This window comes from Spermophilus citellus (assembly GCF_964194105.1).
Source record: "Spermophilus citellus genome assembly, chromosome: 2".
Lineage (NCBI taxonomy): Eukaryota > Metazoa > Chordata > Mammalia > Rodentia > Sciuridae > Spermophilus > Spermophilus citellus.
In genome coordinates, this window is record NC_138183.1 from 244,719,007 (window position 1) to 244,780,869 (window position 61,863).

At 41.2% G+C, this 61,863-nt stretch overlaps 3 protein-coding genes across 3 annotated transcripts; all 3 read left to right on the forward strand.

Moving 5' to 3' along the window:
- Positions 1-321: 321 nt before the first annotated feature.
- LOC308640866 (olfactory receptor 4D11) lies at positions 322-1,257 on the forward strand (the record flags this gene model as incomplete). The annotated part of the gene is made up of 1 exon (XM_081278821.1): positions 322-1,257. One exon carries the CDS (start codon positions 322-324, stop codon positions 1,255-1,257), a length of 936 nt encoding a protein of 311 aa, XP_081134947.1.
- A 14,119-nt stretch (positions 1,258-15,376) lies between these two features.
- LOC308641896 (olfactory receptor 4D9) lies at positions 15,377-16,312 on the forward strand (the record flags this gene model as incomplete). Its single annotated transcript, XM_081280474.1, has 1 exon — positions 15,377-16,312. The coding sequence occupies one exon, from the start codon at positions 15,377-15,379 to the stop codon at positions 16,310-16,312; it is 936 nt and encodes a 311-aa protein (XP_081136600.1).
- Positions 16,313-27,745: 11,433 nt separating this feature from the next.
- On the forward strand, positions 27,746-28,684 carry LOC308640869 (olfactory receptor 4D9-like; the record flags this gene model as incomplete). Its single annotated transcript, XM_081278824.1, has 1 exon — positions 27,746-28,684. Exon 1 carries the CDS (start codon positions 27,749-27,751, stop codon positions 28,682-28,684), a length of 936 nt encoding a protein of 311 aa, XP_081134950.1. The 5' UTR covers positions 27,746-27,748.
- Positions 28,685-61,863: the final 33,179 nt, after the last annotated feature.

The following is a 61,863-nucleotide window of genomic DNA, read 5'->3' on the forward strand; positions in this document are numbered from 1 at the left end:
ACAAATAGTCCATTTATCAATATCTAGCATCCACGTTTGATTATCTTGGCTACTTAGAACTTATATACTTAGAACATGATCTCTTAAACATTTTCTACAATAAATGCCATTTACAGGAGAAAAAGTAATCAAATTCATGCTTGTGAAATAAGATGTCATGTCATTTGGAAACACCAGCAATTACCCTAAGACAGCAATTCATGCGGCAACAATAATTCCTGACCCTATAAACCTGCATTTAGACTAAGGGAGAATAAACACCCTCTGAAATAACACTCTCAATTTTTTCCAAGATGTACAAAGAAGAGGAAACACAATTCAATGGAGTTAGGAAATGACACCACAATAAAAGAATTTATATTTCTAGGACTTACTCAGTCCCAAGACCTGAGTGTGGTCTTATTTATCATTCTGTGTTTTGTGTACATGACGACTCTGCTGGGAAACCTCCTTATCCTGGTCACTGTGACCTGTGAGTCCCGCCTTCACACCCCCATGTACTTGCTGCTCCGCAACCTAGCCATCCTTGACATCTGCTTCTCCTCCATCACGGCTCCTAAGGTCTTGGTGGACCTTCTATCAAAGAAGAAGACCATTTCCTACGTAGGCTGTATGACACAGATGTTCTTCTTCCACCTCCTTGGTGGGGCAGACATTTTCTCCCTCTCTGTCATGGCGTTTGACCGCTACATGGCCATCTCCAAGCCCCTGCACTACGTGACCATCATGAGTTGGGGGAAATGCACTGCCCTCATCGTGGCCTCCTGGGTGGGGGGCTTCATCCACTCCATCGCGCAGATCTCCCTTTTGCTCCCACTGCCCTTCTGTGGACCCAATGTTCTTGACACCTTCTACTGTGACGTCCCCCAGGTCCTGAAACTCGCCTGCACCAACACATTAACTCTAGAGCTCCTGATGATTTCCAACAATGGCCTGGTCACTACCCTGTGGTTTGTCCTTCTCCTTGTGTCCTACACAGTCATCCTGATGATGCTGAGGTCCCGGGCAGGGGAGGGCAGGAGGAAAGCCATCTCCACCTGCACCTCCCACATCACTGTGGTGACCCTGCACTTTGTGCCCTGCATCTATGTCTATGCCCGGCCTTTCACCGCTCTCCCCACAGACACGGCCATCTCCGTCACCTTCACTGTCATCTCCCCTCTGCTGAACCCCTTGATCTACACTCTGAGGAACCAGGAAATGAAGTCAGCCATGAGGAGACTGAAGAAAAGACTCCTGCCTTCTGAAAGGGAGTAGAAAAAGAATCCCAACGCTTTATCACCAAGGAGTCCTTTCCTGTGTTGCCCATGGATTTGTGTACCCAAACGCAACCAACCGCCATCCTAAGTAGCCATTTATCTGCCTGTTTAGATTAATAGGTAACAACCCAAGCTTCTGTTTCACATGAAGTAACTACCATGATAGGATTGAGCTGATGTCTATATTTCCAATCAAAATCAAAGTAAAAATATGTCAATCAAAATGACTGCATGATCTAGTTCAACTCCTTTTTCAGAAGATAAAGTAGGGATTCCACCTCTTGGGTCCCCTTCTTCCTCCGGGAGAAGTCTTTTCTGCTGTCCTTTAATAAACTTCTAATCTCTATTCTGACCTTGCCTCGGCGTGTGCTTCTCTGGTGTTATTCTTCAACATTGGGGAAGCAAGGACTCGTCACCGGTCAACAGCGGTAACATATTGGAGGTCCCAGACCGAGATTCTACACCGAGGTTAGTGCACGCACCCCATGTCTGTTTGGGGTGCATCTTTCTCTTTCTTTCTGGAGGATAAGGTGGGCACCCGACAGCTACTTAAACGCAATTAGTGCAGCCGCCACTCTTCAAGACTCGGGTGAGAGGTTTCTCGGCCTAGGCAGCTCTCAATCACCTGTTCGATACAGAGCAGGCATGTTGGGTTCTGCCAAAGCCGCTTCCAACTTTTCTGTCTGGGCCCAGAGAGCAATTGGCGTGAGTACACAGTGTCCTGAATCCCGGTCTGCCTCGGATGCGTGGAGGTGGAGGAAGGAGTTTGGAACAACTGCGGAATTCTGGTCTGGGCTACTCTCAGAGGATTCTTAAGGTTCCTTTCTCTTGAGCCCCCTCCCGACAGCCCTCAGGGGTATCTAGGGTGATCGGTAGATGAATGGCACTGAGGGAAAGCCCCAATCACATTTGCCTCCGTATGGGCTACGCGCAACACTCCCAACCTCGCATCCATTCCTCCTGGATGCTCCCCTTCCTTCGCAGGTCAGAAATGTTTAGCAATTCAGGTTGTAGGACTGAGAAAGGCATGAGATAATTAGCAAAATCTGCCTAGGTTCCCTAAGATGCATAGGTAACTTTTACTAGTCTGTTTTACCGCCCCAATGTTTAAAATGAGCTGTGTTCCTTAAGCTACTAGAGAGGCATTTTTAGAATCAACTCCTCCGGTAATCTGCTACCCTACAACCAGTAGATATCCCTTAACACTTAGGTGGCTCCTTTAGTCTACAGAGCAAAGACAACAAAAGAGCACAGGATTCTCTTTTGCAATGGGTTTTTAGTGGCCGGGAGGAAAGCAGTAAGGCCCTTAAGTATGAATCCTCCCAGGGTCTCTGGCACAGGGCAAACTGAGACCCTAGCACTTTGCTAAAGGGGACCAGAAACCCCTTGGCAAAGCAAGGTGAGAGACGGGTTTTCTGGACCGTTTAGGAAGCTCAAGCCTAGGGAGATGTCCCTAATGAGAACAGTTTTCAGCATGGGCACCTGAATCCTGTTTTCTTCTCACTCAGACGGGAGCTTCTCTCTCTCCAATACACCAGGTGCACCGCTAGCCTGCGTATTGAAAAATTGGGATAAATTTGAACCTCAGACGCTCAAGAAAAAGCACCTCATTTTCTTGGCCTGGCCTCAATACAAACTCTCTGATGGAGAAACCTGGCCACCAGAGGAAAATATCAATTTTAATACAATTTTACAGTTTGATAAAATTTACAAAAAGGAAATGGTGTGAGGTGCTGTATGTTCAGATTTTCTTTGCTCTAAGGGAAAATCCTAAATTATGCCAACAGTGTAAAGTAGACTTAGCTATGATATCTGCCATGAAGAGAGAAAATCTTGGACTCACTGAGGAAAAAGAATCAAGAGAAAAATTTGAGCCGATCAAAGTACATACCCCCTTCCCCCTTCAAGACCTAAGGCAGATAAAAACTGACTCTACTGGAAAGTTAGGAGATATGCCAGATTGCCTGGAATTGGATCTAACCAAAGGAGCTAATCCTACAAGTAAAAGGGGAAACAGGAATTCCCAGCAGCTGCCAAAGCCATTTTCACTTTGGGGAATTTCCTCATTCTTTCCCTGCACTGTAAGGATTACTCCACCTGAATGCAGTAAAGTCAGTCACACTGAGACTCTTGATTTTACACCTATAGTTGCCCCTATGTGAGAACATCTGGTCCACTCATGGGAAATCTAAGGTGCCACTGATAAGAGTCATAATTAAATGGAAGTTCAAAACCTGGAGAGATATTTTCTTATCTGGTCTGTTTTAAAGGTTATTATAGATTGTTTCTTGGGGGATAATCTAGGCTAAATGTGTGTCTAAAAGATGTTTCATTGTAACATCTGGTATCTAAATGAGTTTGAAGCATTGCACAATCTTGCAGTTAAAAGTTAGGGTTAGGTAATTGTTTAGTTTGTGATTTCAGATAATTCATGCCAGAGAACTTAAATACTTAGGATAGAAAATTAACTCCCAAGTAACTCCCAATCATTTAGTTTTATTTTTTTTTTCATCAATTTTTGAACTGGGTAGCCTAAGGAGATTTCACTAGGTATACCAGTGCATTGATTTGGGCAAGGATAGTAAATTATGATTTGGTAAATAGCAACAGTCTTGGAAATTTTTAAAAGCTTAATTTTGGATATACATGGTAGAGTGGGGTTCTCTTTTAAAATTTTTCAGGCGATTTAATGTAACTTAATACTACTTTAGGAACTTCAGAACAAAGAAAGTGGCTTAATGATCCTGAAAAAAAAAATTTCTTCTATGGTAGCTTTTATATTATTAAGATCCTATTTTCAGTTTTGTGTGAGCAAGTTTTTCTAGTGTAGGAAGATATAAAGATGAAATTTTGTGAATTGTATCTTAAACTTGTATCATAATTTTCAACATCCAAACCTGAAAATTGTGACTTATGGTTAAAATGCCTTAGGCATGAAGTTTCTGCTCAAAATTCCAGTTTTCCCAGTTCCTTCCAGACCTCATCCAGGACTTAAGTTGATATGCAAATAGAAGAAGCCTGGAGCACTCAGTAGGAGACAGATCTGAGGCCCAAGAAAAAAAAAGGGTAAAAGTGTCTTTTTATGGGAACTCAAAGTAGATTAAACCAAAGAGTAAATTGTATGGCATTTATTAATTACTGGCTGGTCAATTTTTTCTAGGACTTTTGCCTTTTCTTAGATTCTATATTTTTTTTTTTGAGCTCATGATTTTGTTCCTACAGACAAGTTAATGTTTTTCTGATAAGTTCTATTTTTGATCAACTGGAGTTTTTTTAAAACATTGCAATGAGATTTCACCTGAGAAAGCTGCAAGGCCTTTACTATTGTGTTATGTGTTACACTTGTGTTATGTGTTACACTTGTGTTATGTGTTGTATGTCGGTATGTCTGTGTGTATGTCCATATATCATGCAGTGATATGACAATTGATAGATATATGAGGAGCGCTCATGAAAAATTAAAAATGGATCCAAGTATCTTTGATTCACGTGATTCAAATGGCTCAATTTAAATTTGGTAAATAGATAAAAAAAGAGATCTTAAATTAAGCTTATAAGTTTTTCTAGGTGTTCAAAAAAGGCCCTAATAAAATGTTAAATCTGCTTAAATTCAAAAATTTACAAGTATTGTTTCAAAATGTGAACAGAAGGAGGTTAACAGATAAAAAAGAGAAACTAGAAGTTTCTAGGTATGGATTTAATAGAGGGAAAATGTGTTTCTGGATAAGAGTCTATATGATTAAGTAATTAAGAGAGTTTGGTTATATAAAGAAGGTCTGTGTAAGCTGGTTATAAGTGTAAGTTTTTGAGCAAGTAATCTTAAAGAAATTAAACAGCTGGTTAAACAAGTGCTGTTGTTTTAGAGAATTGAGTTATGTTATTTCTTTAAAAGCTAAACTTGGTTAATATAAAAATATCAATGTAATTGATGCTATTAATGTGTTCATATCTTCCAGGTATACAAGTCTGTAAGGTAGAAGCTTTAGAAAGAGCATTATATCAAGCTGTGTTCTAAAGTTGTATGGTAATTTTAGGCTTAAAAGAAAAACATGTTGGAAATTTATTTATATCATTTGTGTTCTATAACTGTACTTATTATCAATAAGTTATGTAAAGTTCCATGTTGCTTTTTACACTGAGATACAATTTAAATGTATTTTTAAGTTAATGAGAGCCTAATCTATGTAAAGGTTTTATTGCAAAACACAAAAGTACTTTGCTACTTCTCTACAAAAGGTTAAAAGCTTTCAGCCTTTCTTTAATTCATGTTTTAGATGTGATATTATGTTGTGTTAGCTAATATTCATGTGAACTTGAGCAACAATTTATGTAGGCTTTGTAAAATGATGTTTAAAAAGGCAAAGATCAGTTTCAGAACTACAGTATTTAAGATTTATGAGGAGCCCCGCCTTACTTAAGATAAGGCTCTATGTCCCATCTCATGTGAAAGTGACTATGAAAGAAGTAGGCTAGATTTCAGTACATTTAAAATTGTGTCCAAAAGTTGGTTTTTGTCACGATTGCCAGGATCTCAAACAGGAGATATACTCCACCAAAATTCAAGGTAGCTATTATATGAACTAAATGTTTTTACTCTTGATAATTTTATTTTGTAGTTTTCTTATAAATGATTTAAGATTGCCTATTAATGTTTTGCAGAGGTACTGATTTAAGAACTCACAACCTGGGTTAATTTAAGACAAGAAGTTATCACCTACAGGATAGAGAGATAGACATTAAAGCCCAGTGTTCTTAATATAAGGCTGTTAACTTATTTGCTAGATGTTTAAGATTAAGTTTTAAAATTAAAAATTTGGCTCTTGCCCTCTGAGTCAGTCTGAATCAGGGAATAGGGGACTCCTCCAAAGAGCTCTGCAACTCTAGGCCACATAACCTCCTGATCAGGGAGATTAATGAGACCAGTGGAGGACAGGAAGCCAATCAGTGCATTTGCTGTGAAGAGGAGGGTCATCAGAAAAGGGAGACATCCCTGATGCTTCCAAGGGAAGCCACATGGTCAAGCAAGGCCTGGGCCCATCCTAGCGCAAATGGCACTAGCAGAACTGAGAAGCTGCTGTGAAGTTCCCGAGGACTCCCAGGAAAACTCAGCTGACTGTTAACAATAGGTAGAAACAAAAGTCAGTTTGACTTGCTTCATCTTAAACATTTAGCAAAGACAGGCAAAGCCAAAACACGGCTATTCCTGGGCATTTTAAATGATAATAATAGTTAAATGTAACCTCCAACAATAAGTAAACTGGAGGCTGCAAAAGAGATTCTTAGGTAGGAATACCTGATAACTATCAAAAGGAACTGCCAGAGTAGTTTTTAGTTTAAGGCCCACAGATATTCCTAACCTACACAGGTAGGCTTGGTGTTTGCTAGTATGAGTATCCAGCCCTAAGTAACAGAATTAAAGATTTCTCTCTTAGACACAGAGGTCATACTAGTAAAAGGATTTTGCAAGATCAGATGACATTAAATTATTAAACTACATCTTAAGGGAAAGGACATCTGTAACCCTAAAAGTTAAATGTTGTGTTTACATCCCTGACATTTCTGGCAATGTGACAAATATCCTTAAAGATTTACATGCTCAGATAGAAGCCATGTCCTCAGCAACTTTGTCATGGAAACAATATCTTAGCTCCTGGTTCTTGGTACTTCCTGGTGGAAAACATTGTTAGTCTTTGTCTTTGCCATCATACTCATTGGCATATTCCTGTGCTATGGGATTTATTGCTGCATCAATCTGGTTCCAGTACTAATGAATTCTTGTTTCTCTTATAGACCACCCATCATTCAAATGGCCCTCCAGTCTATTACTTCTCAATCAGACTTCTATCATGGACCACTCGATAGACCCGATTTTTAAAGGGGGACTCCAAACTGCTTGCCCCACACCATCCCTTTTCAGCCTGAAGAAGCCAGAAAGATATTCTTCGCCCCCCTTCCTTACAGCAGTAAGGAGTTCCCAAATTAGAGGGGGGAATGAAGCCAGATTTAAAGTTAGGTAGTCAGTGTAGTTAGATGGGGTCTAACATCAAGTGAAATCTAAAATGGAGGCCATGCTGAGAATGACTCAGGGAAAACACAGGAGACACATGGAATGTTAATGAAGTCCCAAAGAGGCCCTAGGCCAAAGTCCACCTCAAAGAAATGTTAATGAACAGCCCCCAACAGATTTGGAGATAGCCCATCCCAGAGAAGTGATAAGCCCATCCCAAAAGACCTTCCTGCCCGTTTGGCCCACCTGTGTCCTAACCCTTCCCACCTACATTCCATCACCAAAACTATAAAAAGGGGAAACAATCGCACTTCCACGGATTCCACCTCTTGGGTCCCCTTCTTCCTCCGGGAGAAGTCTTTTCTGCTGTCCTTTAATAAACTTCTAATTTCTACTCTGAAAAAAAAAAGAAGATAAAGTAATAAAATCCCAGAAAGAAAAGGTGGTTTGTTCAAAATTTTCAATCAAGATAATTCTAGAAACGTCATTGTCTCATACCACACGAATGTCATTTCTTACACTATTGGATCTGTCTATACTAAGCTGTAACCATGTTCTAGCAGGACTTTTGATCAGCACCTCTGTGGGTATGGTTGGCCTATCACAGATTGAGAAATTTTCCTCTGCTGAGTTAAACTCCTCAGAACATAATGGTTGCCTTCCTGGATCTCCATCAAAAATGAAGCAGCTTGGGAAGATTTATTATAATGGCATAAAGAGATTTGTCTCAACAAAGAAGAGATGTGCCAGATGCACATTCTTGTGATGAGATTAAACAAAGGCAGAAACCCCAAAGGTCCCACCCATGATGCAGTCCATCTCTTCTATTCAAGGACTGATTTGCAGCCTTATTATGGTCCATCTCAGTTCAGCTTCACCATTCATATTTCCTCCCACTGGAGAAAAAGTAGAAATGTTAAAGAAGATAATACTCTGACCAGTCTATTTTTCAAACTGTTGGTATCTGAAAATGTCCCTTTATGGGCTAGTGTTATTTGCTACTGAAAGTGGCAAAGCCTGGCAGCTGAAAGCTCCACCTTCAGACCTGGATGCAAATCTCTGTCTGCCTCCCATCAGCTGTGTGATCTTGAGCAAATAAACTATCCATCTCATGGAGTGGTTAAGTTAAAATGACGTAGTGTGTATAAAACATGAGCTATCTGGAAGATAGTAAATGCTAAGTGAAAGGCAAATGTCACTGTTAATATCGCCCTACTGCTTTGCCTAACAAGGTTTCTGTCCCCTCTTGTCCTGTTAATCTTCTTCTATCTGGCCCGCCCTCATCACTTTTTAAAAAGTGGGGGAGTAGAAAACACGGGCATGTACAATGAATTCAAAACATCTATCATCTTGAAATTTCTTGCTTCCTGGGCTGGGGTTGTGGCTCAGTGGTAGAGCGCTTGCCTAGCGTGTGTGAGGCACTGGGTTCGATCCTCACACCACATAAAAATAAATAAATAAATAAAATACAATTATTGTGTCCATCTAAAACTAAAAAAATTTTTTAAAAATTCTTGTTTCCTAGCATTAAAGCATGACAATAGGTTTCCTTGTTATTTTATTAAGGCTCAGAGCCACCCTGAAGCTGATACAAGCTGAGAGATACAGCACAGGATAGTTTCAGATGAAAATGAGACAATGGATCGAATATAAATCCAGAAGACAGGACCAGTAGGATGGACAAAAGTTAGCAAATCATAGCATGTGGAGGGCAATTCATTTGTGTCCCTTGTTGGCCCTGGCCCCAGAAGCATTCACGATGCCTCCAAACAACTATCTCAAACGTTTGCCACTTCCTGTCCCCTGGTCCACTCTAATTTTTACCATATCAACTTACCTCCCCACACATAGAAAGTCTAAGAACAATTCACACTTGCCACCTCATTAGCTACTGCCCTGATCCCAATAGCTCTGGTCTCAAGACTCTAGGTTTTTCTTTATGAAACTGCCTATAAGAAATGCACACCGAGAATCACTTAATAGCCCATTTCATGCAAATGTGTTCTTTCTTCCAATCTCTTGTGATTCACTCAAATCATGTTTTTGATATCTATGATAGAATCTGATGACACCAAAGATGTATAAAGTCTGAGTCACTGTATCTCCAAAGTGTAATTCTAAGGGGGACAAGTACTGTGTAACCCTTGTCGTGTCATTGTGCCTGATGACCTCCTCAAACCATGTCCAAACACACACATGAAGGGGAAAGCAATTGCATCTGGTCACACAAGCATTTTTCTGGATAACATAAAATCACTAGTTGGGCTGCATCTTTCCCCATTTAAATCGGGGGGTTTTTAAATATTTACTTTTTAGTTATAGTTGGACACAATATCTTTATTTTATTTATTTTATTTTTATGTGGTGCTGAGGATCGAACTCAGGGCCTCACGCGTGCTAGGTGAGCACTCTACCGCTGAGCCACAACCCCTGTCCAGGGTTGTTTGTTTCTTTTTTTTTTTTTTTTTAACCAGCTCTATTAAGGTGTAATTGACAAATAAAAATCATATATATTTACAGTGTACAACATGGTGTTTGGATACATGCATGCATAATGAAATGAGGTATGTTTTGGTTATTCTTTAAGCTCTGCTGCTAAGCACCATAGAGTACTCAAGTGAATCTATGCACACCCGACTTCTAACAATCCTTTGTACATATATATGTCCCTGAGTCAATTGTTTTAATGATAAATATCTCTGAATACTCATGAAAAAATAACAAGTTATTTATGAAGTCAGGAACTGATGAATATCAAGAGTTATCACCATGCTCCCTCTCTAGATTCTGAATAAATTGTAGTTACTAGAGATGTAAATGAAAATAATTGCATAAGGGCAGTGTACATGTGGCTTTAAAACGAAACTTAGTCCAGCCTCTGAGAGTTGCCCTAACAGTAACCACAGAGCTTTCATTTTTCCACAGCTACCCTTTTATTCAGGTTTTATTTCCCAACTGGTTTCAGGCCTTTAAAGTGACTTTGGTAAAGGGGAAGACAGCACGGTCCTTGGTGTCATCTAATACAACACTTTCTTCCTGAGTCAAAGAAGAAATGCACTTTGTGCTTCCTCTAGGGGAAAGGATGTGCCCTGAATGTGCATGTATTCATGTCCCTCTTGCCTGGATAGGAGAGAAGGGACCGAGAGGAGGCGAGTGAGGGGGAGCAGGGGAGGGAGAGGAAGAGAGAGAGAAAGATGAGAGGGACAGAGAGTCCTTGGTGACATTTTAATGACTCCCCCAGGAACTCCACCATGTTGGCCACTCAGCCTCCACATTCATCCCCAACTGTAAGTCCCTTTGCTAATTCCTATACCGGGCTGTGGCTAAGGGACTAATACAGTGTCCAAGGCACTGTAAAGCAGAAGAGAAGAGTGAGAACAGTGATTCCCTGAGGTTGCTTTTTCCCATCTGAAGGAAGAAGATAACAAAACCACTGGCCTTGGGGTAGGCTTTACATTAAACCCAGAATTCCCCTGGTACGCACTTCTAAGATGCAGTGCAAGCATTATAAGCCGATCGATTTCCCACTTGGAGATTAAGCCAACAGCTAGTGTTGGTGTGTTTGAAGTTCTGAAACTGAGAAATTGTTAGTGTTGATTTTTTTCAGCAATGCTGCGTGTGTAGAATATTCCTGTCAAAACCAAGGCTTTTAAGGAAGCAAAGAAAAGCAGTTGTTTTTCAGTAGTGAGAAGAAGAAAAGTGTAGCTTGCAAAACAGCGAGAAGGTCAGTGGTCTTACTGGGCAGGATATTAAGGTTTGAAGTGTTTTGAGGGTAACTGAGAAAGTGCTCGGCTCTGTCGGGAGGGTGATTCTTTGGTAAAACAGAATTTAGGATGGTGGTTCCTGAGCTCAGTCTATGCAGTATGACCACCTGGGCTTTTTGCCTGGGAAAGGAAGTTTGGGGCTTTGAGAAGATGTTTTAATGACAAGTTTATCTGTGCCTTCACATGCCCACTGAATATGAATAATTATTTTAAAACTTTTAGGGATTCCATCAAGAGTAGGGGACTTTCAAATTTGAAAAAGTGAAAGCCTTAATTGTCTAGGGGCACCCCAGACAATGAGGCAGGCTTGCTCTGTGGAATCCTGGGGCCAAGGGGGAACACTTAGTCTTCAGATTCTGTCCAAAATAAGCTTGTTTTCAAAGTATGGTCTCCTATGCGGTGATTTTTAAGAAATTCTCATAATCTTTATTTTGACCTTGCAAGACACTTAAAATTGTATTTCTTAATCCATTGCCTTGACCCTCTTTCTATTGTGCTTGTGTTTTAATGCAATGTGCATAATCCTATACTTTCAAAGAATCCTCTGCAAAAAGACACCATTCAAAGGAACCCACCAAATCCATTATTTGCAAGGGAATCCACATGTGAGGTGATATTACTCAGACTTCATCTCTGTGCCTTTCCTTTGGAATATTATGTATTTGCTGCAGGTTATTTATAAAGGTCTCTGCAAACTACAAAGTCTGATTATTCAGAGTCTGCTTTTATTCAAGCACTTCAGCATATAAAGTCACTCTGACATCCTCTCAGGCTAATTCACTGTCAGCCATTCCTCTCACACACCACCTGCCACCTTCTAACACCACCATCTTACACAAAATAATACTTTAATTTGATTTGCAAAAGATTTTCCTGAGCCTCTTTTTTTTACAGCATTTTCTGGGAATGATTCATCACCACTGAAAAGAAGGATACTTGCAGAAGAACATTAGTCTTTGAAATAAGACAAATGTTGGTTGGCTTGAAATAAAATTCTACCAACTGTGAGACCTTGATTAAGTTACTTTTTCTCTTTCTGTGCCTCAGTTTCCTCATCTATAATACTGGGATAATAAAATCTATTTCATATAGATATTATAGATTTAGAATGACAAAAAATGATTCAATGGGCTCAGCACACAACAATCACTCTATAAGTGTTTGCTAAAAGCAAGCAAAAATTTTGCAAAGTTGAATTCCTTTTTTCTGCCTACAGGTCTATGATATTTGAAAATTGCATGAACCTTCTAGAACTTAATCTCCAAATGACAGCATTTCTTATTGAGGATAATGGTATATTTTCTTTCTGTAAAAGTTTATAATATAAATATCTACACTTATAATTGCAAAATAATTTTTAATTTTTATTTTCTAGTTGTTGATAGACACTTATTTTATTTTATTTTATGTGGTGCTGAGCATCAAACCCAGTGCCTCACACATGCTAGGCAAGTATGCTACTGCTGAGCCACAGCCCCCAAAAATAAATTTTTTAAGTCACATTTATAAGTAGACGTGTGAGTACAAAAATTCTGATTTTCTTTTGATACATGTCTTAGTCCAAGTCCCTGAGCAAAACAGAAAATTATTTCAAGAAAGGAGATGGAATTTTCTCCTTACCCCGAAGTGTTGGGAATCACAGGGTCAATAGCAAGATGAGCCCCTGTAGATGGACCTGGCCTATGTAAGGAAAGACTCACTCATCTGGGGCATGGATGACTCACCTCCTCCTTAGAAGCACACTGTGTATGAGGAAGGTCTTTTATTATTATGTTACAGATAAATTATAATTCTGAATGTTGAAGAGGACTCTAAGCTATGTCTTGTGAACTCATGAGTTTGGTACAAGCTCATGGAGTAAATTCTCCATGGTCACACCAGATAGGAGGTGGTAGTACCTAAAGGCATAAACGTTCCAAATGACCTACATGTATGTGTCCAAAATGTATGTGAGGGCCATGATATTGCTCAGCAGAGTTTCTGGATAACATGGGGTTTACAAATTGCATAGACTCAAATAAGAGAACTGTCTTTGTCTATATCACCATCATTTGTACAGCCCCACCTTGTTTTCTGCCAGTTCTACAAGCTGCAACATTCTTACTGCCTTAAGTTCTTAAGGAAGGACCTCTATTTGAGTCCCCTTTCCTTGGGGAAAAAAAACAGTTTAGTGTCATGGAAATGATGAATAGAGAAAGGGGGAAGAAGAAAAGATAATAGGTAAAAGAAGAGCTGGAGGGAGAGGGAGAAGGCATGCAATACAGGAAGCTCTTGGACTTGCTGCTGTGCCTTCTGAGCAGATTTGAAAACGGAAAGAAAGATTCTAGAGTGAGCTGCTGTCCTTAATGAAAAGAGGTCTGGACACTCCAGATAAACCAAGTTTCCTCTTGGGTGTTTCCTCCACTTCCCAGCTGTGGTAAGTACAGTGTGGGCAATTCTTTCTTTAAAGACCCTGTAAAACTGAAATCTCCTAGGATGGTCATTTAGAACCATCATTCTTGCCACTGTTGTTGTTAACATTGACACTCATGATGGGGAGACTGAGACAAATCTGAACTAATGCCAATGCAATGAGAAAAGGGGGCTCTGATTTGTGTCAGTGAAAAGGAAGGTGTATTTTCAGGACCTTTTTCCCCCTTATCAGTGCACGCCTATAATCCTAGCAGAGTGGAGTTAGGAAGATTGCAAGTTCAAAGCTAGCCTCAGCGACTTAGTGAGACCCGGTCTCAAAATAAAATAAAAAGGGCTGTGGATGTGGCTCGTTGGTAAACCACCCTAGACAATTAGGAGAGCAAGGGGATGTCACTCAGTGGTAGAGCATTTGCTTAGCACATGTGAAGCCCTGGTTTCCATCTCCAATACCACAAAGAAGAAAAATAGAGGAGCAAAATGTAAAGGAATAGAGGAATTAAAATCAGAATCATAAAAAGAACTACATGTGGACAGCAGGTCAACTACTGAGAGTTTGGGAGGACCTAAAGGAAGTGAGTAGAAAATACAAGGGTGACTGTCAGACTGTAGCTGGTGAAGACTGTAACTGTGTGACTATGAAAGCAGCTGTTATGAAATTGGGTGGCCCATTCCATTTTGCTGTACATGAAACTGACTCTTTAGACGTGATACTAAAATGTTGTGAAGGAATGACCACATATATTTTACTACTTGTAACTTCATCCTGAAATATACTGACATACAGAAAAAAATGCCTGTGAGCGTAGAGAACAATGAATTTTTACACAAGCTGAATACACCTTTGGAACAAGCCCCAGAATTTCATCAGCACCACAGACGCCTCCTCAGGCTCCCTTCAATTCTGCCCATGTGAGCAAAGTGAGAGTGTGTTCCCTCTGGAGTGTGGGTTATCCAGCACAACATGGTGTTTGTGAGACTCACTTATATTCTTACATATAGCATGAGTCACTCTAACTGCTGCATAGTCTGTTGTGACTGTGACACTATATTTTCTACTGTTAGTGAGTTTTTTAGGTCCTTTCCCAGTTTGAGGGAGTTAGGAACAGTGGTGCTATGAAAACTCTAGGATCTGTCTCTTGGTAGACATGTGTACATATTCCTTAGGAGAAGAAATATCCTTAGGAGAGATTCAGAGGCAGAAATAGACCTTTAGGAAATGTGCATCTATATCTCATTACATATACAGTTTTATCAGAAAACACAAGCAGCAAAGTGGTTGTGCCAGTTTTACACACCCACCATCCATGTGCAAGACTTGCAACTGCTCCATCCCTCACCATCCCTTCGGGTTTTTTCATCTTTCCCAATTTAGCCTTTCTAATGTGTATATAGCACTTGATTCCTGTCATCTTAATTTGCATTTCCATGCTAACAAGAAAAGTGGAATTGGAATTTAGATATCCTGTTTTGCAAAATGTTGATTCCTACCTTTTGCTATTTGGGGTTGGGTCATCTGGGGTTTTTCTGAACTGATTTGCAACTCTTTACATATTCTGAACATGACTGTTTTATTGTTTAATGTAAATGTCTTCTCCTTTTTCTCAGGAAACCTTTTAACTGTCTTAATGATGGCTTCTGAACAGAAATTGTTAAAGTTGTCAAATTTATGCTTGCTTTTTATTATTTTAGGTGTCAGATTTTGTAGTAAAATCTTTGGTGACTTCAGTGATAGATCTGTCCGCTTAGAAAACTGAGTCAAAATCCTGGGTAATTGTTCAACAACTAATGGCAACATTCTGAATAGTAGGCACAGTGCATAAGTAGAAAAAATATTCCCCCCAAATCTAAAAGATGACACTAGACTTCAGACCATATTTTAATAACTCTACTGTGATTTCTTCCAGAGATGAACTTGAAAAAGTATCTGTGATGCAATGGATTCAGGAAATTACACAAGAGTGAAAGAACTTATCTTTCTGGGAATTACTCAGTCCAGAGAGCTGAGCTGGGTCTTATTCTTCTTCTTGCTTCTGGTGTACATGACTACTCTGATGGGCAATCTCCTCATCATGGTTACCGTCACCTGTGAATCTCATCTTCACACCCCCATGTACTTCCTGCTCCGCAACCTCTCTGTTCTTGACATCTGCTTTTCCTCCATCACAGCTCCTAAGGCTCTGATAGATCTTCTGTCAGAGAGAAAGACCATCTCCTTCAGTGGCTGTGTCACCCAGATGTTCTTCTTCCACCTTCTAGGGGGAGCCGATGTGTTCTCCCTCTCTGTCATGGCGTTTGATCGCTACATAGCCATCTCCAAGCCCCTGCACTACATGACCATCATGAGTCGGGGAAGATGCACCGCCCTCATCGTGGCCTCCTGGGTGGGGGGCTTCGTCCACTCCATCGTGCAGATCTCCCTCTTGCTCCCACTCCCCTTCTGTGGACCCAACGTCCTTAACACTTTCTATTGCGACGTCCCCCAGGTCCTCAAACTTGCCTGTACTGACACCTCCACTCTGGAGCTCCTGATGATTTCTAACAATGGATTAGTCAGCTGGTTCGTATTCTTCTTTCTTCTCATATCTTACACAGTCATCCTGATGATGCTCAGGTCTCATGTTGGAGAGGGCAGGAAGAAAGCCATCTCCACCTGCACCTCCCACATCACTGTGGTGACCCTGCACTTTGTGCCCTGCGTCTATGTCTATGCCCGGCCTTTCACCGCCCTCCCCACAGACACGGCCATCTCCGTCACCTTCACTGTCATCTCCCCTCTGCTGAACCCCTTGATCTACACTCTGAGGAACCAGGAAATGAAGTCAGCCATGAGGAGACTGAAGAAACAACTAAGGTCTTCAGAAAGGACTTAAGTCCAGTGGGGATGAATGAGAGAGGAGCAAATTCAAAGACAGACATTAAATTTCACCTCCTCAGAAGGGGAGAAATCATTATCATGCCAAAAATCAAAGGACCAATTCTATTATTCATGCAAAAAAGAAAGAAAGAAAGAAAATGAGTGTCTTCTTTGTTGGTTGAACTTTGCTATATCAATTTTATTTCCATCTCTCAAAAACGTTCTAAACAATTTTCCATTGCTAGACATACTGCCCCGAGCATTAAAATCTAATAAATACATACATTTGTGTTCAGTGGGATCCGTCTGCAGACCCCAAATCACTGTGCACAGCATGGATCCACTCCTGCTGGTTCCCCATACCCTCTGTACTTTCTGCAATGATTCCCTTTTTCTACCTCCCTGTAGATTTTAGCTCAAGCAAGATCTCTAGGAGTGAGCAGAATTTTAGGTGGCCAAAGACCTGCACAATCAGAGTGTGTGTTCCCAAGGCTAGGACCCCCAATAATGGTGGCAACCCAGCAAAAGTTGCCCGTGCTGCTCTTCATAAAGACACATGCAAAACAACTACATCAGACACAGTGAAGGAAGGCAGCTGAATTCAGGAGAGCACCATCAGATTCACTTTTCTTTCAACATAACATCAGATAATTATTTACATTCATCTATAGTTTTCTTCAGGTAGAAGCATTTTTCTTAGAGAACCATTAAAATAATATTAAACTGACTCTAGCTTAATTATATATATATGTGTGTGTGTGTGTGTGTGTGTGTGTGTGTGTGTGTGTGATTAATATGAGTTTAATATGCATATGTATATGATTTCAAATTTCCACAGTATTTTTATAAGCAAATAAATTGATCTTTGTATGCAAACTGGCTGGGTTTATGGGTGGTGTTACCATTCTAAACTTCTGAAGAATTTGGAGATTCAAGTTGCTTCAGCTCAGTTTCTTTAGCATGGTCAGCAGCCCAGTAACCATATTTAAGCATCCATGATATTACAGTCACAAAACACTACCCTGGAGGGATCTACCGAGTATCATTGTAGCTGCATTACTTATCTTTCAAGTCTGAAAGAAAATGCTGTCAACACAGCTTCTATCCAGTAAAATAGACTATTATCTCAGTACTGGATTAATAATCTATTGCTGCATAGTGTATTACCCCCAAACTAAGTGGTTTTTAAAAATGCACATTTTTCAAAGTTTCTGTCCATCATGCCTGGCTTAGCTTGGTTGTCCACTTCAGGATCTCTCACAAGACTGTCATTCAGGTGTCAGCTGAAAGTTGCAACCTTATCTTAAGCTTGGAAAAATTATTTTCCCTATTCATGCATGTGATTATTGGCCATGTGATGACATAAGCTTTTGGACTGAGGATTTCGGTTCCTTAATGGCTGTTGGCTGGAGACCAACAGTGTCTTGCCATGTGAGTCTCTCCAGCATAGCTGCTTACTTCACCAGAGCAGGCAAGCAAGAGGAAAAAGAGAACGTGTCAGCAAGGTCAAAGTGACAACCATCACTGTTGCTGTATTCTGTTCACTAGACATGATTCCCTAGGTCCAACGCACACACAAGGGGAGGGAATTGCACAGGGGTGTGAACACAGGGCAAGGACTGAAAAGTTCTAGAAGGAAAAGATGAAAAGATCATTCCAAAAATAATCATTGCAAATGTGAACGAAGTTTAAAAGTAATTTATTCAGGAAGAGCTACAGAAAACCAAAAAAAAAAAAAAAATAGGAGAGGGGGAAGAGGCATGTTAGTCAATTCAGAGACATTGAGTCTTGACAAGAATAATAGTGGCAGCTACAGAGAAGCTGTGTTTGGTGCTTGGTAATAATGACCAGGGGACTCTCCATAGATCCCTGGTGAGAGATGAGGTTTCAAAAATGACATTGACAGTGAGCGGAGTCTTAGAGATTTTTGAGAGGCAAAAATGAACTTCTTCACTCCTAGGATCTGTGGAAACATAGGGTCTGGAATGGCAGTGCTCAATAAATACTTCATGACTAAATATTTGTTGGACTGAACGAAGCCAATACGTTCTCATTTTTTGTCTGCACGTTTCTCCTCTGCATGTGAGAAATGTGGTGGAAAGCAGAGAGAAAATGTGTTTCCCAGTCTTTATGATGCTTCTGATTATGTACTTGAATAGGTCAACAAGCAAACCATTTTCCTAGGAAAAAAACTGTGTAGGGAGTTCTATTCATTTTCCCTGAGCTCCTGCAGCTTAAAGAGACAGACTTGTCTGTCCCCTATGAGCCTAGCAAGCAAAGATAATCTGGGCTCTAATCACAGGATCTATAAGGATCTATCTCCTCCCTTCAAAGTGTATTTTGCACACATCTTCCAGGGCACGTTTGACTTCTTAATAATTCCCAGCAGAGCTTCATCCCAATAGGAAACTCTGGCCATGAAACTTCAACAAACACATCCAAAAATATTCCCCTTGGTGATTCTTCTATTGGGTATGAGACTGAGGGAGGGACTGGTACCCGTGGCAGGGGCACTGAGGGGCAGTGTTTTAGAACCATGCAAAGATGATTCTTGGAGCCTGCAGGAGAGAAGATACTGAACCATCCAAGCCTCAGATGCATGTCTGCCTTAAAGGAGAACAGCCCTCCATAAGCATTGGCTCCAAAGGTCAGTTAACGCAATCAGATGGCCAACTCTGCTTCTTGGTAGAAATTAGAGTTTGGGGCTTTAAACAAGATCTTTATGTTAAGTTAGAGTTTGGGGGAGTGTGTCTGTATATCTGACAGTATGTCTATGTGGGCATGACCATGCATAATCAATTTTGAAATATTATTATAGATTTAGAAATGTTTTGATGTTGATGATGCTCTTGATATGTAGAAGATGATGTCCATTGAAGCTAAAAACTGGAGGAATGCAGAGAATAATAATTTGTTTTTCAACATGAGGAAGGTGTCCTTTCTATGAAGGACACAGAAATGTCTGCTTGATTAAAAGAGATGCAGCAGCATGTACTTTCGGGAGAGTGGAGTTGGGAATTTCCCTCAGGCTGGGGACTCTCTGAGGTCATAAGCCTGCTTCATTGGGGTGGATCTTCTTGCTCCTATTGCTGAGAAGTCCTTGAGATTTTCAGTTTGTTCTCACCAAAACAAAAGGGAAAGAAAACTTACAAATAATACTTCTGTGTTTTATTTTCTTCTGTTCCAAAGAGACACATATACACACAGGAATTCTTTCTTTATAACTTTGGCCAAATAAATTCTCCCAGCTTCAATTTCCTCATCTGTGAAACAAAAGATTTTCCTCACAGCTTTTTGTCAGTATTAAATAAACTATAATAAGTAAAAGACCCAGCAGAGCACTTCAATTCATGTTTGCTGTCCCCTTTCTCCAACTGCACTTGGGTGGCCCTAAAATGATAATTTATACACCATTTGGTTCTTGAATATGCTCTGGCTTTGAGTGTAACAGTGGCCCTAGAGTTGCTTTTTTTCTATTATCTATGTTGGTCCTTCTTATAATAGCTTATAAACCTAACCATGTGAAGTATAAGAGACATAAAAGGAGATCTAAATATAACCTAGATTATTTTTTATAAGTCTGTGGTGGTTTGGATACTCCACAGGATTGTTAAAATAAATAACTGTTATGTATCAACAACAGGACATATGTACATACACACACATATTTATAATAAGGCAGTATCCTTCCATATTAATTTATTTCTTAAAGCTCACCATTGATTACCAGTTTTGAGACTTTTTATAAACAATTAACTTTTTCCTATAGATAAATCCTACTATAGCTACTTCTCTGCAACCTGCCTCTTTTGCATAATACATCATGAACAACTTTTCTACCACCATACATAAAATTACTGAAACTTTTCAAAAGCTTCACGAAATCTAGTTGAAGAGACTTAACAAAAATGCATTTAACTAATACTTTATGATTGGGCATCTCCAACTGTGGTTATTATACACGACAGTGAAACAAACAACTATAAACATCATTAGAATAAGTCATACTCCACGTACCTGTAAGATGTCAAAATACACTCTACTGTCATGTATATCTAAAAAGAACAAATACAAAAATTAAAATTTAAAAAGAAAAACCTGTAAACATGTTTGCAGGCTTCATTCTGTTCTCCTTGTCTGACCACGGACACCAGAAGGTCAGAAGCATGTTACCTGGCAGTAAAATCAGTTCTTAGGGCAGGAGAGCAGTGAACCCTAAACCTCTTTTTCAGCCTCACCAATTCTGTTCAGGGGACACTCTGCACCTGAAGTCCAGGAAAAGGGGAGGGAGAGATCAGATCTTTGGCTTCAAGGCTAGAGCCGCAGTCTTTACAAAGACCTGAAGTTAAACAGTGGTCCCTGTACAAACCTGCCTGACCTAAGACACGGTATTTCCTGGAGGTGAGTCCCTGGCTCACCTCTATAAAATTGATTCTTTCATTTATTTTGCTGTTTATTACCTCTTCCGACACCAACGTTTAAGCTTTTTCTACACAGAACAAGAGAGATGATACAATTTTTCCTCTGGTTAATCAAAATGGGTTTTTTAGGGATTGGGGATTTAATTCAGTGGTAGAACACTTCCCTAGCATATGTGAGGACCCAGGGTTCAATGCTCAGTAATAAACGAATAAGGCTATTTTATTACTATTTTAGCCTTATTAATTCTTATTATTATTATTATTACTGATGTATAAAAAGGGTCCCTTTGGCTTCACAAGTTGTTGGTTATTATATCATTTATATTTTTGAAATACTGTTAAATTGGGGGAAAAAATCACTATCCATTTTGCCTTGTGTATGAGCTCTAAGAAGTTATGGCATTGCATATTTTCTTGGTAAGAAGTGATAAGGAGTCTTAAATACTCCATGAACTGATAATATTATCAACCACTAGGTATCAATTCTTCCCTATTGTGAGTTTCATTTCACCTTCATCGATGAATGAAGTATTTCAATTCAACTCAGTCAAAAAGAAATAAGGACCATTATAGATGATTGGACAAGGCCATTTGGGGGCCCGGGAAGACCATGAGCATAGGCATGGTCCAGTGGTCAGCAAAGTCCAGTTTGGAAAGAACACACTGTCCAAGGGAGCAGCAAGAGGGGGAAAAAGTACTTTGGAGCCAGGTAGAAAAGGGGCACTGGGGTCAAATGCCAGAAGTTGGCTGGAAAGACATTTGTACCCTTTTAAGCAAAGGCATTCAAGGCCTCTTGATGAATCATGAAGCATATGAATATTTACTAATCTACGAAACATTTGCTATTAAAACCCAGAGTGACTGCAACTCGTTTAAATACCTACAGTAGACCCAAAAAGTACATGCCTTAATTCAACCTCACCAAAGCAGGATCTCCAAAATGCCTGTGACCTTTACAAAGACACCCAGAATAAGAAGTATGATGGAAAGGAAGCTGGAGTAGACACGAGTCTTAGCTGATTTGTGGCTATAATATTTTACTTTTGAAAACTATAAAAACATGTGGCCATCTGAGCATGTTGCCAGGGCTCATCCCAGAACCTTGGCAGAGGCTCAGGCAGGTGAGGGGCCCTACAGCTCAAGCCCAGTTCATATCAAAAGAAATCCACATTAATCCTCCACTGGCACCCTGAGGCCTGAGTCAAATTTTTCAACTTTTTAGAGTTCCATAATATAGATACCAAAGAATCATTACATAAACTACACTCAAAACGGAAGTGTTTAGTTTCTAGACCATCCTGACCTGTAACTATAGTAATGCCAGGTAATCTCTGTAACAAATGAACCACATTTCCATTCAAAATGTTACCTGTAGAGATGAGATGGAATTTTCCACTTGAACCTAGAATGGCAAGAAGAGAACCTTGAGCTTCAGGGAAACTAAACAGACTGCGTCCTACTCATAGAAGCCACTGGAGGTAAGAGCCCTGGGCTGTCATCTAAGGTGCCAAAAGCCGAGAGTGTTTCAACCTGCTGGCTCTTTCTTTACACGTGGAAATTTCTAATTCTTTGGATGTTATCGCTACCCACAACCGACCAGAGACCTTCTTCTTTCCACACTCTGTTAAGAATCTTCCTTACATATATTATTTTACTTTTCTGCTTCAGTAAACATAATAAGTAACAATAATAATAGTATTTATTGAGAACTTTCTGCTCATCAGACAACTAGCATATGTGTTTTGCATACATTCTCTTATTTTATCCCCCAACCTCTCTGGAGGAAAAGTGTGATTATGATGATATCCACAAAAGAATAAAACTAAGACATGACTAAATAATTTGCCCAAAGTTACACAGACAATAAGGAGTGACTGGGATTGAGATTTGAGATCTGAGTCAAGGCTTTTGGATATTAAGTACTTGGGTATTTTTAGCAGCAGGTCCCCAATGACTTCCCATTTTCTCAGTCACACCGTTATGTAGTAAATCAGATGCATCATTTAGAAGATGGAGTTATAAAGGATACTCAGGCTGCTGCCTTGGGTAATTTCTCACTATTTCAGATCATTTGTCCTGGGGGAAGTCAGTTATTAAGAGACTGATGGAGAGACCTACACAGGGAAGAACAGAGACCTGTTACCAAGATTCACACCAATGAGCACAGAAGTGGATCTTTCAGTGAGTCATGTTTCAAGATGACTGTAGACCTGGCAGACATTCTGACTGCAATCTCCTGAGAGATCCTGAACCAACGGAGTTGTTCCACTTTCCTAATCTTCAGAAACTGTGAGAGAAAAAAGATTGTTGTTTTAAACCACTAAGTTTGGAGTCATTTGTTGAAACGCAGCCATAGATAATTTATACAAGATTCCTACATTGTCTCAGGACAATTGTTCTAAATATCAATACAGATATATATAATACTGAAGGTATTTATGTCTGAATTCAGCCTACAATAAACATAGCTAAAATGTATGGAAGCACATCAGATATGCTTCTAGACTTCCTGCATGAGTCATCTCCTTTAATGGTCTCTTTATTAGCTCAACTGTTCATGACTATCCAAAGATTAAACATCTAGAGAGCAACAGGCCCAAGATCTAAAAGCCATTCTGGGTTGCAAAACCCAGTCTCTTTCCCACTACCCTAAACTGATCTTAGAAATCCTTGATCTCTGAAATTTTTCTTGCCAGTGTCAATCAGCTTAAAGTTAAATGTCAAGAAACACACCTGGCTAGCTGAGGTTTGTAGTTACTTGAGGTTTAACTATGATTAAGCAATGGACAGAATGAAACTGTGCCTTGTCGCCAGATAACTGAGGACACCATTAGGGAGAAGAGTTGAATGTTAAGGCTCCAAGAGCTGGAATGTGCAGGTTCATTAGGCCATATTAGGGTTACATGCTGTGCAGACACCCCCCCCTCGCCCCCACACCTTCAAAAGGACTTGAGATCACCAATGCTCCCATTTCACTGATGAAAGACAGCATCTAGGTGCTTTAAAGACTCCACTATTGCTGGGTACACTGTCACACACATGTAGTCCCAGCTATTAGAGAGGCTGAGAGGGGAGGATCACAAGTTCTAGGCCAGCCTGAGCAACTGAGTCAGACCCTATCTCAAAATAAAAAATAAAAATGGCTGGGGATGTCACTCGAGGGTAGAACTTTTGCCTAACATGAACAAGGACCTGAATTTAAAAAATAAATAAATAAAAGAGCCAGGCACAGTGGCTTGGGAGGCTGAGACAGGAGGATCATGAGTTCAAAGCCATACTCAGCAATTTAGTGAGGCCCTAAGCAACTTAGTGAATCCTGTCTCTAAATTAAATAAATAGGGGGGGATGAGGATGTGTCTCAGAGGTTAAGCGTCCCTAGTTAGTTCAATCCCCTGTAATAAATAAATAAAAGTGTACTATTTCTCCATCAATGCCTGAGGTTGGTATCAAAGCTCAAGTCTCCCAAATTAGGGTCTCTCTACCATGTTACCTCCTTTCATAGTTCAAATACAAACAATAAAAGAGCCCTTTATGCATTATCTGAAAAACTGCATGGGTTCTGATTTTCTTTTTTTATTATTATTATTATTTTTCAAAATATTTACTCTGAAGAAACTACATAGCCACTTTTTTAAAACATTTGCAAGCAATTAAATCCTCTGAGTTATTGCTGGATTAATTAACAGATGGAAGTCAGACTGCAGAATTAGCTTTGTGTGGCTGAAACGTCAAAGGAAAGAATTTAGGAGGAAAGTGAGCTCACCACAAGTTCTATTCTGGAAAGAAAATAGGAGGAAAAGTCCTGGGGGGCCCAGAGAGCTCCGTGGTTAAGAGCAGGACCAGGGCTGGCCTCCATGTGGGCAGGGGAGGGTACAAAGGCATGTCAAAGACAACGCAGCCAGACGGTCCTTAGAACCGTGAAACAGACTTGACTCCGTGACTACCAACGGAAGGGGAAGCAGCCAAGCCCTGTTATCATTGTGAAGCAGCGATGTGGGCATTCGAAGGGACAAAAGAAGGCCAGGGAGAATAGCAGGTCAGAGTCAGGAGGAAAAAAAAATTGCAGAGGCCTGGTGAGCGCAAATGCGATTAGGCAGGCAGGTCTGGGGCAGCGGTTCTCAAAGCCAGGATTAAGCCCTCCTGCAGAGCCCCTGCAGGGACGGAGGCAGAGGATCCGGCCTTCCTGACAAAAGACAAAGAAATGGCTCGCAGGTCCAGGAGAAAGAAATTTCTGAGGCTTTAAGAGACACTTATGCACAATTGCGAGCTCTTTTTAGTAAATGCTTTAAGAAAGGGAGGTCAGGCTTTTCAGTAGAACACACAGTAAATTCTCCTGGCCACGTTGGCCTTCTTGGGCAGGCATTTTAATGAGGATCTGGGGCCATCCCAGGGACACGGCCTTATGACCTTACGCAGCTGGAAGCCATGTGTCATGATTGGGTCTTAAATGTGCCCCAGAGGCCCAAGGACTGAAGGCTTGGTCACCAGCCTGTGGCACAGTAGGGAGTTGGTGGAACACTTAGGAGGAGGAGCAGAGCAGAAGGAGGCAGGTCCTGGGGGCATGTCCTGGAGGGGGATGTGCGGACCCCAGCCCTTTCCTCTCTCTTTTTGCCCCCTGGCTGCCATGAGGTGAGCAACGGCCTCTGCCCCATGCTACCACCTTGAGGTAATGTCCCCGTGCTGCCACAGGCACAACACCACAGGCCCAACCACCACAGACTAAAACCTCTGAAACCAGCCAGAAGGAGCATTTCCTCTTTTTGAGTTGTGTATACCCAGTATTTTGTCACAGCAACGAAAGCTGACTAACATACCATGCTAGATTTTGGTCTAGTACAATTGCTTTGGTCTGACAATTCCGCAGTTCTCAGGAGCATGAGGAAATGTTGTGGGGTGATGAAAGTATTCATTATCCTAATTATGGTGGTTTCTCCGAGATTAGATAGATGATAGATAGATAGATGATAGATAGATAGATAGATAGATAGATAGATAGATAGATAATGTATGCACGTATATATAAATACACACACACACACACACATATATTATGTATCTTGATGTTAAAACCCATCAAATTCTATCCTTTAAATGTGTGAAGTTTATTGTAGGTAAATTACACCTCAGCAAAGCTGATTTTAAAAAGCAAAAAGAAAGCCACAACAGGCAATTTCACTTTGAGCAATTTACAAAACCACTATATCCAGACGTGTATCAACAACCCAAAGCGTTGTACTTATTTTAAACTTATTTCACACTCTTTGAAACAGGGTGCAAAGCAAGGGAAAGAGTTGAATTGGGATTTGGAGGAAGTAAAGTTTGGTAATAAAAGTTTAAAAAGTGTGTACCTTTGCATTATGTTTTAGACCTTTTTATCCTTTGGCACATCTGTTCTTTAAAAAAATAAAAATAATAGATTTTACTTCTTAGAGCAGTTTTGGGTTCACAGAAAAACTGAACAGTAAGTGCAGAGAGTTCCCATATACCCGCTCTCTTCACCACCACCAGTTTCCCTTATCATTAATAAAATCTTTCATTAGTGTAGTACATTAGTTAACAATTGATGAACCAATATTGGAGTGTTATTATTAACTAAAGTCCATAACTTACATTAGGGATCACTCTGTTGTACACTTCAACAGGTTTTGACAAATGTGTAATGTCATATATCCATGATTATAGTATCATCCAGGATAGTGGTAGCATCGATTACAGTATCATAGGCAGCTTATTAGAGCATCAAACAGGGCAGTTTCTCTACCTTAAAAACCTCCTGTGCTCCACCTATTCACCCTTCCTATCCCAGCCCCTGGTGAGCACTTACCACTTTATTGTCCCTACAGTTTTGTGTTTTTCCGAGCATGTCACATACTTGGAATCATACAGCTTGTACCTTTTCAGATTGGCTCCTTTCACTGAGCAATAGCATTTAAGTTTCCTCCAGGCCCACCCAGGCCTTGAGAGCTTTTTTCTTTTTACCATGAATGATATTCCATGGTTTAGAACCACATATCTTTTAAATGCCAGATTTGACCATACCTGCGATTATATCAAAGAATTGTATTTTGCAGGAAATCTATAATAGTGCATTTTAGTCAGTATGACTCAAATAATGTCATTTGGAAGATTAGATTTGATCAATGTAAATAAGAGGGAGAGAGTGGTCTGCGGTGAACTTGGGTTAAATAAATTTAAACTAGCATCTTTACTTCTCAGAGAATTTACTAAATTTTCAAGAGAACTATAGACTATATAAAATTTTCCAACCATGAAATTTGTTAAGTAGGATTTTATGAACATACCAATAGATGACTGTCAATCAACGACATCATTAGAAATCCACTCTTTATTCCACTCTGAGAGAACTGAAGAAACACCAATTGTTATGGTTTGGAATGTGAAGTCCCCCAAAAGCTCACATGTGAGACAATGAAAGACAGTTTGGAAGAGAAATGGTTGGGTGATAGCCTTAACCTAATCAGTAAATTAATCCCTGATGGGATAAACTGAGTGGTACCTGGAGACAGGTGGGCGTGGCTGGGGAAAGTGGTTCATTGGGGGCATGGCTATGGGGTATATACTTTGTATCTGGCCAGGGGAGAGTCAGTCTCTCTCTCTCTTTCTCTCTCTCTCTCTCTCTCTCTCTCTCTCTCTCTCTCCTTCCTAATCATCATGTGAGCTGCTTCCCTCTGCCACACTCTTCCGCCATGATGCCTCACCTTGAGCCCTGAGGGATAGAGCTTGTTATCTATGGATGGACAGCTCTGAAATTGTGAGCCCCTACATATTTTTCCTCTTCTACAGTGTTCTGGCCCAGTCCTTTAGTCACAGTAGCAAAAAAGCTGACTACAACACCAAATATCTACCAAGGACAGCTTACCTTAGGCATCCTTGCCCAAGTAGAAAATGGACTTAAAAAAGTAACATCGCAAGCACACAGACTTGACTTCTCTTTGTTTTCAGTGATGTACCTTCTATAACAAGAGTATTTTCTCCCCAGGTGGTTGAAGAAGTAGAAGAAACATGATCCAATGGAGCAGGGAAATTACACCAGGGTGAAAGAATTTATTCTTCAAGGATTGACCCAATCCCGAGAGCTGAGCTTGCTCTTATTTATTTTCTTATTTTGTGTGTACACAGCAACTGTGATGGGGAACCTCCTCATCATGGTCGCTGTGACCTGGGAGTCCCGCCTTCACACCCCCATGTACTTCCTGCTCCGCAATCTCTCTGTCTTGGACATCTGCTTCTCCTCCATCACGGCTCCTAAGGTCTTGGTGGACCTTCTGTCAAGGAGAAAGGCCATCTCCTTCAATGGGTGCATCACCCAGATGTTCTTCTTCCACCTCCTTGGTGGGGCAGACATTTTCTCCCTCTCTGTCATGGCGTTTGACCGCTACATGGCCATCTCCAAGCCCCTGCACTACGTGACCATCATGAGTCAGGGGAGATGCACTGCCCTCATCGTGGCCTCCTGGGTGGGGGGCTTCGTCCACTCCATGGTGCAGATCTCCCTCTTGCTCCCGCTGCCCTTCTGTGGACCCAACGTTGTTGATGGCTTCTACTGTGACGTCCCCCAGGTCCTCAAACTAGCCTGCACTGACACGTTCTCTCTTGAGGTCTTAATGATTTCCAACAATGGCCTGGTCACTACCCTGTGGTTTGTCCTTCTCCTTGTGTCCTACACAGTCATCCTGACCATGCTGAGGTCACACACTGGAGAGGGCAAGAGGAAAGCCATCTCCACTTGCACGGCCCACATCACTGTGGTGACCCTGCATTTTGTGCCCTGCATCTACGTCTACGCCCGACCCTTCACCGCCCTCCCCATGGACAGAGCTGTCTCCGTCACCTTCACTGTCATCATCCCTCTCCTGAACCCCATGATCTACACCCTGAGGAACCAGGAGATGAAGTCAGCCATGAGGAGACTGAAGAAAAGACTTGGGCCTTCCAAAAAGCAATAGATGCTATGAATTCCAGATTGGAAAATAAGAACTGAAAAAAATATTTCCTTATGACACAATAGAAAGTTCCCTTCAATATACCATCTTGAGACCAAATTTTATCCTTGCTCTACAGCGGAGTCCTCTACTAAGTCTTCCCTGAGACAATCACCTCTGTAAGTTTTTCTCTGGGTGAGACTGATGGCAAATTAGAGCTTCACATCTATAAACTGTCAGCTCTTAAAGGAACTCAGATGCTTACACCATCCAAACACCTCATCTTACAGGTGAGGGAATAGAGTCTAAACAGAAATTATCTCTTGACTTTGGAGTTGTGGTAGCCTCATGTGTTGCCTAGGAGATAATTAGTAAAATGACTTCCAGGGACAGAAGTAAAGTCTATAAAACCCACCTACTTCTCCTTATGTAGAAGTTGGTTTTCCATCACTAACCTTGGAGAATTCGGTTTCAATTTTTCTAAGGAAGCCTCTGAATTTCCTTTGTATAAGATGAGGGAAGTTTCATGTTCTCTCAAAGATTTCCTAGTTAATGAATGGCAGAGGCCAGACTCTCAACTCTCAACTGAGTGCTCCTGCTGCCTCAGACAAGATTTGTCAGAATCTGAAACTACCTCACCTATAAAAATGTCTTCTCTATGGTAGTATCATGAGAGGCACTTGTTGGTCCTTACTTCACAAAAGAGGACATATTGTAAGACTTTGGATTCCTGTGAGAGTTTCAATGTCATTTTACAGTCATTCATTCCTGAGCAGACCTCCAGGAAGAAAGGAATCCTATCCCACCTGCATCTCTAGAACATGCCTGGCTCGAACATGCCCAAGAAACAAAACCTTAAGAAGAAAATCTACTTTCCATCATTCAGGGACTGATCAGCTAAAGATTACAAATCTGCCCATTCTCCTCATTCTTTATAGGATTCTCTTTAGCACCACCTCTTTAATAGAAGGAAGAAATATCATTTGATTCTAGTCATTGTCCGAGAAACCTATTTGTGAGGTGGAAATTAGAAATGAATTAAAATTTGGACTGGATATGTTGATTGGCCTGCAACAACTCAATTTAATCTGCCAGGTGTCTAGTATAATGGAAGGGAAGTAAAGAAACATTTGTATGGTGTGATCTAGGAGGAAACTCAGGCAAAGGGGACCTGCTCTCAGACAAAGCCCTTCCCAACTATCTGTGTCTTTGCCTACTGTTTCTCTCTTGTTCTGACCTCAAATTTCTGTTCTGGGGGTATTTCAAACATTAGACATGGTTCACAGATAACGTGCCACAACTTTAAAAAGTATATACAGCTCCAGATCACAGCAACCTCAGCTTCCAATTATAGTGTTGGTGGTCACAGCAGGGCACGGGAGGGGATGTATCTCTAAATCCACTCTCAGCAGGACCTCTCGGGGGGGATTGGTTTTGGTGATCTTATGGGACAATTCATTTTAGGTGAACTTATGGAAGGCCCAGGTATCCTTCCAGAGTGGAGGACAAGTAGCACAGGAATGCTTCAGTGGAGGGACCCAAAGGGGATCAATCCAAGCCCAGGATTTCAAAGGTAGCCTGAGGGACCCAAGCACAGAAAAAACAGATCACTTCAGCCTGGTGGCCTAGGCAAAGCCAGGCAGGCACTATCAACAAAATCCACATTTTCTTATATTTGATCCTGGACATGTGGATGATTTACTAAAGGTGAAAGACTTTTTAAATATTTTTTTTATTTTTTATTTGTAGTTGGACACAATACCTTTATTTTACTTATTTATTTTTCTGTGGTGCTGAGAATTGAACCTAGGGCCTTGCACGTGCTAGGGAAGCACTCTACTAATGAGCCACAACTTCAGCCCAAAGGATTTTTTTTTTTTAATCTGTGTTTGCTGCTTTCCAACGGCTGCCAATTCCTGTCTAGAGCTAAAATTGTTCACCCTATTTCTGACTCTGTCCTTGAATTTTGTATCCACTTGCCCATGAACAAAAACTCCAAGAACAAATCAAACTTCTCTTTGAACCAGAGTACAGAATCACATTCTGCCATGCCCAGGATGTGCCTTTGTCTATCACAATAGTAGGTATTTTCTTTCTTATAAATCATTTTATTTTTAAAAATCATACTTTTCATACCTTCTTTATACTTTTTGCTAAGTTTATTCTACATTCAGACTTCACTTTCCAGAGGAAAAAAAATGAATTGAGAAGTAACAAAAGATGTTTATGTCATATAAGTACAAATATATATATATATATATATATATATATATATATATATATATATAGTATAAACACATACTATATATATAGTATGTGTGTGTGTTTTCTGTCTGCATACATGTGTTTACTTTCAGCATATATTTAATTTTTTCTCCACATATTTTATTGGTGCATTATAGATTTACATTAATGATGGGACTTGTGGTTACATATTCACACATGCACACAGTGTAACAATATAATTTGGCCAATATCCCTCCCCAGCACTTGCCCCCTTCCTCCTCTCCTCCCTCCCTGGTCCCTTTCCTCTATGATCTCCCTTTGATTTTTATGAGCTATCTCACACACACACACACACACACACACACACCTTTCTTTTCCTTTTTCCTCTTTGGCTTCCACATAAGAGAGAAAACATAGGGCCCTTGACCTACTGAGTTTGGCTTGTTTGACTTAACCTAATGGTCCCAAGTTTCATCCATTTTCCTACAAATTCCATAAGTTCCTTTTTTCATATATTTATTTTTAAATATTTAATTTAATATATTTAATTTTAAAACGTATACATACACACACTCTCTATATTGAGATTATCTCAGGATACCCACAGTTTCCTAAGACTACCAAAAAATCCATTCCCCATAAAAATGTGCTCTTTCTCCTTCAAGGTCACAAGAATATGTTCCTTGAGAACATAATTTAACTTACATACTCTAACACGGGACCATGTAAAGTTCTGCTAAGTTGTTCCACATCTCCCACACTGAGAAGCTGAACTTCTGAAGAACCTCTTCCTCTTGAATGGGAAAGCGTGCTTTGTAATACTTTCTCTTACCGCTAGGAGGAGCCGTTCCTTTTCCAATGTTTCTCCCTTTTGGCCAGACATTTAAGAACCTTAACACATTTTTATTTTTGGAGCTAAAGCTTCAAAACGACTGTCACCTCCATTTTCTCGCCCTGAAATTTCAAAGCTGTTTCTTAAGAGTGGAAACTACTTAACACTCCAGATAGAGAGGAGCAGCTCTGTGGATATTTCCCTGCAGTCCTCCTGGGCCTCGGAGATCACGGTAGGAAATTATTTGCAGGGCATCCTGTACTCTCTGGGCCAGTGGTTCCCATACTTCAGTGGGCAAAAGAATCAGCTAGTAATTTAGTAAAAACGTAAAATTCAAGCCACTATATCAAGGGCTTCAATAGTTCTCTCATGGAAACGGGAATCTACATTTAATCCAACACACCCCTCCTTGGGGCATCCCCTGTGACTATGATGCATATGGTCTGTGAATCACACATTGAAAGACACGGCTCTGGGTACGTGTTTTTCAGATCAAAGATCCTGAGACTCTAAAAAAGCGTTATGTCATTTGAGTAGGTCTGAAAATGCATTTTTAAAAGGAAAGAACAGTCTAGGGTAGAATAGAAAAATCACAGAATGAGTATTTCAAAACTGTGTATCTGACTCAGGGTTAATATCCAAAATATATGAGGAAATCTAACAATTCAATAGCAGAAAACGAAACAGAAAAAAAAAATAACCTGATTTAAAAATGGGCAAAGGATCTGCATAGTTATTTCTTAAAAGAAGACATGAAAATGAAGAATGTTCAACACTGCTCATGTTCAGAGAAATACAGATTAAAACCACCATGTGATATCACCTCATACTTGCTAGAAGAGCTGTTATCAACAGGACAAAAGATGACAAGTGTTGGCCAAGATGAGGAGTAAAAGGAACCCTGTGTCCTATTGGTAGGAATGCAGACTAGGACAGGCATTGCGGAAAGTAGTATGGAGATTCCTCAAAAACAGATACAGAGTACCAACTGGTCCAGAGAAATGGCTCCTATCTCCTTTTTTCTTTTATAGTTTTAGTTGAAAATGGACACAGTACTTTTTTCTTTTTCTTTTTGTGTGGTTCTGAGGATTGAACTCACATGTTAGGCAAGCACTCTACCACTGAGACCACTGAGCTACTGGGTTTATATCCAAAAGAAATAAAATCAGTATATCACAGAGTTATCTGTGTCCCCATGCTTCTTACAGCATTACTCACAATAGCCAAGATGAGGAATCAACATAAGTGTCCATCAGCAGATGTCTAGATTAAGAAAATGTGGTACATAAGTACAATGGAATACTATTTGGCCATCAAAACAGAGGAGATACTATCATTTGCAACAACATCGGTGAACACACAAGTCAAACTCGTAGAAGCAGAGAATGATGGTTGCCAAAAGCTGAGGAGTAGAGATGTCTAAGGATACACAGTTTTAGCTAGACAGAAAGAATAAATTCAAAAGATCTACTGCGTATATGATAACCATAGTCAACTATACGTCATATGCTTAAAAATTTCTAACAATGCAGATTTGAAGTATTCTCACCACAAAAAAATTCAAGGTGAGTTAATGCAAATAGGTATCTGGCCATTCCACAATATAAACATCATGTCGTATGCTACAAACATATATAATTTTATCTATTAAAATTTAATTAAATTTTTCAATATGCAGCTTGTGAAAAAGGAAGTCACATCTGAAGATCAGAGGCTCAGACACAGGCTAGTAAACCCATGAGTTACTGAACAGCACCTGGGAATGACCCCTGCAGCAACTGCAGGTGACTCCTTGGCTTCTCTCTTCTCTCGTCTCCTCTTCCTCCTCCTCTCTTCTCTATACTTCTTACTCTTTCTCTCTCTTCCCTTATTCCCCCTCTTTTTTTGTGTCTCTGATGTTTATTTTACTGTCTGTCCTACCTGTTGTCACCCTGACTCGCCATCAACCCTCAACATGAATAAGAAATTAAGAGCTGGGCTGGGTTGTAGCTCAGTGGTCTCAGTGGTAGAGTGTCTGCCTAGCGTGCGAGTTCAATCCTCAGCACCACACAAAATAAAAAGATAAAAGTATTATGTCCATTTTCAACTAAAACTACAAAAGAAAAAAGGAGATAGGAGCCATTTCCAAACTGCACACCAATTGAAGTTGAAACTGGGCACCTGCTAAGCCGCCTTATAACTCTTGAGTGGTTAGTCTGCTTTAGATCTAATTTAGCATAAATATTTTGGAGAATGATGCAAGGTTTCTGATGGTTTGAATACATTTCTTCTCTCCTTGACCCTCAAAGTCATTGTTTTTAATTCCTAAAAATTACGCAATTTTTTTTTTCTTTTTTTGCACTGGGAATTTGAGCCAGGGGTGCTTAACAACTGAGTGACATTCCCAGTCCTTTTTTTTTTTTTTTTTAAATTCAGGATCTCGCTAAATTACTTAGGGCCTTGCTAAATTGCTGAGGCTGGCCTCAATTTTGCAATCTTCCTTCCTCAACTTCCTGAGTTGCTGGGATTACAGGGACACACCACTGAGCCTGGTTAAAGAGTTTTTTCTTCACCTTTAATAATAATGAAAAAGAGACCTCTTCTCTATGAGGAGGCATCTCAAGGTCTAATAGTTCTGTGACCTAGCATGATATATTGCCCAGATTAAGTTCTGTAATCCCCCAAGAAATGCAAAAGCCTACAAAAAAATTATATGAACACAAAATTTTGTTCATATGAAACTGATATTAATCTCAGTCTGGAATCCATTTCTTTTTTCTTTTTTTTTTCTTTTCTTTTTTTTTTTTTTGTCAATGGAGCTTTATTTTATTTATTTATTGTAGCTCTGAGAATCAAACCCAGTGCCTCACATGTGCTAGGCAAGTGCTTTACCACTGATCTACAACCCCAGCCCCATTTCCCATTTCATTTCATCATTCGTTCAATGAGTCCTTATTCGCTTACACACTTACTTATTATGTTTTCATAATTGAAAGCCTGTCATGTGCCATAAAATTTGTTTATTGCAAGTTATTTACAGGACAGTCTACCCTTTTAATATGCAGAGTTCCATGAAATTTGACAAATATATAAATTAAGTAGCCACGATTGTAATCAAAACACAGAATGCTTCCACCACCCCCAGATTTCTCCCATGCCACTGTGGAGTGCAGACTTTTCCCCCACCCCACCCTCTTCACCTGCAGACAAGATGCATAATATGGGACATTGGCTCTTTGTGATGGTTCATTTTCCATGTCACTTGACTGGTTAAGAGATACCTGGACAGCTGGTAAAACATTATTTCTGGGTGGTTCTGTCTGGAGGAGCTTAGTATTTGAATCTGTGGACCTAGTAAACAGATTGTCTTTACTAGCGAGGGTGGGCATCATCCAGTCTATCAGGGGCCCAAACAGAAAAAAAAAATTAGAAGGAGGGTGAACTTGCTCTCTGCCTGAGCTGGGCGTCCCGTCAGCTCCTGCACCCAGACATCGATGCCACTGGGTTTGGGGCCTTGAGACTCAGAGCAGGACTAATAACCATTGGCTGTCTGGGTCCCAGGCTTGGGGATTTGGACTGCAACCATATCACTATTGCAATATATTGGATATCTTTGTTCCCCCCCACCCCAAATTCCCATGTTGAAACATACTCCCCAGTGTGATGGTGTTTGGAAGTAGAGCCTTTGGGAGTGACTAAGTCCCAAGGGCATAGTCCTCATAGACTGCATTAGTGCCCTCCTAAAAGAGGCCCCAGAGAGCCCCTCTGCCCCTTCCACTATCTCTGACAGGATGCAAGCCTTTGCCAGACGCTCAAACTGCCAGGGCCTCACGTCTGGATCTCCCGTCCACCAGAACTGTGAAACACGAATTCCTGTTGTGTATCTTACAAAGCCTGGGGTGGTTTTTGTGGTGGTTGTTGTTTGTGTGTTTGTGTAGCTGCCCGCCGATCTCTCACCATAAACCCCGTTCTGTATCCATCTGTGATCTATTGGTTCTGTTTCTCTGGAGAACCCAGGTCCCAGTACACATCATGTAGAATCCTATTTGGACTTTCCGGAGGGAACCCTTGATGTATCTTCTGTCCCTGGAGTTTCCCCCTTTCCAGAAAGTCACATGAATACCACCATAGAGCACATAACACTTTGGGATGATTTATTTCCCTTAGCATAATGCTGCTGAAATTAATTCACGTCGTTGCATATGTCAGAAATTTGGGTTGTTTTTTTTTTTTTTTCTCACTGTGGTATGGCTAGTACCACCATTGGCTTATCTATTCAGTTAAGAACATACAGTTTGTTTCCAGTTTTTGAGATTAATAGAGTCACTATAAACATTCACATAAAGGTCTCTGTGTGCTTTCATTTCTCTCCAGTAAATGCCTAGAAGTGGAACTGCCTAGTTATCTAGTGAGTGCTTTTACCTTCGAAAGAAACTTCTAGCCCAGAGTGGTAGTGCATGCCTGAGGCAGGAGGATTACAAGTTGGAGGCCAGCCTGGGAAACTTAGACCCTACCTCAAAGAAAATTTTAAAAAGGATTTGGAGTGTTGCTCAGTGTAAAAGCACCCCTGGGCTCAATCCCCAGAATCAAAAAAAAAAAAAAATGAATGAATGAATGAATGAATGAATGAATGAATGAAGAATGAAATTTCAAAATTCTTCCTAAGTGGCTGGATGATTCCACATTCCCACAAGCAACACTCTCAGCTGCTCCTCACCCTTACCAGTACTGGGTATTGTCAGTTGTATGATTTTGTTTTGTGTTTTAGTTTTTCTACGAGGTATGTAGTGATATTTTAATTTAGTGTGCATTTTCCTAATAGCTAATAATATTGAGAATCTTTTCATGTTTTTATTTACCACATCTATGTATTCTCTTTGGTGAAACATCTGTTCTTGGATCTGTGCCCATTTGTTTAGTTGGGTGGTTTGTTTTCTTATTATTGAATTATAAGAATTTTTGTTTTTTGTTTTTTGAGGTTCCCCTCACCAAAACCCAGGGATTTAATCTAAGGCACTTTACCACTGAGTCACATCCCCAGCCCTTTTTATTTTTCATTTCGAGACAGGGTCTCACTGAGTTACCTAGGGTCTCACTAAATTGCTGAAGCTGGCCTCAAACTTCAGATCCTCCTGCCTCAGCCTCCTGAACTGCTGGGATTACAGGCATGCGTCACTGTGCCCAGTGAATTAAAAGAATTTTTAAACAAATTCTGAATACAAGAATTTTATCAGGTAAACCTTTTACAATTTTTTTTTCTCCCAGTTAGTGACTTCTCTTTTCCTTTAACAATGTCTTCCCTGCACTGAGGACCTATCCATATCTTGCCTTATGTATCTCTTCATCTGGCTGGTTGTTTGTATCCTTTAAAATATCCTTTACAATAAACTGATATATTTTTTCAAATAGTGTCTTTAGAGGAATAAAACTTTTTTATGTTGATGAAATTAAATGTATTTATTTATTTTTTTTTAGTTTCTGGATCATACTGTATGTGTCTTATTTAAGAAATATTGCCTAACCAATGATCACAAAGTTTTCCCTCCTCTCTCTTCTTCTAGAAGAAATCCCCCATAGCTTCAGGTTTCACATCTTGCTCCGTGAAAAGCCCTGCCTTTTTTAAACTTTCAGTGGAGTGATTTCCAATGAGACCTTGCCCTGGAATGTGTGTGCTGTGTTTGAAAACCTTCAAAGAAGATCTCCCAAAAAGAGGGAATAAAATTTCTTTGATGGATAAAAATTTTGATTACAAAAGATCTTGAGTTAAATTTACTTTCACAAGATCAAAATTTTTAAATACCTCTGTCAAAAAAAGTTCTGTTTTGTTTTTTTTTTTTTTTTCTCAGAAACACCTTCAATTCCCCAAGCATGTATGAGTCACGGCCTGACTACAGACTGGGAACCCAGAAGGGTACTGAGGAAACCTGTCTCCTTGACCAAACTTCAACCAGACTTCTCTGAACCCCCTCCCAACTATGCACAGACCCCAGCCACCCCCCATCCTTGCCCTGCACAAAGCCCAGTTTCAGCAAGAATCATGCAAGCTCAGTTTATGAAGAATGCACACACCTTGATATCTAATCATCCTGCTTCAGCAAGAATCCAGCTAAGTTGGCTCACCAAGAATTCCCTCAGCCTGAGGTCTCCTCTTAGCAATTTTCTATCCACCAGCACCCTCCTCTGACTTTTCTCTGTGGCTATAAATCCCCAGCGGGCCTTACTGTACTTGTAGTTGAGTCAACAATCTTGACACCTATTGCAACAGTCCTGAATGAAGTTTTCCTTACCATTTTATCTAGCGTCAGAATTTTTTTTTAACTTAACAATAGTTGGGGGTCGGGGAGGAAAATAAAAAATAAAAAGCAAAATGTCTTGAGCTCATGGATCTCGATACCACAAAATTAAATAAGAGCCAGAAGAAAGGAGTAACCAGTTCCTCTGATGCTGGGATTGAAGTCAAGAATGAAGAAGAGGAAGTTGGATCCAAACCGCCATGAATGGGGAGCCTCGGGTCTTTAATGACGAAGGAGGAGAAGACTCAAGGACTGGGCAGCAGGTGTCCTAGTTCATTTTAGGCTGCTATAATAGAATGCTACAGACTAATTTACAAGGAACAGAAACTAATTCTGTATACTAGACTTATGTTCAGCACATTTGGGTCCTGGTTCTGGAGGCTGGCAAGTCCAAGAACAAGGGGTGCCACCTGGTACAGGCTTTCCTACCGCATCATAACAGGCCAAAGGGTATCACACAGTGAAACAGAGCAAGAGGTGGGACTTGCAGCTTCCAGTCCTTTCATAATCAGCACCAATACTGTCACGAGGGGGGATCCCTCGTGAGCCAAACAGCTCCCGTTGGCTCCCACCTCCCAAACTGCTGCAAGTGTGCAATACAAGGACTTAGTGAACACACAGCAACACAGCATGGAAATGTGGCAAGAAAGAGGCTGGAGAGGAAGACCACGGCTCAGAGGACTCCGGGGTAAAGGAAATAGGGGACGTGAGTTACACTTTAGAGGAGTCATTCTGATTGCTTTGTGAAGCTTTGACTGGAGTAGTGTTAGACCAAAGATGGGAACGCTGTTGGGAGGTCGGAAAAGAGATGACAGAGACCCACTGAGCAGCCGAGTGGGGGAGAGGGGGTTGCAGATGACACAATCTGCAGGACCTGGTGACTGACTACATGGTAGGAGAGCAGAATGAGGGGGAGTCAGAGTACCTGCGTGGTGTCTGACTGGGGTGGTGGTATATGGTGATGCAATTCCCAAGAAGAGAAATTCAGAAGGGTGTATGTTTGGGGGCAAAACCGCTTGTCCTGTTTGGATAATTTGTGGTCTGGGTTGAATTGCTATGGTTTAAATATTAGGTGTCTCCCCAAAGCTCACCTGTGAGACAATGCCAAGGAAGTGTAGAGGGGAGATGATGGGGTTATGAGAGCCTTAACCTACTCAGTGTGTTAATCCCCTGGTAGGGGTTGATTTGGTGGTAACTGTGGCAGGTAAGGGGGTGGCAAGAGGAGGTGGGCCATTGGGGGCATGACTTTATCTGCGGTAAGGGGCGTCTCTCTCTGCTTCCTGGTGCACGGCACTGAGCCACTTTCCTCCATCACACTTGTCCGCCATGATGTTCTGCCTCACCTCAAGGAATGGAGCCAGCCATCTATGGACTGACACCTCTGAAACCATGAACCCCCAAAAAACTTTTCCTCCTCTAAAATTGTTCATCAGGTCTTTTGTCACAGCAGTGAAAAAGCTGACTAAAACACCACCTACACATCCTATCTTGAAGCCTCAACCCCCAGTGCCTCAGGTTATGACCTGTTTACAGATAGGGTCTTCAGAAAGGTAAGAAAATTAAAATGTGGTCATTAGGGTGTGGCCAGATCCAAGTAACTTGTTTCCTTGAAAAAAAAAAAGGGGGAAGTTTGGGCACAGAGATACACATAAACCAAAGACAGTGCGAAGAGACAGAGCGAGAAGACAAGCCGAGGAGAGAGACCTTTCAAATTAAGATCACATATTCTAACTGGGGCATTTCCTAAAAATGTCCCTAAGGGAGTGATATTGTTCTACTCAAACAGTACCACACCTACCTGTCAAAACAGAATTAATGACATTTACTCCCTGTCTACTATGTGTAGATAATCTGACATATACAGATGTACTATTTCACCATATCCTCTCAAGAATCGTGTGAGATATTATCCCCATTATACAAAGAACGAAGTTTTCCCAGCAGTTAAGCAGCTAGGCCAAGGCCATGCAGCACAGACTGGTTAGTACTGTGCCCAGGGTACACAACCAGGAAGAGATGACTAGAAACTGAACCTCAGTTTAGTTCTGGAGTCTCCAGATTGAACCTCTGGACAGGGGCACACAGGAAAGCACAAGGAATGGGTTTGATGAGTCCAGGGAGTACAAGAAACCATATCTACTTTAGCAGAGCTTCTGGAAAGTTCTAAGGGGGTTAAGCAACATGCAAAGGCAGGACCATTTTAATTTCTGGAATCAGTGTGATTTTACCAAGCAGACCGGTTTACACCCGTGACCTTCAGTCCCCAAAAGTCTTCCTAAAATCCCTTTGTAAAAGCCCATCTTCCCTCTCTTACCCAGTTATGGAAATTTCATATGGACTAAAGATTTAAACATCACAAAACTTTTAATTATATAATCATTGAGAGAAAATATAGCATAATTTTTGAGATACAATCTCAAAATAAGGTAGTACTTTCTAAACAAGAAATTGTAAAAGTTCCTCCCTCCCCCAAATAAGGGGATGATGAATTAGTCCATATAAAAAATAGGTAACTTCTGCATAGCATAGAGTAGCATAATAAAAAGACAAATGGCAAGTCTGGGGAATACATTTGCAAAATTAGTCCCCCGCAGGGCACACGCTGTAGTGGGGGTGGCGAGGAAGCGGTGGCCCTTTGCAGGTCAGAGGAAGGGTGCTCATGCGCAGGGCCCTGTCCACTCCCCAGAGTTAATATATATATATATATATATATATATATATATATATATATAATGTCCTGAATCTGAAGAAAATACAAAGAACAACTAGAAACCAGCAAGAAAACATTAACGATATAACAGAAAACCTAACGAGAGGTAAATAGTTTAAGAGGAGGGACATGCGAAGGATTTTGAATTTTTACCCTGCGCACGACATTAATTTTTCAAAAAGTATTTTTAATTTCAGTAAATAAAATAAAAGTCTGTGGACTAGAGGGTTAATCAACAAAGCAGGAGGTGGACTTCGGAATGCTCAACGCGGTGGTGGGGTTAGCGCGGGAGGAGCTTAGACGATGGCAGGTACTGAGCAGCAGGGCGAAGCTGGGGAGTCCGCGCGGTCAGCTCAAGAGTCCTGAGCTGCAGGCAGCTCCACCAAGGGCGCAGGCGCAGGCTGCTGTGAAGAGCCACTTGCACTTCCCAGGACATGCCACATGGGGGCAGCCTCCGCAGCCCATTCGACTGAAGGCTCAGGAAAGCGGGGACCCGGCTGCAGGGCTGGAAACGCCGCCGGGACTCTGGCTAGACCGTTCCTCCCCGCCTTCCTCAAGCAAAAAGTGGCTCGAAAGGTAACACAGAACTCAAAAAGAGCACGTCTTAGCACGAGCTGGTTCCACTGGGGCTCGAACCCAGGACCTTCTGCGTGTAAAGCAGACGTGATAACCGCTACACTATGGAACCACGTGCAAGGAATAAGCACCAAGACTACTTAATTCAAGATAATAAATTTTAATAAAGTACAAAGAAACTGAAACTGGATGTTCAGGGACTGCAGATGGAGGAAAAACTCCAAAAGAAATACAAACGTTTCAACGCTCAAAGGAAAAAGGCCGTTGATTTAAGACTGAACACGCCGCAGACACCGTGGAAGCGGCCGCGACTGCAGCTTCCGGAAACAAAACCAAAATCCAAGGCTTAAAAATGGTTAAGGTGAAGGGGGGCTGGGGGCCGGGAAAAAAGAAAAACACTCTCGTGGTTCCACTGGGGCTCGAACCCAGGACCTTCTGCGTGTAAAGCAGACGTGATAACCGCTACACTATGGAACCCCACGGCCAGTAGGCGTGCTGGGATATAATAACTGTGCACAAAGACAATGTAACTGAAATGAGATCAGGTGGGCCGCTTGGCAAACGTGCTCGGAAAGAAATTTTCCAAAGCTTTTCAGATTTTCTGGCGCGGATCCCAAGCAAGGCTTTCCTCGGCCACACGGCTGCTGCGTGGTTACTCTAGGGAAGGCAGCGCTCGGCTCCCAGCCGCTAGCCGCTCCTGCTCTGATGTATAAAGCGGGAGTAAAGATCAGCTGTCTGGCTCTGTGGCGCAATGGATAGCGCATTGGACTTCTAGATAGATGGAGGAATTCAAAGGTTGTGGGTTCGAGTCCCACCAGAGTCGCTTTTTTTAAATAAACGGGACAGCAAGTAGGAATGAAAAGATCAAAACTAAAACCACTGAAAGGACTCAAGAGATTTCAGTCCCTTAATATGTCCCCTTACCAAATAAAAGCAAGAATCAAACAAAGGAAAAACCTTTGCTTAGGCGTGCTGGGGTTCCTGCCACCCGAAATGATCCCGCTACTTTTTCCAATCACTGTCACGAGGCTCCAATTCCTGGCCACCAAATGAAGAGGTTAGCGAGATACGAGCAAAAGTTACTGAGGAGTCCCCGCCATCACCATCACCATCACTCCGGGTTATTTTTTTCTTCCAAGAATTTTTTTAATCTTAGAACTTAACAAAAAAAAAAAAAAAAAAAAGCCCAAAATTACCGAAGTAATCAAAAACCAAATAAAGGAGTCCTCAGGTACCAGAATGGCCGAGTGGTTAAGGCGTTGGACTTAAGATCCAATGGATTTATATCCGCGTGGGTTCGAACCCCACTTCTGGTAGAGATTGGTTGCATTTTCCAAATCCTGAGTTTGTTTCCAAATAGATCTTAAACACAAGTTCTCAAAGGAGGGAGAGATCAAGTGGCAACGTGAAAAAGATACCTATTTTTTGCCAGATGTAAATAAAACTTGAAGGACACCTTTGGAGCTGATGCTTTGCCAAGTGGAAAGATAACTTCTGGTTGAAATTTATAATTCTTTGAGGTTAAAGGTACAGAACAAGGACATTGTGCTGTAAACACGTTCACTGGTAGCAGGAGTTTTGTTGTTTTTTTCTTTTCTTTTTTTTTCTTTTAGATCCTGTAAGCTCCATGTACTGTTCTAAATGATCCCAGTGACTCGGGAGGCTGGAGGCAGGAGGACTGCAAATTGCAAGTTAGAGGCCAGCCTGGGCAAGTTGACAGGGCCCTATCTCAAAATAAAAATAAATAAATAAATAAAAAGGGCTGAGGATGCAGTTCAGTGGTAGAGCGCCCCTGGGTCCAGTTCCCCGGTGTCACCACAGAGAGAGAGAAAAAAAAGATGAAGCAAGGTGGCACAGTGTAGTGGCACAGAGTTGTCCTTTACTTGACGTTAATATTCAACCCTCCCAACTAAATAAGAACTCCCAAGATCAATTCTGTCCCTCCTCCTCCACTCTAAGCCTTCCCTAATCAATGGCCTTCATTCAACTAGCCCCTCATTCAAGGAGTCTTTGAGAATTTGCCTTGCAGGAGGCACTGAGCCAGGCATGGGGGAACACAGAAATATCCTAAAAGGAAAAAACGCAGCCATGTGGGAAGGCTCAGAGCCCCCGGTTCCCAGCCCATCTGGAAAGGATCAAGCAGGGACTTCTGGACAACCCTTGCACTCTAAGATAGGCCAGAATTCCCCAATCCAAAAGGTGTTAGAGTGTGGGATGTGGAAATCTTTCAAGTTGGGCATGGAGGGGGAAAGAGCACTTAGGAAGTACTGAATGAAATGCAGGCAGCTGCAGTTACTACTGGACGCTGAGCAGGACTGTCCCACACTGTGGACACTGGATGAGAAGGCAGTTTGAGACCTATGTTTGACCTGAACAGGTCTTCACACTCTTGTTCATTAGGATCCATCCTCAGCAGCCACTGTGAACTTGGTGCCTTGAAAGAAGCCAAGCTTCAGAGGTAGAGAGAGGAACAGGACAAAGTCATAACTTACCTGGGGCTGTGAGGCTTGGCAAGAGGGCTGCTTGGGGGAGGGGGTCTAGTTTTAATGTTCTCCTTTGAACCTAGATTTGCTATCCCATGTTTAGAGATTCGCATCTTTCTCTTGTGAAAACTGAATCTAACACGTGTGTGATTTTCCAATACCAACAATCCCCTCCAAAACTATGAGGCATTGAGGAGGAAGTTTGTGTTTTTAATCTTTCTCTGTGGAATCCTTAGAAAACAGCTTAAAGATACACAATGGAATTTTACTCAGCAATAAAAGAGATAAAATCATGGCATTTGCAGATAAATGGATGACGCTGGAGAAGATAATGTTAAATGAAGTTAGCCATCCCCAAAAAAAAAAAAACAAATGCTGAATGTTGTCTCTGATATAAGGAGGCTGACTCATAATGGGTTAGGGAGGGGGAACATGGGATGAATAGATGAATTCTAGATAGAGAAGAGGGGAGGGAGGGAAAGGGAGGAGGCAGAGGATTAGCAAGAACGGTGGAATGTGATGGACATCATTATCCAAAGTACATATATGAAGACATATATGTCAACCTACTTTATATTCAAACAGAGATATGAAAAATTTTGGTATATATGTGTAATAAGAATTATAATGCAAAAACAACACAAGAACATGTATAAGGACATGAATTGATGTGAACATACTTTATACAAAGATATGAAAAATTATGCTCTATATGTGTAATAAGAATTGTAATACATTCCACTGTCGTGTATTTAAAAAAATAAAATCAATTTTAAAAAAAGAAAGAGAATCACACGTACACACACAAGAAAGAAAATCACACATACACACACATACAAAAAAAAAAAAAGCTCAAAGAAGTTTGGATCTGAGAAGCCAAGTAGGAGATCCCAAAAGCTTGTAATAATGTAACAGATTACAGACTTTTCACTTATTTTACTACAAAAATAACACGTTTGTTTTTTAAATTCCAATAATACAGATATATGTGATAAAGGAAACACTGAGAGATTCACTGTCATTCCCCCAAAAAAGACATCTTTATTAGATTTTTATATATATTTATATGCATATATATGGCATATATAACTAAGTATAATTCATATGTGCACATATACTTTCATTTTTCACCAATAAATATATACACATCATATGGCACATTGCATCCTTTTTATTGAGCATAACCTGAATATCATATCTTTCCATAACTGGCTATTTTTATTATTTATTTGTTTGTTTATTATTTGGCACTGGGGATTGAACCCAAGGACACTTTTCCACTACATCCCAGTCTTTTACCACTGAGCTACAACCCCAGCCCTCCGCTGATCCCTTCATACATAATTTTCTCATTGCTTCCTGATATGGTGGGTTGCCTCTTAACTCCAAGAGCTAAAATGCGTGCGACGCTCCAAACTTATATGATTCCAAATGCTCCCCTTCAGGCAATCTTTTCCAATGCCTTTTGGAATGATATGGCAAAGAAGTTATGAAGAAGCAGGATAAGTTTTTTAAAAATGACTAATGACATGCATTCAGGAAACAGCTGCCAAGATAACAGATCTCCCTTTAAAAAGATTAAAAAGTAGCCCTTATTTTGCATGTTCAGCATCTTTCTCCATGGGAGCAGACTCCCAGCGAAGTAATTAATGTCATTGCCCATTTGCCATTCCCTCTGATCAGAATTCTTTTTCCAAGTCTTCAGGGGCCGATCCCAGTCACCATCCATAGCTCGGTTTAGGCCTAACCCGAGAGAGCGTGGCTGGGTGGTCCTGGCCCGACCCTCCCAGGTGCACCCAGGCTGGCTCCAGCACCTCAGCGCTCGCCTGAGGACCTCGGGTTTGCTGGTGACCCGGCCCCACCGAGGACTGACACCGAGCTCTGCAGCGCCAAGAGCTGGCTGAGGTCCTGGAGTGCAGTGGGCATTCAGTGGGGGTCTGTCGGATGGGAGCCCAACTATTGGACACCTAAGCATGCATCTTCATCCCTAGACGTTCCAGGGCTCCTCTCCTACCAAGACGGGGATTAGAAACCGGTCCAAAGGTTCTGAATCTGGGGAATTCGACATGGAAGTGCCCCAGAGGGCGCCTGAGATTGGGGCTTGCGGCTGGTCAGACAGGAAGCTGTGCTGTTAAACTTTATATCCTACATGTGATGAGAGAAGGGCAGCATTTGTCCAGACGCCAGCTCTTCTCGATTTTGTAGGAACACTTTGTCATCCGAAATACCCGGGATTTTAATCCAGGAGGGAAAGAATGCTGGCACGTGGCCTGTTTTACTGCGGATAGACTAAGGGAACGGCCCCCTTACAGAGCCCGGATAGCTCAGTCGGTAGAGCATCAGACTTTTAATCTGAGGGTCCAGGGTTCAAGTCCCTGTTCGGGCGCCCCTTATTTTAATCCTCAAAACACTTGAGTCTGTAGCTGAGCAAGCAGCAGAGAAGACACTACCTGAAAGGTGGTTTGCTGAAGTCGGAAGGGGAAGGCAGACCAGGCGAGAGAATGCTGCCTGCGCCACACCTGTAATTCACTGAAAAAGTGAAAGTGTCCCACTTGGACATTTTTCCCCTTAAGTCTGATATGTACTGCTTTTATATTCAAAAACATTTTTCCCCTTAAGTCTGATATGTACTGCTTTTATATTCAAAACATCAATAAATACATAAGTAATACAGTTGCACAACCAATAAAAATAAATAAAGTTGCACACCTGTCAGAATCACAATAGTAATACTTTGGGCAGGAATTCTACAGCTTTGGGCACCGAGGAATGTGTCCCGGCACTTTTTTATTAAAAGCTCAGTGAGGAAACTGAGATTTGAAGAAATATTTCAGTTAATGCATCATTTACAAGTCCCCAACGAGTCACTGTCCTTCACCAGATTCATGGGCTCCTTACTTTGTGAGTCTTGCAGTGGAAATAAATGTTTTTAGGGTCATCTTTATATCTGTCACTGTTAAGAAAATTTGCATCCCTAGTAAGGTAAGTACACTGAGGACAAACAACCCAACACCTTCCACCTGTGTGGTAGACATGACAGCCTCCACAAAATTATGCTTTGCACCATATATTGCTACAAGTAGTACATGGAGCGACTATGGACCTGGAAACAGATCATCCTGAGATTTAAGAGGCTTAAACTCTTTGGGGTCCTCATAATGCTAAACTAAATAAAATTAACTCATTCTGTACCCCTTGAAGGGACACACATAAAGCTCTGTGTGTACGCGTAGGGTGTGGGCTTGCAGTGTAGGTGTACTTGTGCAAATGGGGTTGAGGAAGAACACTTGTTGCACTTCATCCAACAAAAGGATCTGCCGAAACCCGGGATCGAACCAGGGACCTTTAGATCTTCAGTCTAACGCTCTCCCAACTGAGCTATTTCGGCAAGGAGGAGAGTGGGTGCTACTCTACTGGGCTTGCAGTGTAGGTGTACTTGTGCAAATGGGGTTGAGGAAGAACACTTGTTGCATTTCATCCAACAAAAGGGTCTGCCGAAACCCGGGATCGAACCAGGGACCTTTAGATCTTCAGTCTAACGCTCTCCCAACTGAGCTATTTCGGCAAGGATGAGAGTAGGTGCTATGGTGCTGGAAGGAAATTTAAAAGACAAAGAAAAAAATGTTCATTTCCCTTCACCTCCAAATTTTTTAGCCCCCAATTTCATGTTCAAAAGCGTATTTTTTTCATAACCCACTTGAATAAATCTGTGAAATATGGTATATTAAGAACTATGTAATGTTTTGAACAACCAACAATAAAATAATTTTTTTTTAAAAAAAGTGTATTTTTTTTTTAAAAAAAGTGTATTATTTTTAGCCATGAAATTTTGAGAAGAGGACATAGAATATTAATTCCTGTCATATGGGGACACTTTTGTGTTCTGCATCGTCCCAGATTACCTTTCATTGTCTTCCTAATTCTTTCTCTACCTCTAATGAGAATAACAACAGCCACTGAAAACCCTCTCTGTGCCCAACACTTGATCTACTTGGTTGCATTCAGTCTCTACACACCACATGTGTCATAACGTTGATATGATAATACAATAAATCTTGAAATAAATCATTTGCCCCCAGCCATCCAGAACTGAACCAGATCCGTCTGACTGTTCTGAAGACTGAAAGGGCATGGTTGAGACTTTAGTTTTTAGTCTGTCATTTTTCACCAAAGGGAAAGGAGATGAACTGGAAGAGGAAAGACTAGAAAGAACACTCTCCACCACCTGCCCTGTCTTGCCCAGCCTGGACTGTCCTAATTGAGTCAAAAAGATTGGAGCAGAGACTCCACTTTTAAAAGCTGCCAAAAGTGGATTTGATCAGGTTCCAAGGGACTCCCTCAGGGAGAAGGAGGAAAATTGGGATGTTTGCCACAGCTCCTTATCTGTTTTTCTCCCTGGAATGCTTTCTGACAGTCTCACCCAACCAGTCCACTCTTTCTTGGATCAGTGACCACTGGTTCCTTTAGCACATACCTATCGAGCAAGTTACATGAATATGGGTTTATAATCTTTGGCAATATTTCTTTGAAATGGCTCCTTACCTGTTCCAATATGTATCTTTTGATTCAGTTCTAAATTGAAAACTCTTTAGTAATAATAATAATTACCATCTATTGACTGCCTGCTTTCAGGCAAAGCCCCTGTTAAGTACTGCACAGGGTTTCCTGTCTCATTTAATTAACACAAAAACTTTATGTGGTGGAAGCTATTTTTATTATTATTACAAATTATTATTCCCGAGGAAGCTGAGTTTTAGAGAGGAGGAGATGGTAATTGTGGAATCTGTGTGGATCCTGAGTGAAGGGTGAAGACCCTGCCTCAAATTCAAATTCCACCTTCACCTTGACCTTTCCCTCTAATCATCACTGGCTGGGGACCAAAGTCCATCCCCTGCTAAGAGGGCAGCTGACTCTTTCCGGCCACCTTCCCATACTGTCAATGAAATTAAGCTGGGCTTCTTTCTGTGGCCTGGCTGAACCAAGGAAGTCTCAATCTCTGGCTAGTCAAGAGCCACACCTGGACTCTCAACTGCCCAGGGAAAATTAGTTCACCTGGGTGACCTTGTGCCTGAGCTTTTTATGTTAACAAGCCAACTTCCTAGAGGCTTGCTGTAGGTTAAATTTCCCCTTATTTGAGTGGGTGCTTTTTATAATTTTGTCCCATTCCAGCCTTTTATGCATTCTCTCCCAGCGTGAGCCCTCCTTCCCGCATTAACAGAAGCTGGTATGTCAACCTCAACTTCTGTCTGTACTCTGGGTCACACTTTGGGACCAGCCGAGGTGGGGGTGATTTGATCTAGTTTAGAGAGGGGAGCTGCTCTGTTTGAGGCTTCAGATGATCTCTTCCTTTTCAGAAAAAAAAAAAAAAAACAAACAAAAACAAAAAAAAAAAAAAAAACCTCTAAGGGACGGGTTGAAAGGTGCAGGGTCCGTGCCATATTCGCAGGCACCTAGCAGGAGCAAAACCCAAGATAGCCAGCAAAGGAACGAAGCGAGGTCGCAGAGGAGCTTGTTTCCCATCCTGGAATGCAACAGCAGCAGCTGGGATTCAGCAGAAGGGAGTTAGGCTGCAGGATAAAGGTGTCTGCATTTGCCACGATGATAGGGTAGAAGTCTCTGGATGCCTTCGCACAAGGACCTACAAGTATTCATCCTCCTTAATGCCTTTGCTTCTTTGCAAGAACTGTTTGGGGTCGTTGGAGTAGACACTGCAGGAATTCAGCATTCCTCTCTCTAAAATGGGAGTCTGCGCCCGAACAGGGACTTGAACCCTGGACCCTCAGATTAAAAGTCTGATGCTCTACCGACTGAGCTATCCGGGCTCACAGCACAATTCCCCCTTTATTGAATGAAAACTGTAATCATTTTTGCTGCACAGTAATAACCATAACAATGGCGAGTTTCTGGGTTCCTCGTTAGTGCATGATTGAATCTCATCCCCAAGCACGGACCCCAGGGAAGCGAGGAGAGGACGAAGTGAGGAAATCTGAAAAGCACGTGGCTCATGTATGCCTTGGCAGCTGGATACAGAGTCTTTTTAAAATAAAATAAAACACGCTCCTCATTTATTTGGAGGCACCTGCACCCTGGCACACGTCGTGCACCCCGAGTTCTGCAAAACTGCTCGGAAAGGGGATCCTCCTCCTAACCGTCCCCACCCCTGCGCGGTGCCCGGTCCCAAACCCAAAGCGCACAGGCTCAGAGACCACAGTTCGGAGGTTAAAGGCATCAAGACGCCACTTCCAATTCCTTGTCCCCCCGCCGACATGCCTACTTCAAAAGACAGAGACCTGGGAAGAGAACGGAAGCGGCTGCAGCCCCGGCGGCCTCCGGGAAGCCGGCCCCACGCCCGGGTCCCGGCGGGCAGGTCCCTCGGTTCGCTGGCGGAATCCACCGCGGGCCCCCTGCTGCTCGCCTGTAAGCCGCGCTATTTTCTCAGCGCAGATCCTGTCACAACCTTCAGTTCTCTGAGCCTCTGTTCGATCGCTAGTTGGAATGTCACCTCCCTTTCAACGTCTGTCCCCTCGTTGCCCCCAAGCACCTGTCGAGAAAGAAGAATAATTTTACTTTCTACCCTTTGGAATTCTCAGCTGAGACCCTTGTGACAAAAGACAGAATAAGGAGAAAAGCAATGCGAAGTGTATTAACATGTGCATTTCACATATACCTGGGAGAGAGCCAGGGAATGAGTGGTTCTTAAAAGGATGCGCTAGAATTCCAGTTTATATAATAGCATCTTCAAAGAACGTTAAATTTTTGGAGAAGTGATAAGAAATATAGGACCCTACCTCTCCAGGGACAATAAATTACAGGAGATAGATATATGGGAAAATATTGGTAGATAAAAGTAGTTAGCAAAGTCACACAGAGAGATTCCTCCAGTGCCATCTCCACATTGATAAGGGAAGACTACATTCAGTGAGTAACCGTTATCCTTCTTGGTAGATAAGAGAATAGGGACATCTTTGTAAATTTATGTCCTGCTTTTAGACAATTGAGGGAAAAGTAGAGAACTTCTTGGGGTATCTGCTCCTTAAATGCCTTTAACTCAAAATAATTCTTATGCCAAAATGGCATATTTCGAGGTAGCATGTTTCAGTTATCTTTTCCAGATTTGAGAACATTGTTTAAATGCCATCCTCTCTAGGAAGCTCCCTATGACATGAGCAGCTGGCAGAGTAGCATGTGGCAGGGAAAACCAAAAAGCCTTAGGACTATACCTTGAAAAGTGAGTAGGAGTTTGCACACCTGCAGGAAGGTGACCCAGTCAGAACTCCACAGTCTTGTCTGAGCTTCTTGCTCAGATCCCAAGAGGATTCACAGATTCTCCTTTCCTCTTCAGTCAGAAAGCTGGACAGGGTGACAGGCCCAACTCTTCCTAGGAGTGTGACTCCCACCTTTACATCCCGTAGGTAGCTGTCCTAGGCTCAGAGCTGTAGAAACAGGCTTCCACTCTCCATTTCCTGTGCATAATGTAACACTTTAAAATGTGCTGTCACGATTCTCTAGAAAACCAATAGGAAACACACAGACAAGGAGAGAGTTGTTTTAAGACCTTAGTTCAAACACTGGGGGTTGGCAAGTTCAAATCCTTTAGGGCAGATTGACAGAAAATTCACATAAGAGTTGACGTTGGGGTCTTGAATTCAAATTCAGCAGGTCGTAAGCTGGAGACTCCAGCAGGTTTTTTGTATCAAAATTTTGAGAAGTATGTCTTCATCAGAAAAAAAAAAAATCCTTTTTTGCTCTTGAGGATGTCTGATGATTGGGTGAGGTACAATCATATTAGGGAGGGTAATTGACTTTACAATGGAATATTACTCAGCAATAAAAGAGAATAAAATCACGCATTTGCAGGCAAAGCCTACTGTAAATGTTGATTGTTTACTTATTTAGCATAAAAGAGTAGGGTTTATTCAAGTGAGAAAAGACAAACTCCTGTAGGTTGAGGGGGCTGGAATAGGGATTGCCACTTAAATGTACTAGTCTAGGTGTTTATATAGCTACTGGGTAGGGACATTGATCATTATCTATGCTAATCAGGTATTGGAAAAGTACCAGTACTGTTGGTCAAAATCTATGCTAAACAGCTGTTGAAAGACTGTTAGGCTATTGGTTAGAACTTGAGTCTATAGCCTTCACTCAGGTCTGTCCCAAGATCATACTTTTTTTTTTAATACTAGAAATTGAACCCAGAGCTTTACTACTGATCCATGTCCCCAACCCTTTTATTTTTTATTTTGAGACAGGGTCTTGCTAAATTGCTGAGGCTGGCCACAGACTTGCCATCCTCCTACCTCAGCCTCCATAGCCACTGGGATTACAGGCTTGTGCTACCACCAGCTCCATGATCACATCTTTAAAATAAATACATTCGCAATAACATCTAGACTGGTCCTAGACCAAACAACTGGACATCCTGGCCTAACCAAACTGACCCATGTGATGACCCTTAGGCCTGAGCTAATCAACTGCATTTTAAAGCTCCAGTTTGAAACCTGCCATCTCACGAGGCAGGCCTATGGAGCCCTCCAGTATGGCCCTCAGCACAAACAGATCACTTCTCCCCACCCTGACAAACTCAGTGAAGTCTCTGGCATGTTATCCTCACCCCGATAAAGGGGGAACAGCGAGAAAATCAGTTTGGGGACCACCAGACCAGATGTTTTAACATCAGATAAATGACATAACTGAGAGACCCGATGGCCACTGATAGAGATTGAAAGTGGTGTCAAAAGCCCCAAAATTTGGTATAAATAATGGAGCAAATGAACAGACATTCAGCCAGCTAATGCCCGAGAGCACTCACTCTCACGCTGGAGAGCCTGGTGAGGACCTGGACTGACATCCCAACTCTTCTCATCTTTTCCTGATCCTCTGCATTTTCCTCACCTCTCTCAAACTCTACAGCCACATCTTGACCCTGGTGAGAGCTGCAACTTCTCCCTATGACCCAGGAGAAGCCTGCCTTGGTTCCTGATCTGATCACTATGGTCTGAGTGAATGTGCATCTGCTGGACTTAAAGCCTAAGGCTTGAGACTTTTGATCTGACACTAGAACTTTGCATGCAGAGAGAATGTCTGTCATGAACCTGTCATGATTAAGTGTGTTTGCAGTGCTTAGAATTAATCTAGAATTGTTTGCTGTGACTTAATTAATCTAGAATTGTTTGCTGTGAATTAATTATGTCTATTGCAGTGCCTAGCATCCAGGATTGTCATTTTCTTGATTAAGAACCTATAGAGAAGACTGGAGAGACAGCTCAGTTGGTAGCGTGCTTGCCTCAAATGCACAAAACTCTGGGTTTAATCCATAGCACCACCGCCAAAAATAAATAAATAATAAAACATTGAGTGATTTGAGCGAATAAAGCATTGACAAAGGCAGCAGTACATAGACATTCTTTATTTCTCCCATTCAACTACATAATTGAGAAACAGACCCATCACGCGCTCTGACAGGCATCATGCAAAGTTTGAACTGCCCAATTTATTTATTTATTTTTTATTTTTTTTTTAAATTTTTTTCTAATATTTATTTTTTAGTTCTCGGCGGACACAACATCTTTGTTGGTATGTGGTGCTGAGGATCGAACCCGGGCTGCACGCATGCCAGGCGAGCACGCTACCGCTTGAGCCACATCCCCAGCCCTGAACTGCCCAATTTATTAGACCACCGTTTTTGTTTCCTTCCTTTTGGTCATTGTTGGATTTTCAAGGGTCTCTTACTAAAAACCCAGCCATTTAGAAGATGAAGCCTAGCTGACATCTTGGCAGATTAACAGAAAGGAAAGGCTGTACATAGGCCTGCAGAGTGTTTGTCTCCATTTTGCGTTTTGCCAGTGAGTTCTTAGAATGTGAGAACCAGACCTTGACCCTCTCTCCACAGGGTTCAGCCTGACTCCTACCTTTAAAAAAAAAAAGTGTGTGTTTCAATAGCTAAACTGTGGAGCCAACCTAGATGCCCTTCAATAGATGAATGGATTTAAAAATATGGCATATGTACACAATAGAATATTACTCAGCAATAAAAGAGAACAAAATCATGGCATTTGCAGGTAAATGGATGGCGCTGGAGAAGATAATGCTAAGTGAAGTTAGCCAATCCCAATAAAACAAATGCCAAATGTTTTCTCTGATTTAAGGAGGCTGACTCATAGAGGGAAAGGGAGAGAGAGCTTGGGAGGAATAGATGAATTCTAGATAGGGCAGAGGGGTTGAAGGGGAAGGGAGGGGGTCTGGGGTTAGAAATGATAGTGGAATGTAATGATCATTATTATCCAAAGTACATGTATAAAGACACGAATTGGTTTGAATATACTTTGTATACAACCAAAGATATGAAAAATGGTGCTCTATATGTGTAATAAGAATTGTAATGCATTCCGCTGTCATATATTTAAAAAAAAAAAAAAGTGTGTGTTTGTGTGTTCCCTAACAAGGATTTTTGGTTTGGGGTTTTGAGGGTTTTTGTTGCTTTTGTTTTTCAAATTAGGATTCAGTCCTGAGCCTCTAGATTCTTTTGTCCTTTAACCCAATCCTAAAAGAATGTGAACAACTCTGGAGACCTGGGGGCAGATGAAGTTGCTCCTTCCTGGGGTCTTTCCTGGTAATTTCTGCCACTGGTTGATGGGTGCAAATGCATTTGTAAACTTTCAAATATGGAGAACCAGAAATAGCACGGGTCTGCTTTGAAATTCAGTTCCTCCTAAGTAGAGTGTCTGAGAATTTTTGCTGGGTCTTAAGATGGGTGCTACATAGAGGGCAGAGAGGCCAGAGGATATGATGTACACTGGTGGCTTGTGACTCACCAAGTAAAAATACAGGGTGCCCACTGAAATCCGAACTTTACAGAAACAAGGAATATGCACTTTGTTATGTCCCATGCAATATTTGAGACAACGCTTACACTAAAGGATATGTGTTGTTTCTCTGCAATTCGGATTCGAGTGGGCGTCCTAGATTTTTGTCTGGTTAAACCAGAAGGGTCTTCCGATGCCCCATCCAAGAGCTGGCTTGGGGTCCTTGTTATTGTTACACTAGCTGAACAAAGTCTGGGCGCCTGGTGCTCTCCAGGATTTCTTTGGCCAACAAGGTGCGCGAGCTGCAGCGGTTCCCCGAGTCGTGCAGGTCCCAGGACCCAGCCACCCACAGGGCGGTGCAGGCCAGCGGCACGCATCTGGCCGCGGAACCGCTGCCCTGCCAGAGCCGCTGCCCTTTGAGAAAGGCTCCGGAGGCTGCAGATGCAGGACGGTCTTAGAAAGCAAGAAAGAACGAGGGATAGAGTACTTAGAAGTGAGCGCGTGGGGACAGTCAAATCAGGGGACACTAACTTGATAACTTGACCGGGAGCCTTTTACAAGGGATTAAGGGGCACAAGTAGGTGAGTCTTCAAGCGCAAGTGCGAAAACTCGCAGACCACCCATTTCGATCCCTTTAAAGGGGGTGAGATTAATCCAGGTCAATGGCTGAGAAACTAGCTAGTGGTGACAATATGACAATTGCAAAACTGCCGAAACCCGGGATTGAACCAGGGACCTTTAGATCTTCAGTCTAACGCTCTCCCAACTGAGCTATTTCGGCTGCCTCTAGTCAGGCCTTTTTTTCTTTCTGTAAGTATTATGAAATAATGCACCTTTCTGGGCGTGTTACAAATGTTGCAAATGGGCGTGTTACAAATGTTGGAGATGATAATGAAAGGAACTTGTTCACAAGCTAGAAATAAAAACTATTTTTCTCAAGTCTTTTTTTTTAAATTTTCTCTAATGGCTCTGCAATTTGTTTTCTAATTTTAAAATAATTCATGATGAACCTCGCGACCCTGTCTCAAAATTTGAGAGATGTTGGTTAAGGATCTGGGGGTGTAGCTCAGTGGTAAAGCTCCGCTTGGGTTCAATTGCCAGTACTTAGGGCACAGAGTGAAAGGGGCGTCGTGGGTCGGGATCATGAACTTTTTTCATGGCAGTATAGGGGCCTATTTCATGCTGTTTAATCCATGCAAAACATTGGATTATATGGATATAACACAAACTATTCAATCAGACTTTTCCCCCTAAGTTTCATTATTTTCTCCCAGATATAATTATTTAAAATACTGCCTTTGGGGGGGGGGTGTTACATATTTGTTCTGGGTGAAGGCAGATCTTGCAAGGACAAAAGATATATTTAATTTTTTTTTTTACAGATATCATCAATTTGGACTTCAGAAATGTTTAGAAGAGTACAAGAAGGCCTAGCATTTGTAAGGCACTGGATTTGATTGATCCTCAGGGCAACACACACGCGCCACAGGAAGACCATGTGTAAAGGCTTCACAAGTAGATTTCTACTGTTATATATAGTCACTGTATTTGTTAAAAGGATTGGTTTGCTAAGCTTAGTATTAAAAATACACTTCCATTTTTGTAATCCCGTCTTGACTTTTCTTTTTTTAAAAGTTTTAAATACATATTGTTGAGAAACAGAATTGGACCAGACCTCTTTCAAGCTCTATGAAACAAGCTGTGGTTTAATAATATCCCTCATATGCTGATTCTGTTCCACTTCCGCCTCCTGTTTCAAAAGTTTGCATCTCTTGCATTCATTCACTTAAAATGTGTTTTAAATAAACTCCATAAGACTGTTAATTCAGTGCTTCATATTCACTTGTTTCATAACTGGGGAAAGAACACAGGCTTATTATAGCTTGAAATGAAACTGACCTCAGTTTAGAATTTATAAAAAAAAAAAAAAAAAAAAAAAACGACTTAAAGTGGAGGTTGATTCCAGATTGCCCTTCTCAAGACAGTAAGGAGAGAATGTTTCTGAGGTGAGAAGTATGAAGCCTAAACTAGATAGCATCAAAGTTTTTTCAGACTCTAGGAGTCTATCATTTGTTTAGCTTAAATGTTACCTTTTTGCTTTCACTCATAATTCTACTAGAAAAAAATCCTAAAATGTCCCCCCCAAGACACCCTCCCAGCCAACCAAGTGCCCTGGTTAATCCCTGGGACTGTTAATATGGATTTCACCCCTGACATTATGTTAGATTTTATAGCAAGGCTGAACTCTAAAATATGTGATTATCTAGGTGCACCTGAACTAATCACATGAGCACATTTATTTTTCCCCCAGATAGTCACAGAGGGACTCAAAAATTCAAAATGCAAGGGGGGATTCAATGCTGCCGTGCTGGTTTGAAGATGGAGACTGAAAGGCAAGGAATATGGGCAGGCTCTGGTTGCTGAGAGCAAATGCCAGCTGACAGCCAGAAAGAAAACTGCCCTCAGTTCTACCTCTGCAAGAAACTGAAGTCTGCCAAGAGTGAGCTTGGAAGTACATTTCCCCCCAGTGCCTGCAGATGAGAACTCAACCTGGTTGACACTAATTTCAGCCTTGTGATACTCTGAGAACCCAGTCCGTATCACGTGGGACTTCTCACCCTCAGAATCGTGAGCTAATACACAGTCACTAAGTTCATCTTAATTAGGTATGCAGCAATAGAAAACTAATATAGCAGTATAGATGATCTAGGCTTGGTTTGGTGTTTTTTTTTTTTTTTTTTTTTTTTTTTTTTGTACCAGGGGTTGATTCCAGGGACCCTTAACCACTGATCCACATCCTCAGCCCTTTTTATTTTTTGAGACAGGGTCTCACTAAATTGCTTAGGCCCTTCTAAATTTCTGAGGCTGGGTTTGAATTTGCAGTCCTCCTGCCTCAGCCTCCCAAACCACTGGGATTACAGATGTGCACCACCACACCTGGCCCAAATAGTACATTTAAAACCTAATCTGATCACTTACTTGTCTATGATTTTGGGCAAGTCGGTTCCTTTGTGTTCATATTATAGATATAGTTGTGTTAATAACCACATAGTTCAATTAGCATATGTGTATAATTATACTAACCCTAGCCCTAATTTACTCACAATCTTTGTAAATGAGGTCCAGGTATTATATTTACATTTTAACTTGGGCAAGTGACTTTTAGTCTGCACTTTCTCCCAGTCTCTCAGTGCTCACAAATATAGCTACCACTTGTAATATCCAATATTTTTTGTTATTATTTGACATCTATACAGGCACCTCCAACAAAGCATATCCAAAAATGAACCTACATTCCCCTTTCAACTTATTTATCTTACTATCAACTTCCATCTAAGTTTCCTAAGTTAGAAAATTACAAATTCCCTTCTCCTTCTTCTACTTTCCATTCATAATCACACCCAAGTGTTATTTATTCCATCTCACTATTTCTGGAATCTACTTCTTTTTCTCTTCCTATCCTCTCCTCCTCTAAATTGTTTTTCCTACCTATAACTCATTCTTGACACTGGAACCCAACATCCTGCTTAAAAATTCTCCCTTACTGGGCTGGAGTATAGCTTAGGTGGTAGGGAACCTGTCTAGCATGTGAGATGGGCCCTGGGTTTAATTCCTAGCACTGCAGGAAAAGGACAAGAGGAAAAACTCTTCACTGTCTCTCTGGTTAAAACCAAAAACTTAGGTTATGTAGGTTCTTCAACAGCTGTCTTCACCTTCTCTAGTATCATATCTTCTTGACTCTAAATTATAGCTGTTCTGGCTGTCGTGATGCTTTTTGTGACCTTACTCTTCAGTTTTAGTCATGCAAGATTTTCCACCTTGTCTTTCCCCAAGCCCGTTTAACCCACAACCATTAGCTCACATTTTCTGTTTTCAAAAGCTCTGACCCTTTGGGCTAGGGTTGTAGCTTAGTGGTTGAGCACTTGCCTCACAGGAGTGAGGCATTGAGTTTGATGCTCAGCAACACATAAAATAAATTAAAAAACAAAGATTAAAAAAAAAAAAAAAAAGCTCTGGTCAGTCTCTCTTCTCCCTCCAGGCTAGTTGCCCCTCTGTAGGACTTTTTATACCACTTACCAAAAATAGATTGCAACTGCCTGTTAGGTTACCTAAGTTTTTTTCTTGCCATTTATATCTCCAGTCTATGTTATAGAACAGGCTGGAGTAAATGTGGAATGAATGAGTGAATGAAAAAAGGAAAAAAAATTCTAGTCAGATCCCAGGACCAACTGGGTGACTTCAAAAATCACCTGGTCAACCTCTGTAAAGTTATTTGTAGATTCTTAGCTCTTTAGTTTCTTTTGCAAATCAAAACTACTCTAAGATGTCATCTCACTCCAGTCAGAATGGCTGCTATTATGAAGACAAACAACAATAAGTATTGGCGAGAATGTGGGGGGAAAGATACATTCGTACATTGCTGGTGGGACTGCAAATTGGTGCAGCCAATATGGAAAGCAGTATGGAGATTCCTTGGAAAACTGGGAATGGAACCACCATTTGACCCAGCTATCCCTCTTCTTGGTCTATACCTCAAAGACTTAAAAACAGCATACTACAGGAACACAGCCACATCAATGTTTACAGCAGCACAATTCACAATAGCTAAACTGTGGAGCCATCCTAGATGCCCTTCAGTGGATGAATGGATAAAAAAAAAAAAAAAGTGTGGCATATATACACAATGGAATTTTACTCAGCAATAAAAGAGAATAAAATCATGGCATTTGCAGGTAAATGCATGGTGTTGGAGAAGATAATGTTAAGTGAAGTTAGCCAATCCCAAAAAACCAAATGCGGAATGTTTTCTCTAATATAAAGAGGCTGACTCATAATGGGGGGGGAGGGGGAGATGGGAGGAACAGATGAATTCTAGATAGAGCAGAGGGGTGGGAGGGAAAAGGAGGGGGCAGAGGGTTAGCAAGGATGGTGGAATGTGATAGACATATCCAAAATATATGTATGAAGACACGAATTGGTGTCAACATACTTTACATACAGCCAGAGATATGAAAAATTGTACTGTATATGTGTAATAAGAATTGTAATGCATTTCACTGTCATTTATTTTTAAAAAATCAATAAAAAAATAAAGATAACACATCTGGCTATCTTGCTTTCTTCCCCTGAAGTATCAATACCAAGCAAAGAAAAGGTACTTGCAAAGACAATTGGGAAGTGTAAAAGTCAATTTGAATTGCCAATTTGATTGGATTAAGAGATTACAATGATTAAAGGGATTATGGGTGTGTCAATGGGGGTGTGTCTAAAAATGATTGGCATGTGGGATAGCCAACTGAAATGGAGACTCTCCCTAAGCATGGTCAGCACTGACCAATAGGATGATGGCTTGGATGGAATAAAAATCAGAAGAACAAAGCAGCAGCAGCAGCAGATGCAAGCTAGATTCTTCTTGAATGGGTTCTTGAATACTGCTGTCATGGTCTGAGGATATGGAATTCTCACTTCTTTACTCTTCCAAAGCAGATAGTGATTCTCCAGAAGGCTTAGGTCTCAGGCTAGTGGTAGGACGGTTGATCCCTCTTTTTCTTGGGCTTCAGCCTCTTGGACTGTTTAGCTACTGGTTCTCCCAGCTCTCCAGCCTGCAGACAGCCATTGTGGATTACCCAGTTCCTGGTCTGTAAGCCAACCTACTAAGCCCCTTTTTATGATTATACTTCCTGTTCATTCTGTTCCTCTAGAGAACCCTAATACAGGAAGAAAGCCTGAGAATTTAACTACAGTTCAATTTATGAGCTTTGTAAGGGAAAGCTGTGTAAAGCTTGGAATTCTTCCCACTGGTTAGGGTAGAGTATGGGGCAAAAGCTTTATACAATTTTTAAGCTTTTAGAAGCAAGTTCTATATTTTGATAACAATCTTAAGAATTTCACAAAATATATACATCTATAGCAAACACAGTCCAAAGAGTTTTCTACACCTTTTAGGACTGTACTGTAGGTTGTTTCTAAATTATGTTGCTGAATGTAGAGCATATCCTTGAAATATACAGATTTAACATTTTTTGTAGGGTTTCACAAGTACCTGATCAGTGTAATAATTTATAATTTTCATGACTCATAATTTTGAATCGTAACCAAGAAAGGAAGACCCCAGGGTCCACATCACAACATATAATCACATTAAAGTTCTCAAGGAGGGATCATTAAATGTTTTGTTTGCCTCGTGTGGAAAATTATATCTCACAGTGGTATTCAAGTTTGCAGGATGTAGTTCTCATAAGGTTAAGCATCTACTGCAGTGGTTTTTAGCTTATGAGAAAACTTTACTGAAATTTAACATCCAGTCCTGCAATAAAAGTTAGGCAAATTGGGAAGGCAGGTAGCCTTTCCAAGAACCAGGCAAGAAAAAATATTTCCTAACATAGCTAATTTTGTGGACAGGAGAGCATTGAAAAACCCAGGGTCCTGAAGGCTAAATTCCAAGGATGCTCTTTTCTTCAGATGGAGCCTTAAAAGAAACCGTACTATCCTCATTAATAAGTTTCTGAAAAGAGACGTGCATTTCAGCATGATGTGATGTCTATAATCTGGGAAGAAAGCTCTTAATTTGAGCTGCCTTCCAATCCAGTTTCTCTCAAGAGCACAGGGTTGTAAGGTCACAAACCTGCACTAAGCACACCCTCCTTTGAATTCTAACACTGCAACTAACCAATCAGCTATATGGTCTTGAAGAAATTTGCTTAAATTAGTGCCTTTCTACATCTTAAAACTATTTGTGGCCAGGCATACTGGCGCATGCCTATAATCCCAACAGTTTGGAAGGCTGAAGCAGGAGTATCATGAGTTCAAAACCAGCCTCAGCAATTCAGCAAGCAAGGCCCTAAGCAACTTGGCAAGACCATGTCTCAAAATAAAATATAGAAAAGGCTGGAGATATAGTTCAGTGGTTAAGTGCCTCTGGGTTCAATCCCTGCCCCCCCCCCCAAAAAAAAAGACAAAAAACTGTAATCCTGGGAATATTCAGGTCCCCATATAGGCAGATGCTCAGTGAGCATAGGTCTCCTTTCAAGCTCTCTCTAGGCCCCTAGGTTACTTTGCCTATCTCCCCATCTGAACATGAACTTTGGAGAGAATGTGAACATCATCACTTTTCTGAGGTCTTCAAATCAAAACTCACAAAGCAGAAGCTGAATCCCTATATGAAATGGCTAAGAATATGAGAATCTAACTGGGGAAGATAAATTAAATTCATCAGGAAATTTTTTATTTTTTGAGGCAAAATAGGTCCAGAATAAAAAACACTAGCAATGAATCCCTTCACCAAGTCAGGATGCTCCTAAA